The 71826-nt window shown below is 45.2% G+C and overlaps 1 protein-coding gene across 2 annotated transcripts; it reads left to right on the top strand.

Moving 5' to 3' along the window:
* The first annotated feature begins 32712 nt into the window (after positions 1-32712).
* Positions 32713-57396, top strand: UTP14A (UTP14A small subunit processome component). 2 transcript variants are annotated; one of them, XM_007992660.3, is made up of 15 exons: positions 32713-32992; positions 34111-34186; positions 35866-35936; positions 36472-36536; positions 38507-38649; positions 39250-39405; positions 46470-46589; positions 46684-46778; positions 47756-47879; positions 47974-48051; positions 48490-48883; positions 52724-53124; positions 53848-54041; positions 54171-54270; positions 56980-57396. In XM_007992660.3, the coding sequence occupies exons 1-15, from the start codon at positions 32967-32969 to the stop codon at positions 57250-57252; spliced, it is 2316 nt and encodes a 771-aa protein (XP_007990851.3). In that variant the 5' UTR covers positions 32713-32966; the 3' UTR covers positions 57253-57396. The 2 variants fall into 2 exon arrangements, with proteins under 2 accessions (XP_007990851.3, XP_072869510.1); XM_073013409.1 differs by lacking the exons at positions 53848-54041; positions 54171-54270; positions 56980-57396 and adding an exon at positions 53277-53437.
* The last annotated feature ends 14430 nt before the right edge of the window (positions 57397-71826 follow it).

Below are 71826 nucleotides of genomic sequence, written 5' to 3'. Positions count from 1 at the left end.
TTAGTTACTATGGAAACATCAGGATATCATAGTTTGGGCTTATCAACATTCTCAAGTTCTATTGGAGTATGAAGGCAATTTACATCAAGGTGTTGGAGAAGGGGGTTGTTGCTGAGGCTTATAAATGAATGAAAGAGAAAATAAAATGTATGGCACAGCCAGACAAACACAGGCCTTATTCAGACAGCACCAGAGAAGCGTTAGGAGTTCATCTCATCTGCCCAATTTATCTACCACAATCCTGACTGTAATCAATGAGGTCTATCAAGTAAAGATACTTATGTATAACAACACCACCATGGGTTCTTTCAACTCAGAGCTTTAGCAGAAGAGTTTTTAAAATTAGTTGAGTGACTGAACAACACACACTACGGAATTTATTATATGCACATTACTGAACAATTGACTTCATTATAAACAAATACACACACACACACACACACACACACACACCCCAAGTACCTCGAATATGAAGTCCACATTCCAACCATCAGATTAACCAGCCTACATGTATCTGTATCTATTCTTTCCACGTTTCATCCTATTACAATATATGAGAGTCCCAGAAGAGTTCAACCACGTTTATGATTTCAACTATCACCCATATGCTGAAGATTCCCAAATAGATATTTTGATCCCAGACCTCTGCCCACTTGTGTGTGGGTATCTAGTCTGTATCTCCACTACAATGCCTCACATACAATTAAAACTGAATTTATCTTGCGTATTAGTCAAGGTTATTGAGGGTTCTCATATATATATATATATATATATATAAATGAGAGAGACAGAGATTTATTATAAGGAATTGGCTCATGCAGTGGTGGAGACTGAGAAGTCCCATGATGTGCCATCTGCAAGCCAGAGATCCAAGAGAGCTAGTGGTATATTTCCAGTCCAAATCTCCTGAGAACAAGGAGAAGCAAGGTGTAAGTTCCAGTTCAGCTGCAAGAGAAGACCAGTGTCCCAGCTCAAAAACAATCAGGCAGAGAAAATGAATTCTCCCCTACCCTGTCTTTTGTTCCGTAAAGGCCTCCAACAGATTGGAAGAGACTCACCCACACTGACGAAAGCAATCAGTTTTATTCAGTCTACCAATGTGTTAATCTCATCTACAACCACCCTCACAGACACCCACAGAATAATATTTAGCCAAATATCTGGACACCCTTTGTTCCACTCAAGTTGACACATAAAATTAACCACCACATCATCTCCCCTCTGGAACTAGATAGTACCCCATATTCTTTACTCCAGTTGTGATATCACATCCGCCCAATCACTCAAGATAGAACTCTTCAAATCACCTTTGCCTCCTCCATCTCCCTTATTCACTGTATTAGGTTAATCACTAAGTCCTACAATCTTTTTTTTTTTTTTTTTTTTTTTTTAATGGAGTCTCGCTCTGTAACCCAGGCTGGAGTGCAATGGTGCAATCTCGGCTCACTGCAACCTCCGTCTCCTGGGTTCAAGAGATTCTCCTGCCTCAGCCTCCTGAGTAGCTGGAAGTACAGACACCCGTCATCATCCCTGGCTAATTTTTGTATTTTTGTAGAGACGGGGTTTCACCATGTTGGCCAGGCTGGTCTTGAACTCCTGACCTCAGGTGACCCGCCCACCTTGGCCTCCCAAAGTGCTGGGATTACAGGTGTGAGCCATCGTGCCCAGCCAAGTCCTGCAAATTTTACCTTCTAAAAAATTCCTCAAATTTGTCCCTGCCTTGGCTGGGTGTGGTGTCTCACACCTGTAATCCCAGAACTTTGGGAGGCCAAGGCAGGTGGATCACAAGGTCAGGAGTTTGAGACCAGCCCGGCCAACATAGTGAAACCCCGTCTCTACTAAAGATACAAAAAAATTAGCTGGGTGTGGCGGCATGCACCTGTAATCCCAGCTACTCGGGAGGCTGAGGCAGGAGAATCACTTGAACCTGGGAGGCAGAGGTCGCAGTGAGCCGAGATCTCGCCATCACATTCCAGCCCGGGTGACAGAGCGAGACTCCATCTCAAAAAAAAAAAAAAAAAAAAATATATATATATATATATATATATATATATATATATATATATATTGTCCCTGCCTGTATATTTCTGTCACCCATGCCAGTGATCACAGTTCACTGCAGCCTCAACCTCCTGGACTCAAGCTATCCTCCCACCTCAGTTTCCCTAGTAGCTAGGACCACATGGGCACTCCACCGCCACCATACCCGACTAACTTTTTTAATTTTCATAGAGACAGGATCTCCCTGTGTTGCCCAGGGTGGTCTCAAACTCCTGGGCTCAAGCGATCCTCCCACGTTGGCCCCCCAAAGTGCTAGAATTACAGACATAAGCCACTGCACCTGGCTTATATTTCTTTTTTGACATTATCTATTAATGCTGTGAGAGACAAGGAATTGTTTTTGAAACAGTCTCACTCTGTCACCCAGGCTGGAGTGCAGTGGCACCAGCATAGCTTACTGCCACCTTGACCTCCCCAGGCTCAGGTGATCTTCCTGCCTCAATCTCCTGAGTAGCTGGGACCACAGTTGTGCACCATCACATCTGACTGATTTTTTGTATATATTTCGTTGTTGTTGTAGAGATGGGGTTTCATCAGTTGCCCAGACTGATCTCAAACTCCTGGGCTCGAGGGATCTGCCCACCTCAGCCTCCCAAAGTGCTGGGATTACAGGTGTGAGCCACCATGCCCAGCCAGAGATGAGGATTAAGCTCAATTCCACCATTCCTACCTTCCATCCACTCCTTCCAATAAAGTTGTAGCATTATTTTTATTTCCTCTAATAGGAATCTTTTTCACTTTAAATAACATACATCCACTTATATTTTCTGTTTAATCAACCATAGATAGTATCTCTTTAACAACTTACTTTGCAAGATGAAGATATATTAGTGTTCTATATTTCTCTCTAACTCTCCTTACCCCTACCACCCAACCTATATCCGTTTCTCCACATCTCTATTTTCACCCTTTTCCAAGCCATCATCTTAGCAAGCCAGGTGCTCCAATGAACCACCCAGGGAATTGTGATGAAGTGAATGAGGACAAAGTGATGGTAAAGCAGCTTCATGGGTAGGAAACTCACATCTCTAAGAAATGCTCTGCAGAATTCGTTAGCATCTCTGAATTCTTGGAACATAAGAAAAATCGCACTAAAAATCCACCTGTCCTCCCCATGAATGACAGCGTGGAGCCAGTGCCTTCAGACGACTTTTGTACAGCTGTACCAAGCCACCAGTCACCCAGTTCAAGCAGCGACAGTCCCAAGGAAAATGGTGGCAGCTAAGGGGACATAAAGGAGAAGCTGGGTGCAGAGTCTGTCTTGCACTTAAAGATAGAGACTGCCCTACCATCCACACCCCAGAACATAAGCTATTTACCCAAAGGCAAAGTGGCCAATATTAATGTGACTCTTCAGGCATTACAAGGAGACAAGGGAGTGGTAAATCAGTTGAGCTCATATGTGCTGCTGGCCCCTCTGCCCAGCGCCAACAGCATCTTTTCAACGACAGCAGATCCAGCTCACTGAGCAGATCTGCATTCAAGTGAACTCATGGGCCTCCCACATCCTCCACTCAGGCTAATACCCTGAAGACCTTAGATAGCCACATGTCCAAGCAAGTTTCTGCAGCTGTAGCTTTGCTCAGCCAGAAAGCTGGAAGCCAAGGTCTGTCTCTGGACACCTTAAACAAGCCAAGCTAGCTCACCAATTTCCCTTCTGCTGCCAGCTCTGTGACCCCATGGCTGACACCCTTCACCCTGAAGCTGGATAGGACACGTGTGATCCTGAACATTGTGTCTCAGCTCCCAAGTGCTTTGCTACCTCGGGCTTGGGTTCTGTGCTCTTCCAGAGTCCTTTCTCTACTGTGGCATTATACCCATCCAAGAAAGAGAAAGATAAGCCACCAAACATCTGAGATGTATGTCGAACCCAAAGACGAGGCCATCCTCTACAAGCACAACTGTAAGAACTGTAGCAAGGTTTGGGAGACTGGTACCTCCTTGCAGATCCATTCCCACGTGCATACTGGAGAGAGACCCTTCATGTTCTCTGTGTGTGGTCACGGCTTCACCACCAAGGGTAACCTGAAGGTACACTTTCATCAATATCCCCAGGTGAAGGCAAATCCGCAGCTGTTTGCCAAGTTCCAGAACAAAATGGTGGTAGGCAATGTCACCCCACGCACTCTCTGTACCTGTCCCCATAGATGAATCCAGTCTCTCTTTAGACAGCAAACTCATCCTTGTAACAAGGACTCCCTCCATAGAACTATCTCAAAATCTTTCTTCGGGCGCTAACCCCAGTGACCACATGGGTGGCTCATTGCTGGGCCTTCTCCAGAAAGTGAGAGTGGACCCACACTCCCTGGGGTGGGGCCAAACCATAATTCCCCAAGGGTTGGCGGCTTTCAAGGGAGTGGGACCACCAAGCCCGGGTCAGAGACCGTGAAATTGCAGCAGCTGGTAGAGAACAGCAACAAGACCACTTCTGACCCCAGTGAATGTCTCATTTGCCACCAAGTCTTAAGCTGCCAAAGTTCCTTCACAATGCATTACCTCCCTTGGGAAAACTGGCCTCCATACCTTGTCTACACAGTCCCTGTACAGGGCTCCTGATAGGTAAGTAAAGAATGTTGCTTTCTAACAGGCCCAGGAGCCCCAAGTTATCTTGGGACCTCGAGAGAAGAGGAAATTTACCCAAGTCATAGGTATTTGATGGTACAAACCCATGGCTGGGTTCAGCTTTTAAAAAAAGTCTTACCTGGCTGAAACTGTGGTTCATGCCTGTAATCCCAGCACTTTGGGAGGCCAAGGCGGGTGGATCACGAGGTCAGGAGATTGAGACCATCCTGGCTAACATGGTAAAATCCCGTCTCTACTGAAAAAAACACAAAACTTAGTCGGGTGTGGTGGCACGTGCCAGTAGTCCCAGGTACTCGGGAGGCTGAGGTGGGAGAATCACTTGAACCCGGGGGCGGAGGTGGTGGAGGTTGCAGTGAGCTGAGATTGCACCACTGCACTCCAGCCTGGGCAACAGAGCAAGACTCCATATATATATTTTTTAAAAAAGAGGCTTATCTAAGATTCCTTATGGAACAGAGTTCTGTCAAAGACAATTTTAAAAGCTTAGTTAAAAATAATTATTCTTGAAGCCAAGGTAGGTGGGTCGCTTGAGGTCAGGAGTTCAAGACCAGCCAGGCCAATATAGTGAGACCCCGTCTCTACTAAAAAATACAAAAACTAGCTGGGCGTGGCAGTGTGTGCCTGTAATCCCAGCTACTTGGAAGGCTGAGGCCAAAGAATCGCTTGAACCCAGGAGGCAAAGGTTGCAGTGAGCCAAGATCATGCCACTGCACTCCAGCCTAGGTGACACAGTGAGACTCCATCTCGGGAAAAAAAAAAAAACTAACAATTATTATTATTATTGCTGCACTTTATATAAATAATCAGGCCAAGTATAATAAACCAAATTAGTCTTACCATGATTTGTCTTTAGTAAAAATGGGAGACTGGAGAGAGAAAAATTGTTTCAAGAACGATGATACACCTGTTATTAAATTATAGTCTCATTCGTTGTTTTTAAGTTTTTCCCACAATTTAGACTAACCGTGCTTATTCCTGTGAACCAACCAGTGATCTCTGGCTGCTGCTCAGAAGAAACAAGAGGGATAGGTAATGTAAAAATCTGGGTCAGTATTCTAATTCTGGGCACCTATTAGATTCAGCTAGCGACACCATATCCATATTACTGTTGTACTCTTTGTGTAAGAATGCAGGATAAGCTTACTCAACATTTTCTTAAATTGAATACTTATTACAGATATCACCTTTTGTCAGAACTCAAGAGTTATGGATGGCCCTCACCATACTTACACTTTCTGACTGAGCTCCTCTCTACCCTGAATACAAGAGACTCTGATAGGTAGGCAGGAATATCATTGCCCAATTCAGCCTGAAGAAGTTACAGAAGATGGATCTTCGTCTCTCTATAACCCTTAAGATTAAGGGTTCCCGGCCAGGCACGGAGGTTCACGCCTGTAATCCCAGCACTTTGGGAGGCCGAGGCTGGCGAATCACCTGAGGTCAGGAGTTCAAGACCAGCCTGGCCAACATGGCGAAACCCCGTCTTTACTAAAAATACAAAAATTAGCCAGGCATGGTGGCATGCACCTGTAGTCCCAGCTACTTGGGAGGCTGAGGCAGGAGAATCGTTTGAACCCAGGAGGCAAAGGTTGCAGAGGGCCGAGATCGCGCCACTGCACTCCAGCCTGGGTGACAGAGCAAGATTCCATCTCAAATAATAATAATAATAATAATAATAATAATAATAATAGATTAAGGGTTCCTTTGTAAAAGGCAGGGGAGAAATATGTCAGAGGTGTTCAAACCAGAGTGCCTCCATCCTGAATAGGGGCTGCATAAAATGAGGCTGAGACCTACTGGGCCGCATTCCCAGGAGGTTAAGCATTCTAAGTCACAGGATAAGATAGGAGGTCAGCACAAGATACAGGTCACAAAGACCTTGCTGATAAAAACAACATGTGGTAAAGCAGCAGGCCAAATCCCACCCAAACCAAGATGGTGAGGAAAGTAACATCTGGTCCTCCTCACTGCTCATTATATGCCAATTATAATACATTAGCATGCTAAAAGACACTCCCACCAGCACCGTGACAGTTTACAGATGCCAAGGCAACGTCAGGAAGTTACCATGTATGGTCTAAAATGGGGAGGGACCCTCAGTTCTGGGAGTTGCCCAACCCTTTCCCGGAAAACTCATGAATCAACCGCCACTGTTTAGCATGTAGTCAAGAAATAACCACAAAAATAGCCAACCTGCAGCCCTCAAGGCTGCTCTGCCTATGAAGTAGCCATTCTTTTATTCCTTTACTTTAATAAATTTGCTCTCACTTGGAAAAAAAATACATTACCACACCCACACTGGGGAGAGACCCATCCAATGTGAAATTTGTGGCCAACCTTTTTCTACCAGAGGCAACATAAAGACACTTCTCAGGGTTCACTGAACCAACTTATCCATAAGTACATACCCCATTAGTCAAAAGAAATTTACCAACATGGTCATGTTGCAACAACATATTTGGATGAACATGGGCACTCAGATTCCCAGCATGCCCCCGTCAGAGAATCCCGGTGATTTTAGGGGTCCTGAGCCAATGATGGTCAGTGAGAATGGTAATACAAGTGCCATCTGCCATGATGATGTTGAAAGAAGACACCACTGTGGATAAAGTCAGCATCCAGGATGCCCCCAGTAGCTACTCAAAGGTCCTCATACCTCTTCTTAGCATCCACTTAATATCACCCACCCTAGGGTTTGCCATGAAGGCTTCCCTAGCAGTCACCAGGAAAGTGGGTCCTGTTCCTTCTGGCCTGCAGTGGCAGAGGAGCTGAAAAAACGATTTAGTGGAGAGCAACAGTTTAATGACTCATTCTCACTGATGGGACACCAGAACTATTAGCCAAACTCCAGATGCTGTGGAAACCACATCCTTCCAAGCACGCTCCCTGGCCAGTAGCCAAGCAGAAAGCATTATGTCAAAGTCTCCAGATGCTGGGGGCAAAGCTGAGCACCCCAAGAACAGCCACACTGAGATGGGCCACCTCCCATCAACGTGTTTCTGAGTCCAGTCAACCTATGTCAAAGTTCAAGTTTTGACAGGCTTGGTGACCAGTGCTTGTAATCCCAGCTACTAATGAGACTGGGGCAGGAGGATCACTTGAGCCCAGGAGTTCAAGGTTGTGGTAAGCTATGATTGTGCCACTGCACTCCAGTCTGTGCAAAAAGGAGAGACCCTGTCTCTAAAAAATAAAAATGAAAAGTTGAAGTTCCTGGTGATACAACTAGGAGACAGGGAAACACTGGGTAGAAGAGGGCAGTTCCCCAGAAAAGGTCCCACCCTCAAGCCTGGATACCCACAGCCCTAAGTAAGAACAGGCATTCCTGTTTTCGTGTCAAAAATGTTGCCTTTTGGCCCATCACACTCCCTATCCTGTACCCATATAAACCCCAAACCCGAGGCTCCAGAAGCAGGAGATGAGGAGATGAGCAGACAAATGGCAGAATGGCACGGCACAGGAGAGAAGAGAAGAAACATCAGGAGGAGTTTGACTGGGGATGGTTGGAGAATCAGCTACTGGATGGCCAAACTCCAGGGGAAGATCATCTTCCCACTCCATCCCCTGTCCAGCTCCTCATCTATTCCACTGAGAGCCACCACCACCACCCAATAAAACCCTGCATTCTCCATCCTTCAAGTCCATGTGTGACCTGACTCTCCCAGGATTCTGGACAACAACTCAGGACACAGAAAGCTGTCACACTGGCCCTCTGCCTTTGCAGAAAGGTAGAGGGTCCACTGAGCTGATTAACACTTAAGCCATCTGCAGATGGCAAGGCTAAAAGAGCGCACTGTAACACATGCCCACTTGGGCTCCTGCACCTGTCTGTCTGTTTACTCCACCTCCTGTAAGAGGTTTGAGCAGCAGTGTCGACCAAACAGATAAGCCACGCCCCGTCACACGTCCTGTGAGGGGGCTCAGGGAACTCTCCACTTTCACTGGCCCATTTGTTGGATCCTCAATCATGTCCCTGGTGTTAATGGCCCAGCCACACTGACCAGGCCAAGCAACACAGCTGCACACAGTGTGAGAAGAACTTCTCGTCCACTAGTGCTCTTCAGATTCACAAGTGGACTCACACTAGAGAATAGCCTTTTGTGCGCAGCATACATGGGCAAGCTTTTACCGCCAAAGGCAACTTGAAGGTCCACTGTATGACTCATGGAGTAAACAATAACTCAGCATGCCAGAGAAGGAAGCTAGCCATTGAGAACACTGTGGCTCCATTAGGTATGAATGGAAAGAATCTCAGAAATGTTTCCAGGAAATCCTGGCCCCTTCAGTGAAGGTGGTGGAACCAATACACCAACATGCTTAACAGTGATCTTGTCACGAAGACTAGCAAGATCTCTATGACCCAGAGTGGTGGTGTTCCCACCTTCTCAGTTTCTGTGGGGGCCAACTCTGCTGTGAATAACACTACTGAGTCCAAGATGGATGGCTCCCAGTCAGGTATCAATGCCAATGTGGAAAAACCAGGTGCTACTGAGACTGTTCCCACACACTGGTTCCCTCACTTCCTGGAAGAAAACAAGATTGTGGTCAGCTAAGCTAAAGGGGAACTTGCCTGGAAGAAGAAATGTAGACAGAGTGAAATGTCTAGACCAAGCTTGTTCAACCCTCAGCCTGCAGGCCACATGCAGCCCAGGGCGGCTTTGAATGTGTCCCATCACAAATTACAAATTTGTGAAGTTTTTTAAAACATTCTGAGATTTTTTGTGATTTTTTTTTCCAGCTTATCGGCTATTGTTTGTGTTCGTGTATTTTATGTGTGGCCCAAGACAATTCTTCTTCCAAGGTGGCCCAGGGAAGTCAAAAGTTTGGACACCTCTAGTCCAGACTGTGATTTTTATTCTTGTATTATTTTTTATTTGTATAAATTTATGGGGTACAAGTGTAATTTTGTCACTTGCGTAGATTGTGTAGTGGTGAAGTCAGGGCTTTTAGGGTATTGATCACCCAAATAACCTACACTGTACCCCTTAAGCAATCACTCATTATCCACCCCTTGCCTTACCCTTCCAAGTCTCTGTTATCTAACATTTCACACACTACCTCCATGTGTACACTTTATTTGGCTCCCATTAAAAGTCAGAACATGTGATATTTGTCTTTCTGTGCCTGGCTTGTTTCACCGAAGTCAATGGCCTCCAGTTCCATCCATGTTGCGCAAAAGACATGATTGCATTCTTTTTATGGCTGTATAGTATTCCATTATGTAGACATACCACAGTTTCTTTATCTAATCTTCCGTTGATGGAAACTTAGGTTGATTCCTTATCTTTGCTATTGTGAATAGTGCTGTGATAAACATACTATTACAGGTGTCTTTTTGATATAATGATTTATTTTTCTTTTTTTTTTTTTTTTTTTTTTTTTGAGACGGAGTCTCGCTTTGTCACCCAGGCTGGAGTGCAGTGGCGCGATCTCGGCTCACTGCAAGCTCCACCTCCCGGGTTCTCGCCATTCTCCTGCCTCAGCCTCCCGAGTAGCTGGGACTACAGGTGCCCGCCACCTCGCCCGGCTAATTTTTTTTTGTATTTTTAGTAGAGACGGGGTTTCACCGTGTTAGCCAGGATGGTCTCGATCTCCTGACCTCGTGATCCACCCGCCTCGGCCTCCCAAAGTGCTGGGATTACAGGCGTGAGCCACCGCGCCCGGCCGATTTATTTTTCTTTGGGTAGATACCCGATAGTGGGATTGCTGGATGGAAAGTAGTTGAATTTTTAGTTATTTGAGAAATCTCCATAGTTTTCCATAGAGGTTGCACTAATTTACATTCCCACCAACAGTGTATAAGAGTTCATTCCCTTTTCTCCCCATCCTCACTAATATCAATTAGTTTTTCTCTTTTTAATAGTAGCCATCCTGACTAGTGTAAGATGGTTTCTTATTGTGGTTTTAATTTACACATCTCTGATGATTAGCAATGTTGAGCATTTTTTCATATGTCAGTTGGCTATTTGTCTTCTTTTGAGAAATGCCTATTTATGTCCTTTGCCCACTTTTTAATGGGATTATTTGTTTTTTGTTTTTTGTTTTTTTAAAAAAAACCATCTCCTCCTCCCGTTTTCCTTATTCTTACTGATATGCACATGATGTTTACAGACGGCAACCTCAGGCAGTTCTACAATCACAATTGTTATGCTGCTTTGCAAAACATAAAAACAAAAAATTAAAAATCAAAAAAAGAAAATATCTATACCAAAGCAAATACAGACTATAATTATTTTTTAATTTTGGAAAGAAGCAAGTCTTGAAAGTAGCTTTGTTACTTCCAACAAACTATATACAAAGAAATTCTGTACAACCTACAGTAACTATTTCCCAAGACTGTCGCCTATTTCAGGGTGGAACAGTTTGAACTTATTGAACAACAGTGGGAAAGACAACAACTTAGCTTAATGGGGTGGGGAGGAGCACTGTATACTTCCATGGTAACTGTCTGCAAGTAAATGGACAAGGTCATAATCTATTTAGGGACCTGTTTTGTGTGTCTCCCAACCCTGTACCCATCTTTTGTTTTGTTTTGTTTTTTTAAAGTACTTTCAAAAATAAAGCAAAAAAAAAAAAAAAAAAAAAAAAAAGATTGTAGAATTACAAATTCCTCCAACTTTTTTTGTTTTCTAGATGGAGTCTCGCTGTCACCCAGGAGGCTGGAGTGCAATGGTGCAATCTTGGCTTGCTGCGACCTCCACCTCTGGGGTTCAAGGGATTCTCCTGCCTCAGCCTCCCAAGTAGCTGGGATTACAGGTACCCGCCACCACACCCAGCTAATTTTTGTATTTTTAGTAGAGGCGGGGTTTCAGTTTCGCCATGTTGGCCAGGCTGGTCTCAAACTCCTGGGCTCAAGTGATCTGCCCACCTCAGCCTCCCAAAGTGCTGGATTATAGGCGTGAGCCACTGTGTCTGGCCTCCTTTAACTTTAGAACTTTAAATAGGATGTCCTCAAATGGACTTATTTTAGTTGTTAGGGAGTCAATGTTTGATATTTAAATACAGTTCAGTTGCAGCCACAAGAGTTTGAATGTATTCCACACACTTCCCTTTGCCTTCCTGAACACCAGAAGAGGTGGGCCACAGAGCAAGGAATCTCAGGTGACTTAATTTAGTTCACCAGTGCCTACTCTGTTGAAGAACTGGATTTTCATTCCAGAGGAGAAATTCATGGGAAGGAGTGTTTCCTTTCAGAGGGTCACATACTAATTTTGAAAAAATATAGTTGGTGCAACTTATGCCAAGTAATTATGCAGATTTTTTGCCCTGAGTATTGCATGAAGGCTACAAAGTTGGAACAGGCAAATCCTGGGTATGAAAGCTTTAATTTAAATACTTCACTTTTTTTGTAGCCATAGTCTCTCTTTTCCTATTTTTTGACCACTGAAGTATTCCCAGGCCCTGTTTGTTTGTTTTTGAGACAGAGTCTCACTCTGTTACCCAGGCTGGAGTATAGTGGTGCGATCTCAGCTCACTGCAACCTCCGCTTCCCAGGTTCAAGGGATTCTCCTGCCTCAGCCTCCCAAGTAGCTGGGACTACAGGCATGTGCCACCACGCCTGGCTATTTTTTGTATTTTTGGTAGAGATGGGGTTTCACTATGTTGGCCAGGCTGGTTTCGAATTCCTGACCTCAGGTGATCCACTGGCCTTGTCCTCCCACAATGCTGGGTTTACAGGTGTAAGCCACCATGCCTGGCCTCTGCCTTAAACCTAAGTGTTATTGGTGGAGGGTGTCCAGGTTCTTGTTGTATTGGACAAAACAGAAAAAGCAAGGAAAGAATGAAGCAACGAAAGCAGATTTATTAAAAATGAAAGTATACTCCACAGTGTGGGAGCAGGCATGAGCAGCGGCTCAAGGGCCCAGATACAGAATCTTCTTGGGTCCAAATACACCCTAGAGGTTTCCCATTGGCCACTTGGTGTTCACCTCATGTAAATGAAGTGGTGGCCCGCAATCACTCTGATTTGTTGCTGTCTGCAACCAATTTTGAAGTTACAAAATTACACTCTTATGTAAACCTGTGATTGGTTTTTGCAACCAATCAGAGGTACTTTCAAATTCCCATCTGCCGGGCAGAAAAGGTGGAGGTTTGCAAAGGGAATAGTCTCCGGTCCTTTTGTTATTTAGGTGTGGAAAGTTGGGGTTTCCCTTTCAATTTAGTTCTAGGAAGTCAGCATGAACCGGCCTTGGGTTCCCTGCTTCCAGACCCTATTCTCCTGCTTCATAAGAGTTGATGTATTGGTGGGAACAGCTGGACATGTAAGATGTTTTCGTGATTCCTTTTTTTAAATCACCTTTTGTATATGTAATAATACTGAGCAAACAATGAAGTGGTTGCTCTAACAATTAAACCTAACTTGTGAGTGGAGAAATCATTCCCCTGTAAGTAGAAAGCCCTTATTGAAATGTGCATCAAAACTGTTACCCAAAGTTTTGTCTCTTAGTTACTGTACCTGACTTTAGGATACAAAATGTTTTTTGTCCAGTTGTGCCTTTCCTTCTGGAATTGTAAGTGAACACAATAATAATACTTCTTTATGCTGTTAAGTGGACATGTAACAGAGAACACAGTAGTGGTTTTTCCACTGTTGAACTAATGATGCTTTGTGAATGTACGATCTATGGAGAATCCCCTGTAGTTGTACCTGCTGATGCTGTCTTGTCTGTTGGGAAGACAATTTTGCATGTTTTTCTCTCCAAAATAATAATTATACCATTTATATTACAATCAGTATTATAGTAAATGTAAATGAAATAAGTACTGCACTCAAAAGTAAGGGATAGACTGGGTGTGGTGGCATGGTGGCTTATGCCTGTAATCCCAGCACTTTGGGAAACTGAGGCAGATCGCTTGAGCTCAGGAGTTCGAGACCAGGCTGGGCAACATAGCAAAACCCTGTCTCTACAAAAAAAAAAAAAAAATACAAAAAAATTAACCATGCTTGGTGACACATGCTTTTAGTTCCAGCTACTTGTGTGGCTGAGGCAGGAGGATTGCTTGAGCTTGGGAGGTCGAGGCTGCAGTGAGCCATGTTCATACCACTGCACTCCAGCCTGTCTCAAAAAAAAAGTAAGGGATTATCAGACTGGATTTAAAAACAGGATCTAACTATATGCTGCCTAGAGCAGAAACTTTAGATTCAATATATACTATAAATAGGTTGAAAGGATGGAAAATAATATACCATGCAATAACCATGAGTGAGCCGGCTATACCAATGTATTAGTTTTCTATTGTTGTGTAACAAATTATCACAAATTCAGTAGCTTAAAACAATACCCATTTATTATCTCACAGTTCTCTAGGTCATAAGACCAGGCAGGTTCTCTACTTAAGGTTTCAAAAAGCCAAAATCAAGATGTTGGCCATGCTGGGCTCTTATCTGGAAGTTCTAGGGAAGAATCTACCTGCAAACATAAAACAGAATCTGCTTCCAAGTTCATTCAAGTTATTGACAGAAATGCAGTTCCATGAAGCTGTAAAACGGAACTCTCCATTTCCTTGATACAGTGGTCCCCACTACCATCAACTAAACAATAGAGCATCAAATCCTTTTTGTGCTTTGAATCTCTGATGACCTCTTCTGGTATTAGCCAGAGAAAATTCTCTGCATTTAAAGGGTTCACCTGACTAGGTCAGTCCTATAATCTCCATATACTAAGGTTAACTGACTCATGACTTAAATTATATCTGGAAAATTAATTCCTTCAGATATAACTCAGATTAACATTTTAATTAATTTAAAATTGATTATAATATAATTGACAAATAAAAATGGTACATATTCATGGTGTATACAACATGATGCTTTGATAGATGTATACATTGTGAAATGATTAAATCAAGGTAACTAACATATCTGTCACCTTACATACTTATCACTTACTTATCACTGGTGGGAACAGTTATCCTAGCACCATTTGTTGAAAAGACTGTCATTTGCACATTGAATTATCTTGGCACCTTCATCAGCCATCAACTGACCATAATTAAGGATTAATTTATGGACTCTCCATTATATTTCTATCCTCATGTCAGTATCTCACTGTCTTGATTACTGTGACTTATATATACAGTAAGTTTGAAAGATGGAAATGAAAATTCTCCCATTGGCTCATTTTCAAAATTGGTTATTCTGAGTCCTTTGTATGTCCATATCCTGTACATATTTTAGGAGCAGTTTGCCAATTTCTACAAAAAAAAAAAAAAAAAAAAAAAAGAATGCTTGCTAGAATCTTTATAGTGATTTTGCTTAATTTCTATTTTTTTTATTTTTGGTTTTAGAGATGGAGTCTCACTCTGTCATCTAGGCTAGAGTGCAGTGGCATTATCATGGCTCACTGCAGCCTCAAACTCCTGGGTTCAAGCGATCCCCCCACCTCAGCCTCTGGAGTAGTTGAGACTACAGGCATGCACCACCATGCCCGGCTGGGATGTCGTTTAATTTATAGATCAATTTGGTGAAAACTGTCATCTTGGCAATATTGGGTCTTACAATTCATGAAGATGGAATTCCTCTCCATTTACGTAGATCTCTTATTTCCCTGAACAATGTTTTATAGTTTTTGTGTATGTCTACATTTTTTGCTAAATTTATTTCTAAGTATTTTATTCCTTCTGATGTTGCTGTAAATAGAACTGTTTCCCTAATTTCATTTTCACATTTTCACTGCTAGTATATACATGATTTATTATATTTAACTTTCATCTCATATGCTTGATAAACTCACTTATTAGCCTAGATGCCTTTTTGTAGATTCCATCTGACTTTTTACATTAAAGATCGTCATCTGAAAAGAATGCTGGTTTTACTTCTTTCTTTCCAACTGGAACGGCTTTTATTTCTTTCTTTCCTGATTGCACTGGCTTCAAATTTCCAGGACAGTGTTTAACACAAGTGGCAAGAGTAGACATCCTTGACTTGTTTCCAGTCTTAGGAAGAAAGTGTTCACTTTCACCAGCAATGTTATGATGATGTTACGATGTGAGCTGTAGACTTTTCTCGTGACCTTTATCAGTTTGAGAAATTTACCTTCTATTCTGATTTTGTTGAGGATTTTAAAAAATTGTGGTGAAATACGTGCAACATAAAATCTAACATTTTAACCATTTATAAGTGTACAGTTCAGGGACATTAAGAACATTTACATTGTTGTGCAAGCATCACCACCATCCATCTCCAGGGTTTTTCATCTGAAACTGAAACTCTGTAGCCATCAAACAGTAACTCTCCATTCCCTCTGCTCCCAGCTCCTGGCAACCCCCAATCTACTTTCTGTCTCTATAAATTAGGCCACTCTAATTACTGCATGTAAGTGGAATCCTTTTGCATTTTTTCTGATTCTATTTTATCTCCACCAAAAAAAAAAAAACAATTTTTTTAGAGACAGGGTCTCACTATGTTGCCCAGGCTGGAGTACAGTTCACAGGCACAATCATAGTGTATTATAGCCTCAAACTCCTGGGGTCAAGCTATCCTCCTTCCTCAGTCTCACAGGCACGCAAAATCTATTTTATCTCCATCAAAAATGGAGATAGGCCGGGCACGGCGGCTCATGCCTGTAATCCCAGCACTTTCCAAGGCCCAGGTGGGAGGATCATTTGAGGTCAGGAGTTTGAGACCGTCCTGGCCAACATGTCGAAACCCCATGTCTACTAAAAATACAAAAATTACTCCGGCATGGTAGCGCATGCCTGTAGTCCCAGCTACTCAGGAGGCTGAGGCACGAGAATCACTTGAACCCAGAGGGGAACAGGTTGCAGTGAGCCGAGATAGTGCCACTGCACTCCACCTGGGTAACAGAGCAAGACTCTGTTTCAAAAAAAAAAAAAAAAAAAAAAAGGAGATAAAATAGAATAATAAAAAATACACAAATACACAATCCAAAAAAAAAAAAAAAAAAGGCAGGAAAAGAGAAAATAAAAGGAACAAGTGGGGAAAATATAAAACAATTACAAAAATAATAGATTTAAACTTAATCATAGGCTGGGCAAGGTGGCTCACACCTATAATCCCAGAACTTTGGCAGGCCGAAGCAGAGGATTGCTTGAGCCCAGGAGTTCAAGACCAGCCTAGGCAACATAGCCAGACTCCATCCCTACAAAAAAATTTAAAAATTAGCTGGGCATGGTGGCACTCACCTGTAGTCCAAGCTACTTGGGAAGCTGAGGCGAGGCTCGCTGGGACCCAGGAGTTTGAGGCTGCAGTGAGCTATGATTGCAACACTGCACTCCAGCCTGAGCACTCCAGCCTGAGCAATAGAGCAAGACTCTGCCTCAAAATAAATAAATAAATAAACAAATAAACTTAATCATATAAATAATCACATCAAATTAAAATGGCCTAAATACTCCAATCAAATCAAAGATTATCAGATTGGATAAAAAAAGTAAAAACCAACTATATACTATCTATAAGAAACACACAGGCGAGGCGCGGTGGCTCAAGCCTGTAATCCCAGCACTTTGGGAGGCCGAGACGGGCGGATCACGAGGTCAGGAGATCGAGACCATCCTGGCTAACACGATGAAACCCCGTCTCTACTAAAAAATACAAAAAACTAGCCGGGCGAGGTGGCAGGCACCTGTAGTCCCAGCTACTCAGGAGGCTGAGGCAGGAGAATGGCATAAACCTGGGAGGCGGAGCTTGCAGTGAGCTGAGATCTGGCCACTGCACTCCAGCCTGGGCGACAGAGCAAGACTCTGTCTCAAAAAAAAAAAAAAAAAAAAAAGGAAACACACAGTCAGGTGCAATGTTTCACACCTGTAACCCCAGTAATTTGGGAAGCCAAGGTGAGCAGACGGCTTGAGCTCAGGAGTTCAAGACCAGCCTGGCCAACATGGCGAAACCCTGTATCTACAAAAAAAAAAAAAAAAGAAAAATTAGCTGGGCATGGTGGGGTGCGCCTATAGTCCCAGCTACTTGGAGGAGGCAGAGGCAGGAGGATGGCTTGATCCCTGGAGTTCAAGGTTACAGTGAGCTATGATTATGCCACTGCACTTATCCTTGGTGACAAAGTGAAACCCTGTCAAAAAAAAAAAAAAAAAAAAAGAAACACATTTTAACACGAAGCCACAAATAGGATAAAAAGTAAAAAGGATGAAAAAAAGACATGTCATGTTAATGCCAATCGAAAGAAAGTTCTAGGAGCTATATTAATATCAAAGTGGACTTCAGAGGAAAGAATATTACTAGAAATAAAAATGGTTATTTTATAATGATAACATGATCGATTCATCAAAAGGACTTAACAATCTTAAGTGTTTATGTATCTGTGTTCATTTTCTATTGCTGCATAACAAATTGTCACAAGCTTAGCAACTTAAAACAACATATATTTATTATCTCTCAGTTTACATGGATCAAAAGTTTGGGAACAGCTTAGCTAAGTCCTCTGCTCAGATTCTAAAGAGGCTGTAATCAAGGTATTAGCTGATAGCTTTGTTCTCCTGGGGAAACTCAACTAGGAAAGAATAATTTCCAGGCTCATTTCAGGCTCATGGTTGGCAGATTTTACTTTCTTGTGACTATACGACTGAGGGTCATACCAACTCGACACATTGACCAACTTCACCTAATTGACATTTATAGAACACTCCAACCAACCACAGCAGAATATACATATTTTTCAAAAGCACACAGACCATTTACCAATATACACCATACTTTGAGCCATAAAACAAGTCTCAATAGATTGTAAAGGATTCCAGTCATAAAAAGCATTTTCTCTAACCACAACTGAATTAAATTAAAAGTCAATAACAGAAAGACTTGTGGTAAATCTTGAAATATTTGTAAATTAAATAACATATGCTAAACAATCCTTGGGTCAAGGAACATATCAAATGGAAAATTAAAAAGAATTTTGAGGCTAGGCACAGTGACTCACACCTGTAATCCTAGCACTTTGGGAGGCCTAGGCAGATGGATCACTTGAGGCCAGAAGTTCAAGACCAGCCTGGTCAACATGGTGAAAACTCATCTCTACTAAAAATACAAAAATTAGCTGGGCATAGTGGCATGCACCTGTAATCCCAGGTACTCGGGAGGCTGAGGGAGGCAAATTCCTTGAGCCCAGGAGGCAGAGGCTGCAGTGAGCCGAGATCATGCCACTGCACTCCAGCCTGGGTGAGAGCAAGACTCTATCTCAAAAAAAATTAATTAATTAACTCTGAGAAGATGCATTAGAGTAAAAGGAAAAAACAAAAATGGTAAAATGGTAAATTTTGTTTTGTACATTTTACCACAATTTTTTAAAAAGAAATTATAGAGTTCAAAAGACAGTGGAACAGCATCTTTAAAATGCTGAAAGAAAGAAAGGACAACAATCAGGCTAGAATTTTTTTTTTTTTTTTTTTTTTTTTGAGACAAAATCTCACTCTCTTGCCCAGGCTGGAGTGCAGTGGTGTGATCTTGGCTCACTGCAACCTCCACTTCCCAGGTTCAAGTGATTCTCGTGCCTCAGACTCCCGAATAGCAGGGATTACAGGTGCCTGCCACCACGCTCGGCTAACTTTTGTATTTTTAGTACAGACATGGTGTCATCATGTTGGCCAGGCTGGTCTTGAACTCCTAGCCTCAAGTGATCCACCCATCTCAGCCTCCCCAAGTCCTGGGATTATAGGCGTGAGCAACCACACCTGGCCCAGAATTCTATATCTAGAGATAATATACTTCAAGGATGAAAGTACTCATTACTCTCACACACTGCTGGTGAAAATATAAAATAATACAGCCATTTTAGAAAACAGTCTGGCAGTTTCTCAAATGATCAAACATAGAATTGCCATATGACCCAGCAATACTCAAAAGAATTGAAAACAGAGACTTAGATGCTTGTACTTGAATGCTTACAGCAGCATTATTCGTAATATCCAAAAGGTGGAAACAACCCAAAAATTCCATCAATGGATAAATGGAGAAACCAATTGTAGTATATCCAAACAATGGAATATTATTCGGCTATAAAAAGGAATGAAGTACCAACACATGCTACCATGTGGATAAACCTTGAACACCTTATGCTAAGTGAAAGAAGCCAGTCACAAAATACCACATATTATATAATTCCATTCACATGAGATGTCCAAAAGAGGGAAATCTATAGAGACAAAGTAGATAAGTGGTTGCTTATGATTGTGTTGAATGTGGGAATAAAGGAATGGGGAAATGGAGGAATAGCTTAAATACAAAGTTTCATTTAGAGGTGATAAAAATGCTCTAAAACTGACTATGGTGATGATCACACTTATCTGTGATTATACTAAAAACCATTGAATTGTACACTTAAACTGAGTAAATCATATGATATGTAAATCATATCACAAGCTGTGGTTTTTTGTTTGTTTGTGTGTGACCAAGTCTCACTCTGTTGCCCAGGCTGGAGTGCAGTGGTGTGATCTCGGCTCACCGCAACCTCTGCCTCCTGGGTTCAGGCGATTCTCATGCCTCAGCCTACTGAGTAGCTGGGACTACAGGCATGAGTCACCATGCCCGGCTAATTTTTGTATTTTTAGTAGAGACGGGGTTTCACCATATTAGTCAGGCAGATCTCGAACTCTTGACCTCAGGTGATCCACTCGCCTCAATGTCTCAAAGTGCTGGGATCACAGGCATGAGCCACTATGCCCCAGTTTTTGTTTTTGTTGTTGTTGTTGTTTGGTGTGGTTTTTTTTGTTTTGTTTTGTTTTTTCTGAAACAGAGTCTTGCTCTGCTGCCCAGGCTGGAGTGCAGTGGCATGATCTCAGCTTGCTGCAACCTTTGCCTCCCAGGTTCAAGCAATTCTCCCACTTTGGCCTCCCTAGTAGCTGAGATTACAGGCACACACCACCATGCCTGGCTAATTTCTCTATTTTTTGCAGAGATGGGGTTTCTCCATGTTGCTCAGGCTGAACTTAAACTCCCGATTTCAAGCAATCTGCCACCTCGGCCTCCCAAAGTGTTGGGATTAGAGGCATGAGCCACCACGCCCAGCCTCAAGCTGTTTTTTAAAAAAGAATGAAGGTGAAAAAAAAAAAAAAGACATTTTCAGATAAAGAAAAACCAAAAGAATTCATCACTAACAGAGTGCCTAAAGAAGTTTCTTAGGGTTGAAAATAAATGATGCTAAGGAAAGTCAAATCTTCAGGAAGGAATCCTAAGAACATCAGAAATGAAAAATAACTGGGTTATTTTTTATAATAATAACTGGGTTATTTTTATAATAATTTTATCTAATACAAAACACTATTTTCCGCTTAATTTACTAAAAATACCTTAAATTTATTTTTGGTTTACAGAGATGGGGTCACGCTCTGTCACCCAGGTTGGAGTATAGTGGCGCAATCCCAGCTCACTGCAGCCTCAACCTCCGAGGCTCAAATGATTCCCCCACCTCAACTTCCCAAGTAGTAGCTGGGACCATAGACAAAACCCACCATGCTTGGTTAATTGTTTATTATTATTATTATTATTATTATTATTATTATTGTAAAGATGGTGTCTCACTCTGTTGCCCACGCTGGTCTCAAACTCCTGGGCTCAAGCAATCCTCCTGCCTTGGTCTCCCAAAGTGCTGAGATTACAGGAATGAGCCACCGCACCCAGCTATAATGTTTTAAAGCCAAAATTGTAACATTGTCTCATGGGGTCCAAATATGTAGTTGTAGCACACACAGCATTACAGTATAAAGAATGGGTGGAGGAAGATACTTTAAAATTTCCTGTTGTTTTTATTTCTTTTCTTTCTTTTTTTTTTTTTTTTTTTCCAGAGACAAGGTCTGGCTCTGTCACCCAAGCTGGAGTGCAGTAATGTCATTGTAGCTCACTGTAGCCTAAAACTCCTGGGCTCAAGCAATCCTCCTGCCTCAGCCTCCCAAGTAGCTAGGACTATAGGCGCACACCACGATGACCAGATAATTTTTAAATTTTTTGTAGAGACAGGGTCTTGCTGTGTTGCCCAGGCTGATCTTGAACTCCAGCCTCAAGGGATCCTCTACCCTCAGCCTCCCAAAGCATTAGAATTACAGGCATGAGCAACCATGCCCACCCTACTACTGCTTTTATAATCTGGGAATATGAAGATACTTTTCTCTTTAAGTTTAGGAACTGAAATAGCAAACCTGAATAAAATGTGTATGAGTTCTTAGATTAGAAATGACTGTATGCCAAAATCTTTTGTGCCTAAGAATTAATGTTAATCAAATATTTCCTCATTATACACTGTACCATATTGTTGATAATTATTGTGAGCAGTAGCATTTTCAGTTGGGAGGCTGAGGCAGGAGGATTACTGGAGCCCTGGAGTTTGGGAACAGCCTGAGCAACACAGCTAGATACCTATCTCTACAAAAAATAAAAATAAAATCAGCCACACATGGTGGTATGTGCCTGCAGTCCCAGCTATTCAGAAGACTGTAATGAGAGGATCACCTGAGCCTGAGAGGTCAAGGATGCAGTGAGCCATGAATGCACCACTGTACTCTTGCCTGGATTGACAGAGTGAGACCCCATCTTTATATATATATATAAAACTTATCTCAGGTTAATGCTTTTGGTGATGTATGCTTATAATCAAATGCCCTATCTCTGACATCTTAACAATTTAATCAGGTAGAAGTCAGCAACTCTAAACCTAGTACAGAGAGGGACTGGGTGTCCATAGTTACTAGCTCATTCCCAAAAGCCCTCCTTAGAAGTTGGTTTGTTTTGTTTTGTTTTGTTTGTTTTCAGAATAGAGACAGGGGTCTCACTACGTTGCACAGGCTGATCTTGAACTCCCGAGCTCAAGCAAACCTCTCACCTCAGCCTCCCAAAGTGCTAGGATCACGGCCGTGAGCCACCACACCTGGCCCTCAGAAGTTTTTGATAAGCTGAGCATGCACCTGGTATCCCAGCCACTCTGGAGGATGAGACAGGAGGATCCTGGGAGTTTGGGTCCAGCTTGGGCAACATAGCAAAACCTTGGCTCAATATAAAATAAAAATTTTAGGCTGGGCATGGTGACTCATGCCTGTAATCTCAGCACTTTGGGAGGCCAAGGAGGGTGAACTGCTTGAGCCCATGAGTTTGAAGCCAGTCTGGGCAACATAGGGAGACCCTCGTCTCTACAAAAAATTTAAAAATTAGCCAAGTGTGGTGGCATGCGCCTGTGGTCCCAGGTACTCAGGAGGCTGAGGTGGGAGGATCACTTGAGCCTGGGAGTTTGAGGCTGTGGTGAGCTAAGATTGTGCCACCATACTCCAGCCTGGGTGACAGAGCAAGATCCTGTCTCCAAGAAGAAGTAAAATTTTTTTTAATTATTAAAAATAAATAAACAATAGAAGTTTTTATTAACACATTGACTTCCTATATTTCTCTTTTAAATTTTTTTATTTTTTTATTTATTTTTAGACGGGGTCTCATTCTGTTGCCCAGGCTGGAGTGCAGTGGCACAATCTTGTCTCACTGCAACTCCTGCCTCCTGGGTTCAAGTGATCCTCCCACCTCAGCCTCCCAAGTACCTGAGACTACAGGCGCATGCCACCATGCCTGGCTAAATTTTGTATTTTTTGTAGAGACAGGGATTTGCCATGTTGCCTCAGCTAATCTCGAACTACTGGGCTCAAGCAATCTACCCACCTCGGCCTCCCAAAGCACTGGGATTACAGGCATGAGCCACCACACCTGGCCCTCTTCTTATTTTTTTTAAAACTTGACTATGCTTACTGGATTCTTCCTGTATTTCTAAATACTGTTGCATGTTAACTATTATTAATTTGCATAGCTCTCATTGAGCATAGGATATATCTGTTTATCCAAATTTGTACAAATTACATAGACAAACACCATTTTGCAGCTCAACTTTCAGAATCATTTATTCTAAGCAGTAATATACTGACAAATGTTTAACAGACTGAGATAGCGGGAGGTAATGCTGGCTTGTAGCATGCTGGTTTCCATTATGTAAATATTCCCACTGTGGCCAATTTCAAATCACCAATGTGAAGTCAACCAGCTCATGAAGTTCCTGAAATTCTGACAATCAGCTTTTGGGAGCTGGTATGAGCCAGCTCTAGTACTCCACTGACCCTATGCTCCTTGATTTACATCTTCTTAAGGTTTTGGGTGACAGATAGAGGCGTAAGGAGAAACAAAAGCCGGCCGGGCGTGGTGGCCCACGCCTGTAATCTCAGCACTTTGGGAGGCCGAGGCAGGTGAATCACTTGAGGTCAGGAGTTCGAGACCAGCCTGACCAACATGGTGAAACCCCGTTTCTACTAAAAATACAAAATTAGCCGGGTATGGTGATGCATGCCTGTAATCCCAGCTACTTGTGAGGCTGAGGCAGGAGAATCACTTGAACCCAGGAGGCAGAGGTTGCGGTGAGCCGAGATCACGCCGTTGCACTCCAACCTGGGCAACAAGAGAGAAACTCCGTCTCAAAAAAAAAAAAACAAGAAAAAGAAAAGAATTAAATCACATGAAAACATATGTCCACACAAAACCAGCCAAAAAGTAGAAACAACCCAAATGTCCATGAACCAATGGATAAATAAATTTATCCATTGATAAATTTGACTGGATAAATAAATTTGAGTCTATCCATATATTGAGAAACTATTCCACAATAAGAAATGAAGTACTGACCGGGTTGTGATCCCAGCACTTTGGGAGGCCGAGGCGGGTGGATCACAAGGTCAGGAGATCGAGATCATCCTGGCTAACACGGCGAAACCTCGTCTGTACCAAAAATACAAAAAAATTAGCCGGGTGTGGCGGCAGGCACCTGTAGTCCCAGCTACTCAGGAGGCTGAGGCAGGAAGATGGAATGAACCTGGGAGGCGGAGCTTGCAGTGAGCCGAGATCGTGCCACTGCACTCCAGCCTGGACGACAGAGCAAGACTCTGTCTCAAAAAAAAAAAAAAGAAATGAAGTACTGATATATACTATAACATGGATGAACCTTGAAAAATTATGCTAACACAAAGAAGCCAGTCACAAAATACCACTATTTTATGATTCCGTTCATATGAATTCTCCAGAATAAAATCTATAGAGACAGAAAATAGATTAAACAATTGCTTAGAACTGGGAGGGGAAATGATGGGGGGTGATGGCTAGGGGATACAAGGGTACCTGTTGGGATGATGAAAAATGTTCTTAAAATTTACTGTGGTCGTGGTTGCACAACTCTAAATATACAAAAAGCCATAGAATTGTACACTTAAAAAGTAAAAAAAAAAAAAAAAGACTGGATGCAGTGGTTGACTATAATCCCAACACTTTGGGAGGCCAAAGCGGGAGGATTGCTTGAGCCCAGGAGTTTGAGATCAGGCTGGGCAACAAACTGAGACTCCTGTGTCTACAAATTTTTTTAAAAAAATTAGCTAGGCGTGGTGGCACTCGCCTGTGGTTCCAGCTACTTGCGAGGTTGAGGTGGGAGGATCACTCGAGCCTGGGAGGTAAAGGCTACAGTGAGCTGTGATCTTGCCACTTGCACTTCAGCCTGGGCAACAGAGCAAGACCCTGTCTCAAAATGAAATAAAATAAAAGAATAAACCATTGATTGGCCGGGTGCGGTGGCTCACGCCTGTAATCCTAGCACTTTAGGAGGCTGAGGTGGGTGAATTGCTTGAGTACAGAAGTTTGAGACCAGCCTGGGCAACATGGTGAAACCCTGTCTCTATTCAAAAATAAAAATAAAAAATATGTATACTATTGATACAGACAATAACCTGAATAAATCTCCAGTGAAAAAACCCAATCCCGAGAAGTGGCATCCTGTATGATTCTATTTATATAACATTCTTGAAATGAAAATTTATAGAAATGGGGAACAGATGAGTGATTGCCAGGAGTGAAAGAGGAGGCAGGGGTGGGAGAGAAGTGGTTGTGCTACAAAAGGGCAGCATGACTGATGCTCCTGGTGATGGAGTTTTTCTGTACCTTGACTATATCAATATCAATACCCTGGTTATAATATTGTATTAGAGGTGGGGGGGTTTTCTCCTTTTTTTTTTTTTTTTTTTTTTTTTGAGACAGAGTTTCACTCTGTCGCCCAGGCTGGAGTGCAGTGGTGGGATCTCAGCTCACTGCAATCTCCACCTCCTGGGTTCAAGCAATTCTCCCTTCTCAGCCTCCCAAATAGCTGGGATACAGATGTGCACCACCAGGCCCAGCTAATTTTTTGTATTTTTAGTAGAGACGGGGTTTCACCTTGTTGACCGCCGCTTTTGAACTCCTGACCTCAAATGATTCGTCCGCCTCAGTCTTCCAAAGTGCTGGGATTACAGGCGTGAACCACCGCACCCAACCACTTACAGTTGTACGTGAATCTACAGATATCTCAAAATTAAAAGTTTAACCAAAAAATAAATAACATAATGGATGTTAAACACTCTAAATTCTATAATTGGGAGCAAATTATTATTATGTATCTTATGATAACCATAGCATGGAACTATTATGACTTTATTAACTTATTAACTTATTAAAAGCACTTAAGTCCCTACTATGTTCAAGGACTAGGTTAGATGTTGCATGGCATACAAAGTTATAAACTTATGGTAAAATCGTAACTGTTTTCATGTTGCAAGTTTTGGCTAAGCCTGGGTCCTTTTTGTGAAATATAAGTTGGGTGAAATATAAATATACTTGTGATGGGGGATATACATTTTTATTTACTGATAATCACTGATAGCTATAATCAAGATCAAATGCTGTTAACTAATTATCTTTCACAATTCCTATACCCAACTTTATAACTTGACAAAAAACCTCAAAAGTATGCCACGGGCAGTGACTCACGTCTGTAATCCCAGCACTGTGGGAGGCTGAGGCGGGTGGATCACCTGAGGTCAGGAGTTCGAGACCAGCCAGGCCAACATGGCGAAACCCTGTCTCTACTAAAAGTAAAATAAAAAAAAATTAGCCGGGCGTGGTGGTGGGTGCCTGTAGTCCTAGCTACTTGGGAGGATGAGGCAGGAGAATCTCTTGAACCTGGGAGGCAGAGGTTTCGATGAGCCAAGATTGTGCCACTGCTCTCCAGCCTGGGCAACAGAGCGAGATTCCATCTCACAAACAAACAAAAACCTCAAAAGTATAACAGTGAACATTTGATCTCACTCCCCAAATCTGTTCCTTCCGTCACTAACTAGTCTTCTCCATCTCAGTAAATAGTCTACCACCCACTCACTTGTTCAAGGCAGTAACTCAGGCATAATCTTTCTCTTTCTCTTACCTCCCATATTCCTCTGGTGGGCCCATCAATAACACAACCTTATTCTAAGCTATCAACATCTTCTGCTGTGCTACACAATAGCTTCCTGACTGGTTTCTTTGCTTCTACTGTTGCCCCCCTCCAATCCACTCTCCACACAACAACCAAAGTGATTTTCTTAAAACTGAGATTGTCGCCCCACCGACATAACCCTTTATTGGTAGCCTATTTTACTTAGACAAAATTCAAACTATACCATGGCCTACAAGGCCCTACATGCTCTGAACCCTGCCATCTCCCCATCCTTCTCCGTCATTTACCTTCTTATTCATCATGATCCAGCCGCACTAGCCTTTCAGTTGCTAAAGTATACCAAGCTCTTCCCAACCCTTAGGGTCTGTGTACATATTCTTTTTTTTTTTTTTTTCGAGACAGGGTCTTACTCTGTCCTGGGGTGAGTCTGCAGTGGCATGATCATGGTTTACTGCAACCTCAACCTCCCAGGAGGCTCAAGTGATCTTTTTTTTTTTTTGAGACAGAGTCCCACTCTGTCACCCAGGCTGCAGTGCAGTGGCGCAATCTCAGCTCACTGCAACCTCCGCCTCCGGGGTTCAAGTGATTCTCCTGCCTCAACCTCCCAAGTAGCTCAGATGACAGGCGCCCGCCACCATGCCCAGCTAATTTCTGTATTGTTAGTAGAGATGGGGCTTGGCCATGTTGGCCAGGCTGGTCTCGAACTCTCGATCTCAGGTGATCTGCCTGCCTCGGCCTCCCAAAATGCTGGGATTGCAGGCGTGAGCCACCGCACCTGGCCTCAAGTGATCTTAGCTCAGCCTCTGAGTAACTGGGACTACAGAAGTGCGCCACCACACCCAGCTAATATTTTTGTAGTGAGAAGGGTCTCCCTGTGTTGCCCAGACTGGTCTTGAACTCCTAGACTCAAGTAGTTCTCCCGCCTCAGCCTCCCAAAGTGCTGGTATTATAAGCATGAGCCACTGTGTTGGACCCACATTATTTTTTATTTTCTTTTTCTTTCCTTTTTTTTTTTTTTTTTCTTTTTTTTTGTGAGACAGATTCTCACTCTGTCACCCAGGCTGGAGAGCAGTGGCACAATCTCGGCTCACTGCAACCTCCGCCTCCCAGGTTCAAGCAATTCTCCTGCCTCAGCCTCCCTAGTAGCTGGGATTACAGGCACACCACCATGCCCTGCTAATTTTGGTATTTTTAGTAGATACGGGGTTTTGCCATGTTGGCCAGGGTGGTTTTAAACTCCTGACCTCAGGTGATCCACCCTCCTCGGCCTCCCAAAGTGCTGAGATTACAGGCATGAGCAACCGCGCCCAGCCAGCCCACATTATTTTCTTTGCTTTGAACACTCTTCCCTAGTTCTTCGCAAAACTGGCTCCTTCTTATCCTTTAGATCTCAGCTAAAATATTGCATTGGCTGTTCCATAATTCTACATGAGAGGAAAAAGGGGCAGCAATCTGATTAAAACTGTGAAAGGGGAATTCTTAGGGGATCTATCTCAAAGCTGCATTTGCATAGCAAACACACTGTCTTTACTTAGATTAAGTATAGACCAATAAAAATGTCAATGTTTTCTAAAATGCTTTTATTCATACTTTATATAAGATTAAGAAAACATCATCTGTCCATAAAAATATAATTTGGAGTACCCTGAGGGAAGTGGCAAGTGTTTCAAAGAGGATGGAGAGGCTGACAGGGACTAGAAAGTTTTTTTAATCTTGCGGATAAGGGTCTATTTGCATCTTTTAAGTAGGGGCATGCTGTGGTCTAATTTAAATGATTGGATGAAATGAGACTAAAGACTAAAAGGTCAGTAAAATCATTAATGTTATTAATATTATGACATTTATTGAGCATTTAATATGTGACAAATACGTTGTCCCTCAGTATCTGGGAAGGACTAGTTCCGGGACCTTCATGGATATCAACATCCAAAGATGCTCAAGTCTGACATAAAATGGCATAGTATTTGCCTATAACCTATGCATATACTCTTACACACTTTTTTATTTTATTTTATTTTATTTTATTTTATTTTATTTTATTTTATTTTATTTTACTTTATTTTATTTTTTGAGATGGAGTCTCTCTCTGTCGCCCAGGCTGGAGTTCAGTGGCACAATCTCAGCATACTGCAACCTCCACCTCCTGGGTTTTAAGCAATTCTCTCTGCTTCAGCCTCCCGAGTAGCTAGTATTATAGGTGCCCACCACCACGCCTGGCTACTTTTTGTATTTTTAGTACAGACGGGGTTTCGCCCTGTTGGCCAGGCTGGTCTTGAACTCCTGACCTCAGGTGATCCACCTGCCTCGGCCTCCCAAAGTGCTGGGATTACAGGCGTGACCCACCAAGCCTGGCCATTATATACTTTAAATCATCTCTAGATTACTTATAATACCCAATACAATTTGAATACTATGTAAATTATTATACAGTATATTGTTTTATTGCATTTTTAGTATTGTTTTGGGTTTTTCTTTGTTGCCGTTTCCCAAATATTTTCTTTTATTTATTTTTTAAAATAGAAATGGAGTCTCACTCTGTTGCTCAGGCTAGTCTTGAACTCCTGGGCTCAAATGATCCTCCCACTTTGGCCTCCCAAAGTGTTGGGATTACAGGATAAGCCACCATGCCCGGCCTATTATCCCCATTTTAAAGATGAGAAAACAGGCCGGGCGGGGTGACTCATGCCTGTAATCCCAGCATTTTGGGAGGCCAAGGCAGGTGGATCAATTAAGGCCAGGAGTTCGAGATCAGCCTGGCCAATGTGGCGAAACCCTGTCTCTACTAAAAATACAAAAAAAAAAAAAAAAAAAAATTAGCCGGGAGTGGTGGCGTGCGCCTGTAATCCCAGCACCTCAGGAGGCTGAGGCAGGAGAACTGCTTGAACCCGGGAGGCAGAGGTTGCAGTGAGCCAAGATCAGGCCATTGCACTCCAGCGTGGGTAACAGAGCAAGACTCCATCTCTAAATAAACAAATAAATACGAGGAAACAAAGGCACAGAGAGTTAAGAGACTTACTCAAAAATTATAAAACTAGGCTGGGCACAGTGGCCCACGCCTATAATCCTAGCAGTTTGGGAGGCCGAGGCGAGTGGATTGCCTGATCTCAGCAGTTCGAGACCAGCCTGGGCAACATGGTGAAACCCTGTCTCTACTAAGATACAAAAAATTAGCCGGGTGTGGCTGCGAATGCCTGTACTCCCAGCTACTCAGGAGGCTGAGGCAGGAGAATTGCTTGAACCCGGGAGGTGGAGGTTGCAGTGAGCCAAGATCACGCCAATGCCCTCCAGCCTGGGTGACAGAGCGAGACTCCGTCCCCTCCTGCCTGCCCCCCCAAAAAAATATATACAAAACTAGTAAGTGACAGAGCTAAGATTCAAACCCAGAGAGTCCAGCTTCAAAACTCAGGTTCCTCATCATGAAATGAATTTATTCGTTCATTCTTCATATTTAATTTCATGAGTATGAAAATGCTATAAAGCTTCCCTTTTCTATAAGATTACTGCAATACCACAGGCTTGAAATTGCAAAGGTCTGAACTAATACAATGGCAAACACGATGGAGAAGGGTAAGGAGATATTTGAAAGAGACTCAGGGAAGTAAAACCGACAATGTGGGCAAACAGCTGCGGAGCATAAGTGGGAGGGGAATCTAAGATGACTCTCAGACTTCTGATTTTACTAACTGGGTAGTTGATGAGCCAATCATACAAATGGGAAATTCAGGAAAGGAACTCTAGTGGAAAAGACAGAAATTATTGGTCATTTCATGTTTGATGTGCTTTGGGGGCAAAAGGAATAGCCAGGAGACAATCAGATATACTAGTCTGGAGCTCAGGAAAGAGATTAGGGCTAGAGATGTAAATTTGTTCTCATACAGGTGTTAAAGGCAATTTCACTTAGGAAGAGTATCTGTAATAAACAAAGAGGGCTCAGAGCAGAATTCTCAGAAACATCATCATTTGTCGGGCGCGGTGACTCAAGACTGTAATCCCAGCACTTTGGGAGGCCGAGACAGGCGGATCACAAGGTCAGGAGATTGAGACCATCCTGGCTAACACGGTGAAACCCCGTCTCTACTTAAAAAATACAAAAAAACTAGCCGGGCGAGGTGGCGGGGGGCCGGTAGTCCCAGCTACTCCGGAGTCTGAGGCGGGAGAATGGCGTAAATCCGGGAGGCGGAGCTTGCAGTGAGCTGAGATCCGGCCACTACACTCCAGCCTGGGCGACAGAGCGAGACTCCGTCTCAAAAAACAAACAAACAAAAAAAGAAACATCATCATTTAGGGAGTAAGTATATTAAAAACATCCAGCAGAGAAGACTGAGGAAGATGGTCATAGGGTTAAGATACCAGGAGAGAGTGGTGTCATGAAATCTCAGGATGGAGTTTCAACAGTGACAAAATTGTCTTTAATCCCACTAGAAAGTAAGCTCTAGGAAACTATGGCACATATCTGCTTTGTTCACCAATGTATTCCCAATGCCTAGAGGCTTGGCACATAGTAGATGGCCAAAAACATTTCATGAATAAGAAAACAAATTAGCTGGGCATGGTGACTCACGCCTGTAATCCCAGCACTTTGGGAGGCCAAGGTGGGAGGATCATCTGAGGTCAGGAGTTCGAGACCAGCCTGACCAACATGGTGAAACCCCGTCTCTGCTAAAAAATAAAAAAATTAGCCAGGCGTGGTGGCGCACGCCTGTAATTCCAGCTACTCGGGAGGCTGAGGCAGGAGAATCGCTTGAACCCAGGAGGCGGAGGTTTCAGTGAGCTGAGATCACGCCACTGCACTCCAGCCTTGGCAACAAGAGCAAAACTCTGGGGAAGGAAGGAAGGAAGGAAGGAAGGAAGGAAGGAAGGAAGGAAGGGAGGGAGGGAGGGAGGGAGGGAGGGAGGGAGGGAACGAACAGACAGGTATTACATACCACACAAAGTTCTAGAAACCCAAAGACTGAGAGGTATCCATTTTATTTAGCAACTTTGGGTGTCGCTGATCTTGTCCAGAGCAATTTCTGTGGAATAATGGGGCAAAAGCAAAAATGGGAATGGATTAAAAGAATGAAAAGAATGTTCTTGTCTATTATTTTTCTACGATCATCATATATATATATACACACACACATATATTAGGCAGGGCCCAGTGGCTCACGCCTGTCATCCCAGCACTTTGCGAGGCCGAGGCGGGCAAATAACTTGAGGCCAGGAGTTCCAGACCAGCCTTGCCAACATAGCAAAACGCCATCTCTACTAAAAATGCAAATATTAGCCGAGCATGGTGGCGGGCGCCAGTAATCTTAGCTACTCCGGAGGCTTAGGCAGGAGAATTGCTTGAACCTGGGAGGCAGAGGTTGCAGTGAGCCGAGATCATGCCATTGCACTTCAGCCTGAGCGACACAGCAAGGCTCTGTCTCAAAAATAAATAAATTCTTAAAAGTTGATGGGAGAAAAAAAGTTGTTTAAAATAATTTTTTTAAAGTTGATAGGAGGTGAGGAAGCGTAGCTACTGACGGCCCATTCTTGGATAAAATATTTTGACTCAGGAAATGAAGAACAGAGCTGCAATTACAAGGGATCAAAAGATATTTTTCCTTAAATGGAAGGAAACTTGTTTTGTTCACCATGGGATCTCCGGGGCCCGGCACATCTGGCCACTTAATGGGCATTCAATAAACCCCCGAGCTGGCTGGTGGCCGGCTTGCAGGACGCTGTCGCACAAGGACGGGCGCTGGAGTCTTTCCTTCTGGATTATGTAGGGACGAATGAAGGCGCGGGCTCAGTCCCTGACAGCGCAGTACCTTCGCCCTAAGCTAACCCACCCTGGGCCGCGTGGAAACCAGGGACCAGGAGGACAGACACCGGCGCACCAGAGAAATACGGGGTGGGTGGAGAAAAGAAAGCCCCACCCGCTGACAGCCGTTTCATCTCCAGCCTCGCCGTTTTATGCAGGCCCCTCCCTACACGGCTCCTGCTTCTCACACGCCTTGTACGCAACGGAACTGACGTGTACGTCGCGAGCGATTGACGGAAACAGAAATTGCTTTGCGGCCGGCACGGAAATTGCTTTCCTTCTGCTTCCGTTCTTGGTCCATGTGAGAGAAGCTGGCTGCTGAAATGACTGCGAACCGGCTTGCAGAGAGGTGAAGGGCAACGAGGGGAGGGGGGATTCTGGGTCTCGTTGGGGGCCGGGTTCCCCAGCTTTTGGGAAATGGGCGCCCCCTTTTAACAGATGGCAGTGGTTCCCCTCAAGAGCTGGCCACTTGTTCCTGTTTTCCGCGATCCAGCCTTTAAAGCCCTTTTAATTTCATTCACTTACTCCGCTCCTCAGCTGTATAGCCGCATCCCTGTTGGTCTTGATGCTGTTTCTGCCTCCCCAGCTCCTTTACTATGTTTCACATTCCTCGTCACGTGACCCCTTTTTCTGCCTCTGCCGCGGCCCGATTTAATCCTCTGCGCAGGCAGTGCAGGCGTTATAAACTCCCCGAATCTTCGAAAGCTTTGCTGACTGGAGTCATCGCCACGTTTTGGCTCCTATGATGTTTTGTGCCTCCCCTCCCCGCCCCCGGAACTAAATGTAGTCCGTTTAGTAATGTTGGCTTTGCAAATACTAATAATATATGCTGTTAAGTAACGGTAAATTTTGTAATTTGTTTGTGGGTACCAGTCTCCTTAGTTAAGCACCTACTTTGCTAAGCAAGCCCCAGGGAAAATGGCTTACTCAGCTGCTTTCGACCTGTTTCTGCATTCCTAGGAACAAGTGATCAAGATGACACTTTTGATCAGGCTGCCTATCAAAGAGTCAAACATGTGGAGGATGCTTAGAAATATTAATCTTGAAACTGCCTTGCCTCCAGGGCTAGCAACAGCGTCTTTGGCCATATTATTCTAGGGTCTGACATTTTTATAGCTTCCCATAGGTCATAGGAAATGTTGTGCCAATCACTGAAAAGTGTTAGCTCTTTTACATGCAGTTTTGAGTCAGGCATCATTCCTGGAGGTGATGCCTGACATCAGTCTAAATTTCACGTCTTGACAAGTTTTCAAAGGCGTTCATGCTGCTTTATATATCTTCTGAGGAATAGGGCTATTCTGTGTTGAAGTTACAATGTTTACGAGATTGTTTTAATAGATTAGACATTGCTTCAAATAATAATATTTCTCTATTAAATTTCAACTTTTATTATAATTAAGGGATACATATGCAGGTTTGTTACACAGGTATATTGCATTCACATTTCTTTGTTGCCTCTTTTAACAGCCTTCTGGCTTTGAGCCAACAGGAAGAACTAGTAGATTTGCCAAAAGACTACCTCTTGAGTGGGAGTGAAGATGAGGTGGGTGACAATTGCTAAACTGCCTTCAAAATTAGGGTAGAGAGCACATTCCTGGAATGGAAAGGTGTGGCAATATTCTATGTATTTGTTCAGGTCTCTCAAATTAATTACAAATGGTTAGTGTTTCATATATAAGTTACTGTATCATATTAAGTGCTATAAGGATTTGGAAACTAAGTTACACTCACTACCTGCAAGTTGCATAAGTATAATTTATAAGACCAACCAAAACAGGCCCGGCTGGTGGCTCACACCTGTAATCCCAGCACTTTGGGAGGCTAAGGCAGGGAGATAACCTGAGGTCAGGAGTTCAAGACCAGCCTGGCCAACATGGCAAAACCCTATGTCTACTAAAAATACAAAAATTAGCTGGGTGTGGTGGTGTGTGCCTATAATCCCAGCTACTATTGAACCCAGGAGGTGGAGGTTGCAGTAAGCCAAGATCGCACCACTGCACTCCAGTCTGGGCAATAGAGCAAGACTCCGTCTCAAAAAAAAAAAAAAAAAGACTGAAACACATGGTCCTCATGATATGATTTCCCAAGTTTGGATTTCTATAGAGCGTTATTTATCTGACTGAAATATGCATATGTATTCTAAGCTGACTCTCCAACAGATGCTATAAGAATTCCAATTCTTTATTTCCCTTACAAAAAACCACTTTTTTTTCTCTTGGGTTGGGGGCACACGACACATCTATTTTAATAACAAGGAGGGTTTTTTTTTTTGTCTATTTTTTTCTGCTTGTCGTGTTCTTCGTAGGAAAAGCCAATTTAACTTGGAGGCCGGGTGTGGTGGCTCACACCTGTAATCCCAGCACTTTGGGAGGCCAAGGCGCGTGGATGACTGGAGGCCAGGAGTTCAAGACCAGCCTGGCCAACATGGTGAAACCCGTCTTTACTAAAAATACAAAAATTAGTTGGGTGTGGTGGCACTCGCCTGTAATCCTAGCTATTCCGGTGGCTGGGGCAAGAGAATCACTTCCAGGAGGTGGAGGTTGCAGTGAGCTGAGATCACACCACTGCACTCCTTCCTGGGCAACAGAGCGAGACTCTGTCTCAAAGAAAAAAAAAGCCAACTTTGTAACTGGCTATGACTTACACTATATGTCAGGGTTTCCATGTTAGATCATACTATATATTTTATACAGAAACACCATTTTAAGCCCTTTTTGTCTAGAAGCAAGTTAGGACAGACACATGGCATTAGCTCCCTTTTAGTTTGAGCTTGAATGCTTGCACACCAGACCTCTTCCAATTCCCCAGTTCTCTACTGACCAAAAGAACAAGAGATTTGGCCGGGCGTGGTGGCTCACGCCTGTAATCCCAACACTTTGGGAGGCCAAGGCAGGCAATCACAAGGTCAGGAGATCGAGACCATCCTGGCTAATATAGTGAAACCCCATCTCTACTAAAAATACAAAAAATTAGCCAGGTGTAGTGGCGGGCGCCTGTAGTCCCAGCTACTCAGGAGGCTGAGGCAAGAGATTGGCATGAACCCGGGGGTGGAGCTTGCAATGAGCTGAGATCATGTCAACTGCACTCCAGCCTGGACCACAGAGCGAGACTCTGTCTCATAAATAAATAAATAAAGAGCAAGAGATTTTATGGGAGACTCAATTTCCATGTTGTCTTTTCCCTCCCCCTCATCCTGATGGTTTTTCCTTTTCTGTGTCTTAGGGGGACAATGATGGAGAGAGAGAGCATCAAAAGCTTCTGGAAGCAATCAGTTCCCTTGATGGAAAGAATAGGTAACGTTCCTGTCAGTTAGGGCAGGTTATATAGTTGATTCCGTGAGATTTCTCTGCAGCTACTATTTATTGAGTGCTTCATGTAAAGACCTTAATACCAGTGCCTAGCATATAGTAAGCATTATATAATTGTTAGCAATTACTAGTCTTAGTGCTATTACTGTAAGCATTTGCAGTCTTATTCCACAATGAAAATCTTTTAAAGCATTGAGTAGGCATTACTTAACCCCATTAGAGAAGTAAATTGACTTACCCCCAAGGTCAGCTGGCTAATATGTTATAGGTTTAGGTGTGTTTGAATCTAAGTCCGATATGTTTTCCACTATGCTTACCTTGTAATAAAGAGAAGAGATGAGGGTTAGACAACCAAGTCCAAGTTAGGAACAGATCTCCTTGCTGCATCATGACAAAACTTGACCCTAGAAGAAATACAAGAAACCAAAGCCCTGTATGAAGAGAGAAGTGTTTGTCTCTCCCACCCCTAAGCCCCCATAAAATTTATCCATTCCTATTATATCGTTTTGCCTAATTTCAGGCGGAAATTGGCTGAGAGGTCTGAGGCTAGTCTGAAGGTGTCAGAGTTCAATGTCAGTTCTGAAGGTAAGTTGGAACAAAGGAAGATACCCATGCATGAAACTTGTGGGATTCCAAGGGCACAGTGTTCACCTCACCCCCCAGGAACTGTTTTTGATGTAGTTAATGACTCATACCATAAATACCTGGGAGAGTGGGTGAAGAAGTGTAGTCAGATGCCCTTCAGTTTCTTCCATCTCTCAAAGAAAGCCTAGAAGGCTGTGGTCAAGGTATGCTACCGAGTTTGATGAGATACTTCTAGGATAGAGGGACATGAATGAAGACAGCTGCCTCTTAGTAACTTAGTCATAATTCATATTTGTACAATTTCATTTTAATTTCAGTTCTCTTAACAATGCTTTGAGTTAGGAGACAGGCAAATGTTCTCTTCAGCCAGAGCTCAGAGAAGTCAAGTTACTTATTCAAGGGCCTTTGCCTAGTACAGTGTTTTTCAACCTTTGCTTTTTTATTGCTCCCCTGAGAGGAGCCTTTTAAGACATTTTTTTCCTCATTGTATCCCTCCCACTATGCCCCTTCCCCAGGAAATCAAGTCCTAAGGAATAAGAGTTTGTTGGACAGAGTTGAGCCTTGGAGGGACACAAAACATTGTAATATCTAAGATTCTTTTCATACTCTCCCAGAAAGAACCAATTTTCACCCTGGGGTGGGGGGAGGTGGTAAAAATTGCCCCTGTTCAGAATACATGCTCTAATAAGTGGCAGCCGTGGGATTTTATCCTAATACTGAGTCTAGATGCCAAATCTTTTTCACCCTGTTCACAACTTAGGCAGCTAGAATGGGTTTTGCATTCGTAGTAATCACTGGTGTAGCCTCCTAGGGCAAATAACAATGTATTCCAAGCATACTCATTCAGCGGATATTTATTGTGTTTCTACTAGGTAGCAGTATCAGGAAGTGTTGTAGATACCAAGGCTACAGTAGTGAATAAGATGTGAGCTCCTGGGGCTTACTTTCTAATAAAGGGAGACAGTAAGAGAGGATGATGCAATAAAGTGACTAAGTGGCTACTTTAGATTGGTTGGTCATGAAAGGCCCCGAAGAGGCAAAATTGAAGCTGACATCTGAATGACAAGTCAAGTGAACCATGCAAAGATTAGGGAAAGTATTTCAGGCCAGGGAACAGCTAGCACAAAGGCTCTAAGGTAGAAACATGCACAGCATGTTGAAGAATGGGAAAGAGGACCCTGTGACAAGAGCATGGTGGAGGGTGGGGGGTGACATGAGGTTAGAGAGGCAGATGGGGATTAGATCTCATAGGACCGTGTCGTTTAGGTAGATGAGATTCAAAGTATAATGGGGAGTCACTGGAGGATTTTCAGCAGCGTCATGACATGCTGTGGTTTATATTTTCAAAAGATCATTTTGGGCTGGGTGCAGTGGTTTACACCTGTAATCCCCAGCACTTTGGGAGGCCGAGGTGGGCAGACTGCTTCAGCCCAGCAGTTTGAGGCTGGCCTGGGCAACATGGCACAACCCTATCTCTACAAAAAAAGATGCAAAAAATTAGCCACGCATGGTGGCACATGCCTATAGTGCCAGCTACTTGGGAGGCTGAAGTGGGAGGATTGCCTGAGCCTGGGAGGCAGAGATGGCATCACTGCTCTCCAGCCTAAGTGACGGAGTGAAACCCTGTCTCAAAAGAAAACAAACACACGAAATATCACTTTGGTTGTTTTTATTTTTGGCTGTTATGTGAAGAATGAATTGCAATAGGGCAAGAGTAGAAGCACCAGGAGAAAAGAAAATGAGTTTTGAATAAATATTTTCCCCTATCTTCTACCCCCTAACACGTTTGGGGATGAATGTAGAGTGATAGTGTTGGCATGGCTAGAAATAGGCAATTGAAGTAAGAGAATTATTCGTGCTTCTCTGCACATTTGCCATCTACTGGCATTTTCTACTGAGGCTTCTGCCTACATTATATTGAGATCTTGCCTCACTTCTTGGTCTGACTAGAAAGTTTGACCTTTCTACAGGATCAGGAGAAAAGCTGGTCCTTGCAGATCTGCTTGAGCCTGTTAAAACTTCATCTTCTTTGGCCACTGTGAAAAAGCAACTGAATAGAGTCAAATCAAAGAAGACAGTGGAGTTACCTCTGAACAAAGAAGAGATTGAACGGGTAAGCTATAGAGAAGGTGGTCTATTAAGGGAAAGAAATTGTGTCAACAAGGGAAAATAGGGTAATAGAAAGAAGGGAAAGACCTGAAAAATGGGAGAAGGGGGAGCTGTGATTTCCCCACTATGGATAAGATTAAAAATAATCTAGGAGTGCCAGGCGCAGTGGCTCACGTCTGTAATCCCAGCACTTTGGGAGGCCGAGGCAGGCGGATCACCTGAGGTCAGGAGTTCGAGATCAGCCTGGCCAGCATGGTGAAACCCCGTCTCTACTAAAAATACAAAATTAGCCTGGTGTGGTGGCACACACCTGTAATCCCAGCTACTTGGGAGGCTGAGGCAGGGGAATCGCTTGAACCAGGAGGTGGAGGTTGCAGTGAGCCGAGATCGTACCATTGCTCTCCGGCCTGGGCGACACAAGTGAAACTCCATCTAAATAATAACAATCTAGGAGAAATTGCAGTCCTGAGAAGCAAGCGGTAACCTCTAGCATCCTGATTCTTTCGTGGGCTAAGAAACGTTGTTTCCTAATTTCTTGTTAGTCCTTTGGGTTTGATGCTTTAATCTTGTGGCTCTTTCCTTTTACATACTTTGTCTGCTTCAGATCCACAGAGAAGTAGCATTCAATAAAACCGCAAAAGTCCTCTCCAAATGGGACCCTGTCGTCCTGAAGAACCGGCAGGCAGAGCAGCTGGTTTTTCCACTGGAGAAGGAGGAGCCAGCCATTGCTCCCATTGAACATGTGCTCAGTGGCTGGAAGGTGAGTACAACAAAATGAAACTGAACTTCATTGAAAGGTGAGATTTTATAAGTTGGAGATTTCAGAGCCTGCAATTGATTTGATTGGACATGTTAAGCTAAACCCCAGCATAAGTCATTTTAGCTTAGTGCTCAGAAAGAAGGGATTGTCCATCGTCATTGTCAGTCATGTGACTGACATGTCAGTCACAATAGCTCTGTGATCACTTTTTTTTTTTTTCCTTGAGACAGGGTCTCGCTCCGTCACCCACGCTGGAGTGCGGTGGCACGATCTCAGCTCACTGCAACCTCCGCCTCCTAGGTTCAAGCGATTCTCCTGCCTTAGCCTCCCAAGTAGCTAGGATTACTGGCACGCACCAACACACCCAGCTAAATTTTTTGGGGGATTTTTAGTAGATACAGGGTTTCGCCATGTTGGCCAGGCTGATCTCAAACTCCTGACCTCAAATGACCCGCCCACCTCAGTCTCCCAAAAGTTTTGTGATTACAGGAATGATGAGCCAACGCGCCCAGTCTCTGTGTCACTTTTCATCTGCTTATAGTATATGGTACTTGGCTATTTCCATGTTTTTGTGTTAAACCATGTGATTGCCCTTATAGCGGGAACATAATAATGTTTTCTTTCTTTTACTCCAGTTTTTAAAAAGCATTTAAAGCCACATTCTGATCCTAGGGAAATCAGGAACTCGGTAGTATTAATGATGCCTTAGTGAGGATATGTGAACAACAGAAGCCAAAGTTTGCTTGTACAGGAATGAATACCACATTAAAATATGTGTTGCTGGCAATGACTAGAACTTCAGCAGGTAACTTATTATGACTCTGAGCTGCAGGGCAGGGGTTGATGTTTTAGAGCTGGGTTTCCCAAACACTGACCCCTAACAAAGTTTTTGTCTGAAACAAAAGGATAATTGTAAGTATGTTTGTTTGGTGGGTGTAATGTTGCCAGTTCTTTTTTATTATGAGGTTATTCTTTCTATTTTAGTGGTGTTGAAATGTCTTTTCTTCTATGAAATGATGGTGGTAGTAAATGATGGGATTGGGGATGAAATGGTAGTTATGCTCTTGGCAAAATTAGAAGTTGGAAATCCTATGTTGGTCCCTAAAGTCTCGGTTTTTAGTCTGAATAGCTGCTTTAGAACAGCTAGCCTACTTTTCCAATACACCATTGGTATGGAGTCTATAGTCTATAATGGGCTGATTAATCTTAAATAGATGCCCTCTTTGTGCTTCTCCTCTTTACTTTCCAAAAACCCAAGAATAGTAGTTTCTTAGGCGTTGGGAAGTTGAGCTAATTAAAGCTAATCAAAGTAAACATTGCTTGCCACAATAGCTAGAAATTGAGTGAGTAGTTGCTTATTATGGGGATAAGCTGTTTCTGATGTTTTTGCTGAAGTCACTACCATTCTCTTTCTAGGAGGCTTCCTTTTCTACATGAAAAAGAGATCAGGTTTAAAGTGTGGCTGCAGGATGAAGGGAGACTTTAGAAAAAAAAAAATCAGAGGTAATACAATTTGTAGGATTCAAAAATAAAAAAGCATAGAAGATATGTAGTGAAAAGTTTGACTCCACCCTCTGCCCCATCTGATCATTTTTACCCCCATACTCACCACTTGCATAAGTTTGCTGTCGTTGTTGTCTTAGAGTTTCATTTCTATATTCACGTTTACCTCTTTTTTAAATAAAAAGAATGGTAGCATGCTACTACACACTGTCCTCCACCTTGCTTTTTCCAAATGACAGTGTAATCTTGGAGATAGCAGGAAAATGCCAAGTTTGTTATTAAAAACGAGATGGGGCTGGGCGTGGTGGCTCATGCCTGTAATCCCAGCACTTTGGGAGGCTGAGGCAGGTGGATCACCTGAGGTCAGGCGTTTGAGACCATCCCGGCCAACATGGCGAAACCCCATCTCTACTAAAAATACAAAAATTAGCGGGGCATGGTGGTGTGTGCCTGTAATCCCAGCTACTAGGGGGGCTGAGGCAGGAGGATCACTTGAACCTCAGAGGCAGAGGTTGCAGTGAGCCGAGATTGTGCCACTGCACTCCAGCCTGGGCAACAGAACAAGACTCCATCTCAAAATATATACATAAATAAATAAAAAATAAAAACTAGACGGTAGTGGAGGAGGTTACACTAAGAATAGCACAACCTCTTCAAGATAGAGTGAGGCTCAGATGTTGTACATTGAATATGCCATGACATTCATTCATTCTAAGACTGACTTTTGAGAAATTATGCTAGTAGGGCACAGAGAAATAAGGAAGTGCTTAGTTCAGAGGGTGCTTTGTGGCTAGCAACTCCTAGGTCTCTCCTTACAACTTAGAGTGCAAAGTACCAACAACTAGTATATGCTGTATTAGGGTTTCTAGAGATTGAATATCAAGTCTCAGGCTGGGCACGGTGGCTCACGCCTGTAATCCAAGCACTTTGGGAGGCTGAAGCAGGTGGATCACCTGAGGTCAGGAGTTCAAGACCAGCCTGGCCAACATAGTGAAACCTCGTCTTTACTAAAAATACATAAAAGAGCCGGGCATGGTAGCACATGCCTGTAGTCTCAGCTGCTGAGGAGGCTGAGGCAGGGGAATTTCTTGAATCCAGAAGGCGGAAGTTGCAATGAGCCGAGATCACACCACTGCACTCCAGCCTGCAAAAAAAAAAAAAAAAAGAAAATTGAAAGTCTGTACTATAGTTTTGGTTCAGCTTCCTAAAATTTTGTTTAGCTGCAAATAATAAAGTGGGATATTGCATGAGAAGGCAATTGTAAACTGCGAAGTGCTAGAAATCCTGTAAGGTAACTTCTTTCACCCGTCTCCTCACTATTCTCTGTGTACACCACTATTTACCAAGGCATTCTCCTTGAAACCTTAGTCTCTCAGTATGCCCTCACAAGAGGAGAGGAGGCATTGCTAGAAAATGCTGCATGCCCCTACTGGAGATCGGAGAGTCACAACATGCTTTAGCATTTTAAAGGCTGTGAAACAGGCCGGACGGACGTGGTGGCTCACGCCTGTAATCCCAGCACTTTGGAAGGCTGAGGTGGATGAATCACCTGGGTTAGGAGCTCGAGACCAGCCTGGCCAACATGGCAAAACCCCGTCTCTACTAAAAAATATACAAAAATTAGCTGGACATGGTGGCTTATACCTGTAATCCCAGCTACTCCGGAGGCTGAGGCACCAGAATCACTTGAACCCAGGAGGTGGAGGTTGCAGTGAGCCAAGATTGTGCCACTGCACTCCAGCCTGGGCAACAGAGTGAGACTCTGTCTCAAAAAATAAAAATAAAGGCTATGAAACAATGGTGAAGACACCTGTTGGATTTAATTTAACTTAAGGTATACAAACTGATTTTATTAAAATTTCAATAAATTGAATTTTAAGCTTTTAACAGGGGAAGCAAATCTTGTTATCTGATAAGGAATGTGTTTGGGGAAGAGCTGGTCTGTCTCCACTGCTGCCTCCTCTCTCTCACCTTCTTCCCCTACTGCCCCACTAGAACTTCTCTCAAAAGGCATTAGTGAGGGGCCTCCGAATTGCCAGATCCCAAGCCTTCTTAGTCTTTAGCGTATTTTACACCATTAGCACATTTCATTCTAAAAATCTTTCCCCTCTAGCTTCTGTGATATACTCTGGGTATTTACTCTCTCTGGCTTTCCTTAGTCCTTTTTATGCTTGCTCTGTAAATTCCATACTTTTTTTTGTTTGTTTGTTTTTTGAGATGGAGTCTCGCCACCACGCCCAGCTAATTTTTTGTAGTTTTTAGTAGAGATGGGGTTTCACCGTGTTAGCCAAGATGGTCTCGATTTCCTGACCTCTTGATCCGCCCGTCTCGGTATCCCAGAGTGCTGGGATTACAGGCGTGAAAATTCCATAACTTGGCTGGGCGTGGTGGCTCACACCTGTAATCCCACCACTTTGGGAGGCCAAGGCGGGCAGATCACGAGGTCAGGGGATCGAGACCATCCTGGTTAACACGGTGAAACCCCGGCTCTACTAAAAATACAAAACATTAGCCGGGCATGGTGGCGGGTGCCTGTAGTCCCAGCTGCTCGAGAGGCTGAGGCAGGAGAATGGTGTGAACCCAGGAGGCGGAGTTTGCAGTGAGCCAAGATCACAGCACTGCACTCCAGCCTGGGCAACAAAGCGAGACCCCATCTCAAACAAAAAAAAAAAAAGAAAATTCCATAACTTTTGACTATCACTCTCAACCCCTTCTTTGGAGCTCCAGTCTTATATTCCATGTGACTAGCAGGAGTCACCTGGGTCTCCCATGTGCACCTTAAACTTAGTCTAGTCCAAAGTAAGCTTCGCGTTTCCTTTCCCCAGACTTCCAAAACCTATACCCCTTCATTCTGCAACTCAGTTAACAGCGTAACTTCCTACCCCAGTCACTTAGGTTGGACCCTCAGTCATTTGATTCCTACTTGACCCCTTCACTATCTCCCTCTCCGCCAGTTTATACAGGGGCCTAGGCCTGCAAATTCTGTCTCTGTAATAGCCCTTAGGCTCCTATTTTCTCTTCATTTTCATTTTCACTGCCCTAATTGAGGCCCTCATCGAACCTTTCCTTTGGAACTTTACATATATCCTCTACACAATCAGCAGGATTTTCTTGCTGAAACACGAAATTGATTGTTGCTCTCCTTAAAATCCTTCAAAGGCTGTTCACTTACAGAATAAAATAAAATTACCTAGCATTTTAGCTATGTTGGACAACACATTCTATTACATACCACTCCTTTCCCTGTGTCTGTGTTTTTGCTTATGCTCATCTGTTTGGATTTTTTTTTCCTCCTGACAGAACTGTACTTAGGCCTCAAAGCCTAATTCAAAAGGTCACTTCCTTCCCCAAGCCTAACCTACCTCCTAATAATATTTAATGGTGATTTCCTCTGTGATTACCCCTATAGAATAACGTAGCAGTATGTATTTAACCCATTATGTTATGCTGTTTGTGTTGTATATGTCTGTGCTCTGAAAGGCTGTGAGCTCCATGAGGACAGGAACTATCTTAATCAATTGTGTATTCCTAGCACCCCACACAAGTGCCTGGAATATAGCTACAATCAACAAATGTTTGTAAACTGATTTGAATTGAAGGGACATTACAGCATTGTAGTATAAATCACTTTGTAGCCTGTGATTGATCACTACTGCAAATACTAAAAATGGAAGAACATGTACCTTTACTATTCAGTAAAACAGTTTTATGGTTAAATCAATAGCATCGTGTAACATGTGATGATGTGCGTTTATGCATTTATCCAAATATTTGTAAGTTTAATACTGACCATGATGTATATGGCTATTGAAGAAAACCACTATGTGTGTGAGGTTTGAAACTAGCTCTGTTGCCTAGGGCTGTCTTTGTGCCTTGCCAGAATGTGGACCGTGGCATGATCGGCCTGATTATTTAGCCATCCTCATGATAGCATGTGGAATAACTGGTTTACAGTTCATTCGTTTCATACATACTCTGCCTAGCATGCAAAATTAACTGGAAACTGAGGAATTGGAGCCAAAGTTAGAAAATGAGGAGAGTTCGATTTGAACCATCAGGAAACAGGCTAATTACATGAAGGTCTTTTTCTTTCTTTTTTTTTTTTTTTTTTTTTTTAACATAATAAATAGAGATGGGGTTTCACCATGTTGCCCAGGCTGGTCTCAAACTTGTGGGCTCAAGCAGTCCTCCTGCCTCAGCCTCCCGAAGTGCTGGGATTACAGGCCTGAGCCACCATGCCCATCCTATATTTTTTTAAAGGCAATATCCTTTTGTGCTCAAGAAATTAAGACACACACCCCACCACAAACTACATTTGAAGACTGTGCCAAAAAAATGTCATGTTTTTTCTCATTTTCTTTCATCAGTAATTAATGATACCAAGAACACTTATATGCATGGTTTATAGCAGTGGGCTATGGTCAAAAAAAGTTGGGCTTCCCCTCTGAGATATTTGCAGATCTATTTCCTAGGTATATCATCAGTGGCAAATAATGCTTATCTTAAGATCTAACCTCACAGGGCATGCTGGGCTCACGCCTGTAATCCCAGCACTTTGGGAGGCCAAGGCAGGAGGATTGCTTGAGGCCAGGAGTTTAAGACCAACCTGGGCAACATGGTAGGACCTTGTCTCTACAAAAAATAAAAAAAATTAGCAGACATGGTGGCTTGCACTTGTGGTCCCAGCTGCTCAGGAGGCTGAGGCAGAAGGATCACTTGCGCACTAGAGGTGGAGGTTGCAGTGAGCTGAGATTGGAGTGCCAGTGGACCCCAGCCTGGGTGACAGAGGAAGACTCTGTCTCAAAAAAAAAAAAAAAAACTAACTGCCCCTTCCCTCTAGAAATATTCTAAAAGAAGACTTATGATATGAATTTGAGATTCCTAACTATGAAGTAATAGTTATGTGCTTCAAATAATACATAACAATACAGGGACTCAAGGGCAATGTGCCTAAATTCTTAAGAGAATGGAAATCTGTTTAACATATATTGGTAACCTGGGCCGGGCGCAGCGGCTCATGCCTGTTATCCCAGCACTTTGGAAGGCCAAGGCGGGCGGATCACGAGGTCAGGAGATCGAGACCACCCTGGCTAACATGGTGAAACCCCGTCTCTACCAGAAATACAAAAAATTAGCCAGGCGTGGTGGCAGGCGCCTGTAGTCCCAGCTACTCGGGAGGCTGGGGCAGGAGAATGGCGTGAACCCAGGAGGCAGAGCTTGCAATGAGCCAAGATCACGCCACTGCACTCCAGCCTGGGCAACACAGCAAGACCTGTCTCAAAGAAAAAACATACTGGTAACCTGAACACAGTGATCCTTCTCAGCAGTATTAGAGAGTAGCCTCAGCATCTCCCTGCTGAAGTTGTCATATAAGAATCAAATAAGGCTTTATTTACACTGCTGACAAGAAGACTGGAACCCCCTTCTCTTGCTGTAACAGCCAATCCTATCCACTTATGATTCCAATTCTAGTGTCATAAGTTAGATAATCATAGGAATATAAAGAGAGAAAGCTGTAAGAGCATGGCTTAAGACTCAGAATGTTTTGTTGCTTCTTTAAGGCAAGAACTCCCCTGGAGCAGGAAATTTTCAACCTCCTCCATAAGAACAAGCAGCCAGTGGCAGACCCTTTACTGACCCCCGTGGAAAAGGCCTCTCTCCAAGCTATGAGCCTGGAAGAGGTAAGTGTGTCATAGGCCCTTCACACCCAGGCATGCCACGCTTCTAGCATTTGTCTTCTGGCCCAGATGTCACTGTAAATACCATTTGTTGTAGGCAAAGATGCGCCGAGCAGAGCTTCAGAGGGCTCGGGCTCTGCAGTCCTACTATGAGGCCAAGGCTCGAAGAGAGAAGAAAATCAAAAGTAAAAAGTAAGGAGGCCCCTGTGAACTAGCCTTTGGTTCCGCAGAAGAAAGTCATGTGGCTCATCATAAATTCTTTGGAGAGAACCTTTGATGCGGCAACTAGAGTCATGTAGATTAGGTCCCAAACAGGCGTGACTAGACTTTTGTTCCCCACAAACCAACCTCATACAGTTTTGCCAAAAAGAGGACAATTCAGTTACTTTCTCTACCTTCCAAGGCATCACAGAGTGGTTCTGCAGAATGAGCTCTGAATTCCAGAGCTGTTAAGGCCAACAGGGCTTCCTTCCTGCCTTTTTGCCTCTTTGAAACTTGTTGGCCACATGTGGTGGCTCATGCTTGTAATCCTAGCACTTTGGGAGGCCAAGGTGGGTGGATCACTTGAGCTCAGGAGTTCAAGACCAACCTGGGTAACTGGTAAAACTGGCTGGGCACGGTGGCTCATGCCTGTAATCCCAGCACTTTGGGAGGCTGAGGTGGGTGGATCACTTGAGGTAAGGAATTCAAGACCAGCCTGGCCAACATGGCAAAACCCCATCTCTACTAAAAATACAAAAATTAGCCAGGCTTGGTAATGTGCACCTATAGTCCCAGCTACTTGGGAGGCTGAGGTGGGAGGATCACTTGAACCCAGGAGGTGGAGGTTGCAGTGAGCCAAGATCACATCACTGCACTCCAGCCTGGGTGACAGAGTGAGACACTGTCTTAAAAAAAAAAAAATGAAACTTATTCTACTCCTCCCTTGAGTTATAGAGGCAAAGGAGACTCTTTGAGCCACAGAGGTCTACCCTGAGGACTGTGGGTACCAAGAATCCTGCCAGTCCTCTCAGGTCCCAAACTAACTCCCTATAGCCAACTAGCTCTATGATGCCCGTTCCAGCCCCCTGCCCTGGGAACCAATTGGGTAGTATGGGCACTTGTGCCTATGACATCCATGCTTCAGCTAAATTGCTAAACTCTTCCCTCCTACCCCTCTTACCCTACAGGTATCACAAAGTCGTGAAGAAAGGGAAGGCCAAGAAAGCCCTAAAAGAGTTTGAACAGCTGCGGAAGGTTAACCCAGCTGCGGCACTAGAAGAACTGGAAAAAATTGAAAAGGCCAGAATGATGGTGAGACTACCTCTTGCCCCACCCCCACCCCTTTGAACCAGCTTTCCTTGGAAGCCACTAAAGGTCTAAATCTCACTCTGTTCTTTCTTTCTAGGAAAGAATGAGCCTTAAGCACCAAAACAGTGGGAAATGGGCCAAGTCAAAGGCAATTATGGCCAAATATGACCTGGAGGTAAGAGACCCTTGGGGTGAGAGAAGATCTGGAATTGGAGGATGCTAGCAGAAGCAGAGTTGGGGAAGAGCCATGAGGATGGATGGAAAACCAGGAATCTAAAAAGGCATCAGAAAAATCTCTAAGGCAGAAAGGAAAATGACCAGAAACAAGGTGGAAAAGGAGAGATGAAAGGGAAACAGCATTGAAGGCAAGTCCAAAGCGGGAGAGGAGCTTTTTAAAATCTTATTTCACCTGTTGATTCCTTGAAGACAAAGAATTTGTCTTCCATTTTATACCACAGCTATTAACCCAGCATTGTATATGCAGTTTAAACAGTAGGTACCAGTAAGAAATACCAAGTCAAATCGAGAGGAGGCAGCTTTATGAAATGGACCAGGAAAGGTATTATTGCAGTCACTAATGACAGGGCTCTCATGCTGTGACTCTTTGCTCCAGGCTCGCCAAGCTATGCAGGAACAGTTGGCCAAGAACAAAGAACTAACACAGAAACTCCAGGTAGCCTCTGAGAGTGAGGAAGAGGAGGGAGGCACAGAAGAAGTGGAAGAACTCCTTGTCCCTGATGTAGTGAATGAAGTGCAGATGAATGCAGACGGGCCGAATCCCTGGATGCTCAGGAGCTGTACCAGTGACACCAAAGAGGCTGCAACCCAGGAGGACCCTGAGCAACTGCCAGAGCCTGAGGCCCACGAAGTTTCTGAAAGTGAGGGAGAAGAGAGACCAGTGGCAGAAGAAGAAATTTTGTTGAGAGAATTTGAGGAAAGGCGATCCCTTAGAAAAAGGTCTGAGCTCAGCCAGGATGCTGAGCCAGCAGGCAGTCAAGAAACAAAAGGTGAGCTGTGATCAAATGGAAGGGAGAAATTCCTAGTGCTGTGGACAGACTATGGGAGAAAAAAAAATGTGTCCACCCACACACACAACTGCATAGTGATTAGGCTCTAGGGACTTGCAAGAGTGCATGCACTGGATCCCTGTAGAGAAATTACATTCATAACTACTCTTCTTTGAAGCCATTTAATAAGCAGTCATCTGCATGGCCATGCAACGTGGTTCAGGCACATTTTCTGTTTTTGGGGGCTTACAGCCTTCAGAAAGCCATAATAACTAAACCGTCCTTGAAGTTAGGGTGTGAGTTAGTGTTCCTGGCACCTACACACCAGGGAGAAGTACATATGGTAGAATGGCAAATCTGAAAGTCCATTCACACCTATAGACACAGATAGGTCAATTTTGAGACATTAGGAAACTTCTTCTAATTGCCGGATTTTTTTGTTTTGTTGGTTAAGTAGGAGTGGCATTTTTAGCACTTCTTAATTCTAGTTTATGTGTGTCTACATGGGGTGAGACTTTACGGAATGAATGACTCCACGGGGCTACATGGCAAATTAAAATTGTGACTCCATGCTCAGGCTCTATTTGTACTTTATATTTTCTACCTGTTATCTTGAAGAGATCTTATTAACAGTGTTAGCACCTGTGAGATTGGTCAAAGTTCCCATTTCTGGCAATAAACCAGGACACTAAAAAGCCTGCCTAGGAAAACTACCTACATTGAAAAATCACTTGGCTATCTGGACAAATTACCAGGTCTGGTTTGGTTCCACATAGGAATGCATTTAGATGATGGCAAAAATCTGGTTTTACATGGCAAAAAAAAATTATTTTTTTCTACTTTTTTTTTGTTTAAGAGACAGGGTTTTGCTCTGTCATCCAGGCTGGAGTACAGTGGTGCAACCATACCTTACTGCAGCCTAAGACCTCCCAGGCTCAAGCGATCCTCTTGGCTCAGCCTCCCAACTAGCTGGGACTACATGTATGTGCCACCATGCTGAGCTACGTTTTTGTAGAGACTAAGGTCTTGCTCTGTTGCCCAGGCTGGTCTTGAATTCCTGGCCTCAAGCTATCCTCTCACCTCAGCCTCCCAAAGTGTTAGGATTACAAGTGTGAGCCACCGCACCCAGACTCCTTTTTTTTTTCCTTTGTTTTTTTCAGGTTTCCACATACAAAAATTTATTTTAAAAGAGCTATAATTTAGAATGTATTGTGGTGACCTTTACTTAATAGTTTTGGCTGGATATTTCTGGGATTAATAATTGCAAGCAGTCACTTCTGAGAGAATTTTGGAAAGCAGCACAGCGGGCTGAGATTGTTGGGGTGTCCATATATGACCACAGGACCCTAGTGGCTTTCTCTTAAGCCCCCTCAACAACTGACCATCTATCTAAATGTGCAGAGCGGCTGACTGTGATATGAAAGGATGAAAGACAGATTTGCATTTCTTTAGACAGTAAATAAATCAAATTTTCTCAAACCTTCCAAGAGTGTCCTAAAATACTGGAAAGTCACGGACCCCAATGAAAATGAACAAGGAAAGCTGATTCTTGAGAAATAAACATACATGTGTCCAAAGGCCAGATCTAAGGAGCTACAATGGCTTCATGCCAAAGCTAGAGAGCAGGATCAACTTGGGAATGGTGGCAACTTGAGTCAATGAAAAAGCCAGTTTAGAAGCCAGGTTTCCCTCCAGACTTTTTTTTTTTTGAGACAGGTGTCTGTCATCCAGGCTGAAGTGCAGTGGTGCAACCTTGGCTCACTGCAAGCTCCACCTCCCAGGTTCAAGCAATCCTCCTGCCTCAGCCCGCAAGTAGCTGGGATTACAGGCATGCGCTACCACGCCCAGCTAATTTTTGTATTTTTAGTAGAGACGGGGTTTCACCATGTTGGTCAGGCTGGTCTCAAACTCCTGGCTTCAAGTGATTCACCCACCTCAGCCTCCCAAAGTGCTGGGATTACAGGTGTGAGCCACTGTGCCCAGCCACCCCTCCAGATTCTTAAGACTAGTGTTATTTGCTCAGATGTTGCCAGTGGAAGTGTGAGCTACATCCACTGGATAAAGCAGCTACTTCATCCCTTGACTCAGCAACAGCAGATTATGAAATACTGCTTTAAGATACGGAGTAGAAATTCTTGAGTCAAGATGAAAATCCTGGCCGGGCGCGGTAGCTCACACCTGTAATCCCAGCACTTTGGAAGGTCGAGATGGGTGGATCACGAGATCAGGAGATCGAGACCATCCTGGCTAACACGGTGAAACCCCGTCTCTACTAAAACTACAAAACATTAGCTGGGCATGGTGGCAGGCACCTGTGGTCCCAGCTACTCAGGAGGCTGAGGCAGGAGAATGGCGTGAATGCGGGAGGCGGAGCTTGCAGTGAGCCGAGATTGCACCACTGCACTCCAGCCTGGGAGACAGAGCGAGACTCCATCTCAAAAAAAAAAAAAAAAAAAAAAAAAAAAAGATGAAAATCCTGGATAAGGTTTTTATAAGCAGTAAAGCATAAATTACAATGAAGTTGCATTCAGAAGCCACCTGTTAAAGTGGCTTCCTTTTTTAAAATTTGGAACTTGGGGCAATCTTCCCAAGTGGGGTTTACTGCACAAGGAACTTAAGCCACAGTCCCAGTCATACAGTGGATCATTGACAAAGCTGGGAATAGGACCCAGGACGTCTGCTTTCCAACATACTACTTTTTTTTTTTTTTTTGAGACAGGTCTTGCCCTGTTTGCCCAGGCTAGTATGCAGCGGCACAGTCACAGCTCCCTGCAGCCTTGACCTTCTGGCTCCAGTGATCCTCCCAGCTTAGCCTCCCAAGTAGCTGGAACTACAGATGCACACTGCCATGCCTGGAAATTTTTTGTTGTTGGGGGAGTGGAGGTGGTAGAGATGAGTTCTCACTATGTTGCTTAGGCTGGTCTCGAACTCCTGGGCTCAAGCGATCCTCCCCACTCGGCCTCCCAAAGTGCTGGCATTACAGGCATGAGCCACCATATCCAACATCGCACATGCTCCGTTTTTGTTTTTTTTTTTTTTTTTTTTTGAGACAGAGTCTTGCTCTGTCACCCAGGCTGGAGTGCAGTGGCACAATCTCAGTTCACTGCAACCTCCGCCTACCTGGTTCAAGTGATTCTCCTGCCTCAGCCTCCCAAGTAGCTAGACTACAGGCACATGCCACCATGCCTGGATAATTTTTTGTATTTTTAGTAGAGACAGGGTTTCACCGTGTTAGCCAGGTCTCGATCTCCTGACCTCATGATCTGCCCGCCTCGGCCTCCCAAAGTGCTGGGATTACAGGCATGAGCCACCGCGCCTGGCCACATGCTACTTTTAATTACCAAACTCCATTGCCTGCTATGATTAGTGTACTCTCTAGGAGATTCAATGTACAGAATCTTCTTTTCCCTGTTTGTCCTCGTTAGAATGTCTTATGTGGTACCTAGCACTTGGTGGGTGCTCAACAAATGCTTACCAACCAGACAACGTACATACCTCCTTTTCCTGACACAGCTTTCTTTTTTTTTTTTTTTTTTTTTGAGACAGAGTCTCACTCTGTCGCCCAGGCTGGAGTGCAGTGGCGCGATCTCGGCTCACTGCAAGCTCCGCCTCCCAGGTTTATGCCATTCTCCTGCCTCAGCCTCCTGAGTAGCAGGGACTACAGGCGCCCGCCACCATGCCCAGCTAATTTTTTGTATTTTTAGTAGAGACAGGGTTTCACCGTGGTCTCGATCTCCTGACCTTGTGATCTGCCTGCCTCGGCCTCCCAAAGTGCTGGGATTACAGGCGTGAGCCACCACGCCCGGCCTTTTCTGACAGCTTTCATTCTTTTTCCCCCAGATTCCAGCAGCCAGGAAGTGCTGTCTGAATTGAGGGTACTATCTCAGAAATTGAAGGAAAATGATCAGTCCAGGAAGCAAAAAGCAAGTTCAAAGGGGACTATTCCCCAGGTCCAGAGAGAGGAACCTGCCACAGAAGAAGAGGAGCCCCTGTTGCTACAGAGGCCAGAGAGAGTACAGACGCTGGAAGAACTAGAAGAGCTGGGAAAAGAAGAATGTTTTCAAAATAAGGAGCTTCCCAGACCTGTGTTAGAAGGGCAGCAGTCAGAGAGGACCCCAAATAATCGCCCTGGTGCCCCTAAGGAGAAGAAAAAGAAGGAGCAAATGATCGACCTACAGAACCTCCTAACCACACAGTCTCCCTCCGTGAAGTCTTTGGCAGTTCCCACAATAGAGGAGCTGGTGAGCAGAGCCAGGGTGGTGGGCCATTGTTCAGAAAGTGTCCTTGCACAAGGAGTAATGAAGCTTTGTTTCGCTGCGGGCACATTTCAGTAATTGAGAAGTCCAGAATAGTATAGGGCCAGGCTAGTCCTAAAACAGTGATGTTTTAATAGATGCAGATATATGGGTGCTGTCAAGACCCCTATTTCCGAAACCCTGATCCACCAAAACTCCTCTGGGGTGACTCTAATACTGCTGTCAGAGGAAAGAGGGAGTAACTCAGAGTTCTGACCAGATCCCAGGCAGGACAACTCGAAGGTGAGTCATTGAACTGTTGCCAAAGTTTTATTCAGTGGGATCTCAAATGGTCTAAGACTCCCCAGTTAATCTGAAACTTAGTGAAGCATCCTGGCACCTGTCTTTTAAGGGATATAAGCTGGACGAAGCCTACAGTCTGGCCACTTAGAGCTCCTGCTGCTAACACGGGCCATTCCTTCCTCCACCCTGCAGCTTCCTTACTCAAAAGTTTAAAATTGTGTCATATGATAATGAGCTAGAGATACTTACCCTAGAGGGAAGAAAATTGGAGCATGATTGGCTGCGCACTAGTTTGTATCTCAAGACTATCATTGTTCAGCACTTCCCTCTAGGGGGCGCTAAAATGTCACGACCCAAAATTCAACCGTTCTCGCCATGAACCACAGCTCATAAGCCAAGCTGTAGCTCTCGCTTGTTTCTCCCCAGGAAGATGAAGAGGAGAGAAACCAAAGGCAGATGATAAAGGAAGCGTTTGCTGGGGATGATGTCATCAGAGATTTCTTGAAAGAGAAGAGGGAAGCCGTGGAGGCTAGTAAGCCAAAGGACGTGGACCTGACGCTACCTGGCTGGGGCGAGTGGGGTGGTGTGGGCCTAAAGCCCAGTGCCAAGAAAAGACGCCGGTAAGAATGCGGAAGAAAGTCTGTCAAAAGGGCACTAGGTTCTCCCCCATCGCCCTTCGGTGACCTCCCTACCCTTTTGACTAAGTCTTTAATGCTCCTAGTCAGATGTCCTGTTGTTTTGCTTTCCAGGTTTCTCATTAAAGCCCCTGAGGGTCCTCCAAGAAAAGATAAGAATTTGCCAAATGTGATTATTAATGAGAAGCGCAACATCCACACAGCGGCTCATCAGGTGAGAACTTAGAGAGTTCTTTAGCTGCCTGACTTTCTTGCTTGAGAGGAGTATTCTAGTGATCTGTAGTCAAGAGGGACGTGTGATCTTGACCACAGAATCAAATCTATTGTTTCTGCTGAATGGCTGTTACATTTATCATCTCAGATAGACTATGCTGTTTTAATTACTGGACAGGAAAAAAGTTTAGAGTCAAGGTAATGCTCAGAGGCTATAAGGTTTGAGCTGTAGCTTAAGAAAAATGAAGACAAACCGGTACTTGTTCAGGAGAATGAGAAGATTGTAAGTTGTGTCACATGATAACGAGCTGGGGATGTTTACAAGAGAAGAAAATTTGAGCGTGATTACGGTGTTCAAGTATATCGAAGGTTACTGTATGAAGTCATATAAAGTAGAAGTTAGAGGAGATACAGAATTCAAGGCTGCTCTGGGAGTATGAGTACATGTAAAGGGGACTCAAGAATGAGATTGGACTAGATGACCTTTATGTTCCCTTCAATTCTGACATCTGTCCCCAGCCAGTATATTGAAATGAGTTACATTTTTCCCTCTGAAGGAATAAGGAACTAATGGCTACAGAACAGAGGTAAGAAGATATACATTTCAGTAGCATTCTTTTTTATCTTATTTTGTGAACCAATCACTGCAGAAACTGAAACGTAACTACTGCAGTCCCAATTAAGGCTATATAACTAGAAAATAGGCAGTTACACGATAAGGGAAGGGGGGAAAGGGTGCTTCAGTGGGCCAGGATTCCAGGTGATGGGTAGAGTATAGAGCTCAATAAAGACGACCCTTCCCTTCCAGGGGTCTATTTGTTTTTTTAATGCAGTCATGGCAAACTGACAAATAGTTTTCTAGGAATCTCCCCTGATTTTCATCTTTTTAATAAGTTACTGCAGGTTCCAACATGCAGTAGAATAAAGTGCTTCAAGGTGCCTAGGGGGGACTTCTGAGACTGAATACTTTGTCCAGGTGTTCTCTTTGTCCAGGTGTTCTCTTTTTCTGTTGCCCTGGTTGACAAGCACAGATGTAGCCGTCAACCCAAATAAGACATTCCCTTAACTTAAAGAGAATTTGTTTCCTTCGCTACTACCAGGACCACCAGATAGTGCTTAGCTTCTCTTGAGTATTCCACTGAATGTTTCCAAAGACTAATGATTTGCTTTTTTTGTTTTTGTTTTGTTTTCAGATGGAGTCTCACTCTGTCACCCAGGCTGGAATGCAGTGGCATGATCCCAGCTCACTGCAACCTCCACCTCCCAGGTTCAAGCTATTCTCCTGTCTCAACCTCCTGAGTAGCTGGGATTACAGGCATGCGCCACTATGCCCAGCTTATTTTTGTATTAGTAGAGACGGGGTTTCAGCGTGTTAGACAGGCTGGTCTTGAACTCCTGACCTCAAGTGATCTGCCTGCCTCGGTCTCCCAAAGTGCGGGGATTACAGGTGTGAGCCACCGTGCCCTGCCAAAGACTACTGATTTTTACATCCCCATTTTCTGCTTACGTGTTTTCCTCCTTTGGCCATTGTGGAAGTGTTGAAAGATTATTTAAATGTCTGAAGGTAGAAATGTGGTGGAGGAATACCAGGCAAGGAAACAGGAGCTTTGGGTTCTGTTCTCCAATGCTGCTCCTCATTTACTTAGGTCCATCATTTCCTCCCTCTAAGCCAAATTTTCAGGCCAGAGATGACCATTGCCAATATCTAGTGCCTTCCAGCTCTACATTCTGTGGTGCCAAAAGAAGATGAAGCCAAGTGGGCCGGGTGTGGTGGCTCACGCCTGTAATCCCAGCACTTTGGGAGGCCGAGGTGGGCGGATCATGAGGTCAGGAGATCGAGACCATCCTGGCTAACACGGTGAAACCCTGTCTCTACTAAAAAAAAAAAAATTCAAAAAAATTAGCCGGGCATGGTGGCGGGCACCTGTAGTCCCAGCTACTCAGGAGGCTGAGGCAGGAGAATGGCGTGAACCCAGGAGGCAGAGCTTGCAGTGAGCTGCACTCCAGCCTGGGCGACAGCGAGACTCCATCTCAAAAAAAAAAAAAAAAAAAAAAAAAACCCAAACAAAAACAAACAAACAAAAAAAAGATGAAACTAAGTGTAACGGCCTGGTAAAGTTCAGGATTCGGGTTCCTTGAAACATCAATCCTAAGAGAGGGAAGGAGGAGACTGAGAGCATAAAGAGGGTAGAAAAGTTATAAAATCCACAGGGATACAAAATGGTCTGGACTCTTGCAGTCACAGTGTTAGATAGGAAAGCTCACTCTGGGACAACAGCCCTGGAGCTCCTGTAGCTGGATAGGGACAGTGTCACTTGTAATCCCAGCTACTTGGTAGGCAGAGGTTGCAGTGAGCAGAGATCACCCCAGTGCACTCCAGCCTGGGCAACAGAGTGAGACTCTGTCTCAAAAAAAAAACAAAAACAAAGACAGAAGTAGTGTCAGGTTGGTTTTTTAGACCCTGAATTGTTGAATAAACAGGGGATCTAGAGCCAACTTAGGCCCCCCTACTCCCAAATGTCATCAAGCAGATTTGACTCCTAAGAGCAGATGGGAGCGATGGGATGCCTTAACCTCTCAGTCTCTTCACTTGCAGTCATCATGTGGAACCGTGGCCTGTACCAAAATAGTACCTGATGAGAGTTGCCAGTACAGTGTATAACTGCACCCCAGGCCTGCCTCATACCAAATCATTCTCCTTCCTTTCCAGGTACGAGTGCTTCCATATCCATTTACCCACCATTGGCAATTTGAAAGGACCATCCAGACCCCCATAGGATCCACATGGAACACCCAGAGGGCTTTCCAAAAGCTGACTACTCCCAAGGTCGTCACCAAGCCAGGCCATATCATTAACCCCATAAAAGCAGAGGATGTGGGCTACCGGTCTTCCTCAAGGTCGGACCTGTCTGTCATACAGAGGAATCCAAAACGAATCACCACACGTCACAAAAAACAGCTGAAGAAAAGCTCTGTAGATTGAGTTGCTGGAGGAGTGACAGCCAGGAGCCCTGACTTCACTTCCTTTGGTCCAGTTTTACTCTGGTACAGGGTGGATTCCAAAACTGGCTCAGTACATTGCATGTAGTTGAGCCACATTTTAAAAATAAAGGCATTTTTTAATCTATTTACCTGGAGTATATGTTGCGTTGTCCCCCAGTGGAATCATTTCATTCAAGTCGGACACCTTTGGATTCTCCAGCATTGCATTTCTCCAGTTGCACTTGTCAGGGACTTCCTTTTCTTACCAAGGATTATGTAGTTGGTCCTAAATCGAAGTGGAGAAAATTCACTGTAGTCTGTAATCTTAAATATATCACATCAGATATGATCCACCATTGATAACTGCCAACTGGAAGAGACAGGGTTAATAATGATAAAATATTGTATATTTTAACCTCTGAACCTAGAAAGAGGATATACAAACTGCAATTGGATTCTGCCCTAGACTGATCCTAAGACCAGGACGGTGCCAAAGCTGGGTTCTGTCCCCACAAGTCTAGCCACAGCCATTTTTTTCACGTGTGTGAGCTTCCTGGCTTGTATAGGCTGCTGTCTACAATATCTCGCATATAACCTTCTACTTATTTTCTCATAAGAAGACCAGGAGGTTTTACCCTTATTTTGTAGATAAAAGTAGATGTGATTTCAGAAGTAAACCTCTACTGCCTTTCCTTCCTAACTCAGGGCCCACTCCTCACCATTGATTGAAAGTGTAGTTTATTCAAGCATTGCTTTGCTATGTGACAGTTCACATGGGCTTCTCAGCTCTGAGGAACTTGGCCTGCCTTTGGATGGCAAGAAATATATGGAAAGAGCCCCTGCAGCTCAATTTCCTAACAAGGAATTTGGGAAACCTAATTCCAAAATGACACCACTACTGCACCTTGCCTCCTGCCTTGGAGATTCAGTCCCATCCCCAGCATTCTTAGACCACAGTGGGTTCATTTTTGCGTCACAGGTCCCTCTAAAAATATGCTGAACGTTATGAACTGTCTCCAGAAAAATGTGCACACACACACATTTGTATGGCATTTTACATAAAGTTTCAGGGGTTTTCAAGACATTTGGAATCCCTGGGCCAAAAGTTGTACCACTCCCAAATTTTCTTTTGCAATCCCCCCAACAGATACGGCCTTCTCTTCTGAGCACACCACTCTCCAAATCAGTTCCAAAATGTTTAGACCTCAATGGTAGCTAGTCCCAGTATCTTCACGGGAGAAAATTTTCAGAATAGAGCGATGTATCTAGTGTTACACATCAAACTGAAGTGAAAAGCCAAAGGATAAATTTCTATGAATTCCCCAGCGGTCCCCTGTGGCCCCCTAGCATTGCTCATCCTCTGGAAAGGGAAGAGAAATGAGTATGTTGAGCAGTGTTCAGTGCCCAAAAGGCATGCTTAAGTTATCCATTGGCTTGAGATTATCCACGATCCACTCGCTGGTTGACACTTAAGTCAGTAGCCAGTGATAGGGGATGCGGGACCCCTGCCCACTCCTGCCTCCGTTTAAGAGACCACAACATTCTCTTGCACTCTTTTGAGCACAAAGCTGCTACCTCTGTCCCACCCACCCCCCAAATTGAAGCACCCAATCAAGTGTCCCCGGTAAACGGCCAATCCCCGTCTACTTTCCCGGGACCCTCTTCAGCTCCGTTTGCTCCCCACTACCCAGGAGTGATGCAAGCGACCCCATCCTTCAAAGGAGAGGGCAGGTGCCGGAACGTGCCATAAACGACGCCCATTCCCAGCCTTCCAAGCCCCCAAACGGATTCGATTGTTGTTTCGTGGGGCTTTTTTTTCTTTTCTTCCTCCGAACCTCCGAAGTGTTCTCCCTTCCCATTGGCCGAAGCTGCCCCTTGACGCCACCCTGGCCTTGCTCGCTGATTGGTCCATTCTGGATGTGCCCAAGCCTTTTTCCCAGGGTGTGGCGCCCCCCCCGCCCCCAACAGGGTTCTGACCCCTGGCTCCTCCCTTCCCCCCAAGCCCCCCTCTCTGTTCCGAATGGTTCCGCCCTGGCTCGGCTCCCCCACGGCCCAGGCCGCTGCCCTTAGGGCCCCCGGACGGGGCGGGGCACACTGGGGACGGGCAGAGGGCGGTGGTGGCGCCTTCCTGCCGAGTCCGAGGCCGCCCCCGCCACCCTTCTCTAACCCTTGTAGGTCCCACTTTCCCCTGGGCAGTTCTCCTGCATCGGTAGCCCCGTCCCGTCTGTGCAGCCCCCACCGTGGTCTTTGGGTCATCCCGAACAGCGGCGTTAAATCCCTGCCCTCAGCGCTGCACACACGCCCATCCGCCTCCACCCTCGGGTTCCCGCACCACCCCCTTTCCCCGTGTCGGCTCCCCCTTCCCCTCCCGAGACCGCGGAAGCTCCGATCCCCTTCCCTCGCGGACTGTCCATCCCCAGGACCCCCGTCCCTGTGTGTGGCCAGTCCCAGCGGCCTCCCCTTCGCGGCCTCCCTTTGCCTTCGTGGCGAGCGTGGTGGAGCACTCCCGCCCCCCTTTTCTCCGTACCCCCGCGCTCCCTTCTTATGTTGTCCCTTCATGTCCCTCTCTAAGTCCCTCCCACACTATGCCCCCCCGCGGTACACACACACCCCTCCCCGCGAGGCGTCCCCCGGCGCCCCTCCCCTACCCCCGCTCGTCTATGCCCCTCCCACCCACCCCGTCCTTTTGTCTCCTCTTTGGTCTCTAAGTCCCCCGCCCCTCCCTCGCTCCCGCCCTCACTCCCCCGAGCACGCTCTTATCTTCCCCAGGTCCCGGCGCCCCGCCCCGCGGCCGCGCCCCGCGGCCCCCTCCCTTCCGCGGCCCCGTCTCCGCCCTCGGCGCTCCGCCCTCCCCCCCGCGGCTCCTGCCCGCCAGCCCTGCCGGCCTCCGGTTCCCGGGTCGCTCCTCCTGCGGCCGCCGCCGCTCCCCGACCCACCCTTCCCGGGCCGGCGGCTCGCGTTCCCGCGCGGTCTCCGCACACACGCACCCCCGCCGCCCCGCTCCGCTCGCTCGCTCGCTCGCCCAGGCCTTGCAGCGGCCCGGCCCAGCGCAGCGCGCAGCCCGCAGCCCGCCCTCGGGGAGCCTCGGCGCCCCGTGGCCGCGGGCACCTAGCGGACGGGCGGGCAGGCAGCCCGGGAGCGCGAACCCGGGCCGTGCTGGGTCTCCCCCGCCCAGCCCGGCCCTCGGAAGCCTCGCGGGGCGCAGGCGCCCGTCGGAAATGTTTGGGGGACGGGCCGCCCGCGGTTCCTCCCGCAGCCCAGGCAGGGCCGGCGCGTCCCGGGGAGTCGCCGGGACCTTACCTCCGGGGATGACTTGACCCGGAGCCTCCTCCCGGCTCCCGCCCCAAACCTGTGCCACCAACGCGCGACGCGCAGCTGAGACTCATGGCTTGCGGGAGGAGGGCGGGGGACTGTCCTGAAAATGCCCGAGCCTTGAGGGACCCTAAGCCAACCGTCAGACCCGGAGGGGCGAGGTCTAGTGACACGTCCCGGCCACCCAGGGAGAGAGGGCGAGCCCATGCCAAGCGCCACGGACCGCTGCCTCTCCGCCCGGGGTTCTCCCCACTATGCATTGCAGAGCTCTTTGTATAGAGCCTGCCGGACCCAGAGTGAGGGACGTGGCTCAAGTCGACAGAACACCCAGCCACCCACCCACAATGCCAATAGACACTTTTATTTAAAAGTCTGGTCGCATCGGGCACGGTGGCTCACACCTGTAATCCCAACACTGGGAGGCCGAGGTGGGCGGATCACCTGAGGTCAGGAGTTCGAGACCACCCTGACCAACATGGCGAAACCCCATCTCTACTAAAAACACAAAAATTTAGCCGGGCGTGGTGGTGGGCGCCTGTAGTCCCAGCTACTCCGGAGGCAGAGGCATGAGAATCGCTTGAACCCAGGAGGCGGAGGTTCCAGTGAGCCAAAATCACGCCACTGCACTCCAGCCTGGGCAACACAGTGAGACTCTGTCTCAAAAAAAAAGAGAAAGGAATAAAAAGTCTGTTCGATGATGCCCAAGTTGACCGTGTTTTCTCGCCCCAACCTCTTCTCCCAAGCCCTCACTTAGTCTTACCTACTTACCCACCAGACTGGAAGCTCTTTGAAGGGGGCCCGTTTGTCGCAGTGGCTCACTCAATGGATCCCTTGTGATTGGCGGACAAGTGGATGTATTTGTTAACTGCTCGCCTTTGGGATCTGTGTCATTATTGTGTGACTTAAGGTTGTAAACTCAGGAGGGCCAGGACCGGGTGGGGATTACTAGCTCGTGCCAGGCACAGCATGATATCCAAAGGGATGGGCCATCAATGCTTTTTGAGACTGATGTAACTAATTATGCCGGAGGCAGATGCCTACCTCTTGGTCCCCAGAACTGCCAGTTCCAGGGCTAAGTCTGAGCGAGGAAGAAACTAACAAGCCGTCTTAGCTCATCCCCAATGGGAGGCCGACTCGCTGGGAACTAGACATGGCTGCAGTCACCACACGAACACACCGGGTAACGTGACTTTCTAGTACTGGGAATAGTTTGCAGGGAGCCAGAAACTCGACTTTAACTCCAGTTTGCAACTGGAGCTGGGAGACAGAAAGTAGCCAGGTTTTTCTCAGTGTGAAGCAAACTGTCCCATATAAGGATCAAACCTGTAGTTCTTCATTCATTTGCCCCAAGGTCGACCTGAAGCCCAATCTGTCAGAAGAGGGAGGCTGCAAACAAACTGGACCAGAGGTCAACAGCAATTACCCCAGGGGTTGGGGGGCGAGTAGGCGGGAAGGGGGGGGGACAGTGGAAGCACTCCTTCCTCCCATTTACAGGTGCAAGATTCACCCGGTACTTTGCAGCAGCTCATTTGTAACCTGGTCACTTTAGAGTTGGTCCAGCTCCCTGCCCACCTCACACCTCCACCCCCAACCAGACGGGTCCTCTCTGTCCTTCCTCAGCCCTACACTGTCTTCGCCCAAGTCAGCCTGCTCTAAATGGACATGGTCAGTGATCCAAGCAGAAACTGAAACAGTAACAATCGGACAGTGTCAAGAGACTCCGGCAGAGATGCCTCGGAGCGCCCGGCCTCCTCCTCTGCCTTGGCACAGATGTTCTTATTGTCCTGGAAAGAAATATCAAATTCCCTCCCCAAGCGTGAAGCGAGGATACTCTGGGACTTAGCCTCCAAGGACAGAGTCGCCGGCCCAGCCCAGTTCCCCTACCCCCTAATCAGACTGAGACGGTCACCATCCCTCTTCCCCATCCTAGCCAAGACATCTCCCCCTCACCAAGGAGATTATGGGGAGTGGGGCTGGAGCTGCATGAGAAGATTGCTAAACTGTTCTACAGGCCTCTTTAGGGACAGTTAGCACATCAAAATACATATTTGGAAAATGCTCACAATTAACACTGGGAGAAAAACAGTAAACACAGTGTCACTTTGCCAGGCTCAACAGTTTTGTTTTGTTTTGTTTAAATGCTAATGGCCTCAAATGGGGAGCAGCATCCATCAGTTAAATAAACAAGCCATTAGACTGAGACTAGAAGTGTCAACACATGACTAATCTACTAATTGGGAGAAGGCATGGTGTAGTGAGGAGCAAGGCAGCAAAGCGTGCTGGAGGCTGTGGAGTGGACTTGCTTATGTACAGAAGCACGTGGGATTGGAACCAATGAGACCTGAGTTTGAGTCCTGCCTCAATCAGTTGTTAACTGTATGGCCTTCAGTGAGTTACTTCATTTCCTTGAGCCGCTGTTTCACATTCTGTAAAATAGGGACATTGATAGTACCGACACCACAGGGTTGTTATACGAATGAACTGAGATAATACAAGTAAAGTTCTTGGTGCAATGTAGCAGCCTGCCACATCGTAAATGTTTGATGTCTGTTGGCTGTTATTGATCATAATAAAATACCTTGTGTACAGAAGACACTCAAAAAATAGATGAAAAAAATGACTTGTGGTTGCTAGATACTAGCAATAAAATGGTGAACATGGTCTCCAGACCCCCTGCCAAATACAACTGGCAAAGGGGATGCTTTTGGTGGGTTAATTCCAATCCCTTTAACCTGGAATTCACTCCACCTCTTAAGGATGGACTGTCCTGCCCGAGGGTTGCTGGGCTCTGGGGTCTGCTCTCCTGGCACCTGGCTAAGAAGCCTGGGTTAAGCTAGCCCTCCCAGGTGGGGACCAGCCAGGTACAATGCTGAGCATCCTTCCAGTCAGCCAGGCCCATTCTTGCAGAGTACTACAGGCTGTTCTTGTTTCCTCCTTCCTGTGGTGGTGATCACAATATTGAAAGGGGACAGACTGTGGAGGAAGGGAAGCAGGGAGAGGCACACAGGACTCCCAGAAGTAACTGTGACCTAGACAAAGTCCTTGGTCTTCGCTGCCTTGCCCCACCTTCTTGAAGCCCCATGTCCTCCCAGTCACCTGCTGAGAAGGCCTGTTCTCAGCCAAACGGAGTCTCCCTCTTCATCACCAGCCCTACACTCCTTCATAGACAGTCTCCTAGCCCTCTCCTTTCCTCCCTTCCTGTTCCAGGAGAGTGGTTCCCTCTATCAGAAAGGTTGGTAAGTTTAGAGAATTCCTTCTGTGCAAGTAAGGAGTTGAGCTGACAGTGGCTTAACATGCCACCCCTTCCCAGGTCTTGTAATTGCATATGAGCCTCCTCAACTTGAAAAAAAAATCCTTAAGGTCCCTGGAAAGGAATGAAAACAGGTGTCAGGGCCAGGAGCAGTGGCTCACACCTGTAATCCCAGCACTGTGGGAGGCCGAGGTGGGTGATCACCTGAGGTCAGGAGTTTGAGACCAGCCTGGCCAACATGGTGACACCCTGTCTCTACTAAAAATACAAAAATTAGCTGGGCGTGGTGGTGCACACCTATAATCCCAGCTACTCGGGAGGCTAAGGCAGGAGACTCGCTTGAACTTGGGAGGCGGAGGTTGCAGTGAGCCGAAATCATGCCACTGCACTCCAGCCTGGGCAACAGAGCAAGACTCCGTCTCAAAAGAAAAAAAAAAAAAAGAAAAAGAAAAAAAAGAAAAGAAAACAGGTATCAGGGGACTTGTGGCCCTTTGACAGGCTGAGGTGGCATGGGGAGGAGAAAAGTTTTACTCCATCAGGTCCTGTTTTGTCTCCTTATTCTGCCCTGAACTTGAGGCCCTGAACAGCCCCACACCAACCCCAAGAGGCACCCTCCTGTACAGTTCTACACCTGGAGCAACCCCTCCCCAGCAACCAGATGGGTTCTCAGGCTCCATTCTTCACCCTCGTCTCCCAGTTGAGCCCTGAAGTAGGCCCCCTCCTGGCTCAGCACTTAACTAGCAAATAGCAGGTTAGCTTGATCAATTAAGCCCTCTCCACAACTGTCTGTGGAGTGCTAAGGGGTTAATGTATTTTCCCTCCTGCCACACCCAACTGAACTGCAGTTCTCAAAGCACACTATCACAGTTCTGTTCCAGAGTCTGTGCTGTTGGCAATTGCTTTTTTGAGCCTGGCCCACTGCAACCAGGATACCCACCCTGTTACTTGCAAATCAAACTCTCTTCCTCAAAGGACCACTTGACCTGTCCCTGCCTCGGAGAAGCTGCCAACAGTGCCCCAGGTGAAGCCATGTTCCCCTTTCCTATGGGTTCACACACTATGTCCCTCTTTGAGGGCCCCCTTGCACATTCCGCCTGGCATACAAATTAGTTGCTGACTTATCTCCCATGGGATAGACTGGATAGACATAATCTTCTCCAAGCCAAGAAGTGCTTCTTAGAGACCAAGGGTGCTTCTGTTTCTTTATAGTTTTTGTTTGTTTCCAATCTGCACAAATAAGTGGATTGTAACAGGAACTCCCATCACCTAGATTCCACAGCTAAGATTTTGCAACATTTGTTTCCACTTCATGTTTGTATTCCACTTCCACCAAAACAGTGCCTAGCACTGCCTTGAACAGCACTTTGAACAAAGAAGCCAGGACTCTGTGGGAAATGGTGGGAATTCAGGTTTGCAGAACAGGCTTCTGGGAGTGGCATGGGATGGGGAAGTGGGTAACGAATATAAAAAGTTGTCCATGCCTGAGTACCTATTATGAGCCAGGTGCTTTACAGGCCATCTCATTTCACCCTCACCACAACTTTATGGAGTAGGTACTGTAATTATCCCAATTTTACAGATGAGGAAATGAGGTTCAGAGAAGGAAAGGGACCTCCCTAGGTCACCCAGATAGGCAATGGCACAGCTGGGATTTAAATCCAAGCCCTGCGCCCTTCTCACTGTGCCCTGCAGCCTGCCTCAAAGGGTGCCGAACAGGCTGCCACCTGCTCTGCTTCCATTTCACAATGTACACGACATGCTTTGTGCATGCTTTGCAGAGTACTATGCACACATACACACACATGCACACCTGTGCAGTGACCTACATGGTCACACACTGATTTTTGTCCATGGGATGTCTCCTGGGTGGGGGGCTGGGGGCGAACCCAGGAGTTGAGGGAAGAGGGCAAACACCTCCCCCACGTCTGCGAAGGCCATACTCTCAAAAGGGAAACAAAGTTTTTCTCCTTGCTGCCACCAGTGCAGTACATTCTCTTCAGATCTCCAAAATGACCTTGTAACCCGCACTCCTCTTCAGCACTCCTCTTCAGCCACCACGGTCTGCTCCCTGCCTCCCGCTGTCTGCTTCCTGCCTCCCGCAACAGACATTGCTCTTTGCAGCCTTTGTTCTTTTGCACCACCAGCCCCCACCCTCCACCTCGCAACATGGATTCACGATGTTCCTCCAGCCTGGGATGCCCTCCTCACCACTCTCTATACTTACATTCTCCAAGTCAAGATTCAAATCTCACCCCCTTCCAGAAGCCTTCCCTGATCCTGCCCACCTTCCAACCTTTTGATGTGGTCTGATTTTTTTTTTTCACCTGAATATTGATGCTCTGCTCTCTCTCTCCTTGTTATCTAGTTGTTTCTTGTAAGCTGTTTCCTGGACCACACTGTAAGCCCCTTGAGCTCACAGTTTCAGCTACAGAAAAATAAAGGAAAGGCTTTCAGGAAAGACATGTGGTCGGCTGCCTTTTTCTTCCCATGGTCCTCTTGCGTCCTCCATGTTGCCTCTTGGGTTTCTGTCTTTGCTGCCACTGGCATCTTTTCTACAAAGACCAGGAGGTAAAAAGGAGATTCACATGTTTATCTTGATCGCTCCTTTTTATTTTTCCATTCTTGTCTTTCATTTGCCCAGGTGGGCCGAGGGCTAACTGGGGTCTGAAAAGCCTTAAAACACCCTGAAGTTACTCTCAGGTTTTTCTAGTCTCAGCATTTATGGGAGGGGAAACAAAATGTATTAGGGCTGGGCGCAGTGGCTCACGCCTATATTCCCAGCACTTTGGGAGGCCGAGGCAGGTGGATCACTTGAGGTCAGGAGTTCAAGACCAGCCTGGCCAACATGGTGAAACCCTGTCTCTACTAAAAATACAATAATGAGCCAGCCATGGTGGCGCACACCTGTAATCCCAGCTACTTGGGAGGCTGAGGCATGAGAATCTCTTGAACCCAGGAGGCAGAGGTTGCCGTGAACTGAGATGGCACCACTACACTCCAGCCTGGGCAACAGAGTGAGACTCCATCAGAAAAAAAAAAAAAAAGAAAAACCTACCAAAATCGATTGGGCTTGTTAATGCCTGCAGCACCACCTCCTACTTTTCTCCCCTTTATCTACTTCACCTCCCGTCCTCCTCCTCTTCACCGCCACCCCACACTCCCCTGCCCCAAAATCCACAAGCACATATGCACTTACAGCTAGAAAGAGACAACCCATCTTCCAAATGTCAGGAACTTGAAACAGAGAAGTGTTGAATAAAGACGCAGACAGGGCCACCTCATGCCACCAAAGGAGTTATTATTTCCATTTGGCAAAATGCTGGGCATTGAGGAGTTACCCTAATATCTGAGCAGTGACAATAGGGATAAGAGTTCCCTACCAGGCCAGGCAGGATTGAGAAAGGCAAGGGTTGAGCCACACACCACCCCCTCCACCCCGCCGCCCCACCACCGGAAGTTTAAACTGAGGGTGGGTAGGAAAAGCCAAAATTGAATTATAGCTCTTAGTGCTACCTGTACTCCCCAGCTGGGGTTGAAAGTAGAGAGAATTCAAGCATGTTGTACCTGATTCTGTCTTATGCATTCTCACACATTCTCCTCCCACTCCACAGCCCAAGGTGGCAGGAGCAGGAAGGCTATTGCTGCTCCATTGCACAGATGGGGGAACTGAGGCACTGAAGGATGATATAACTGGTTCCATTTTCTCACAGGAAGGGAAATTCCTTTCCAGTTTTACAGACCTCCTTATCCCTGGGGGAGCCCTGTCACCTCGGCTGGGGTTCCCAGCACTGAGGAGTTCTGACAGAGTTTCCAGGAATGGAGGTAAAGATGGAATGGTCCGTTCTTTTCTGTCCCTCCAATTCCTTTAACCAGGCATCACGGGTCGCATCTTTTCCCTCGATCTTTTCTGGCGCTCCTCCAGCAGCTCTCTCAACAGTCTCCACCCCTGGGCCCCGCCCCTGCTTCCCAAAAGCCTTTCAAGAACTGCCTTTGGCTGGGCAGCTCCCATCCCTCAGCTAACTCGGGACCGGGAAAAGTCCTCTGGGCCAGGCCTTTCTGATCAGCAGGCTGAGGGCTCTGAACATCCACGCGAACTGGCAAGAGAGGTTTTCTAGACTCTCCGCAACTTCCAGTGCTGCCCCTGAGCATCTTCCACTGGAGTTCTGGACTTGCCCTTGCCTTCTGGTTAAAAAGTGCTTGCCCGCCCGCCTGTAAGAAAGTGTCACCCTTGACCCTTGAAGGGAGGAGATTGTATTGATTCACTCATATTCCACCCCACATCCCTTTCAACAACACAGATTTACATGATGGGGGTAAGTGGGTGGAGAAACGGCTGACTGTGCAACACAGATCGGGATTCAGACCCTGGCCAGGGTTAGGGAGATTGGTCTGTGTATAAAGTTGAGGAGTCCATTGTGGCCTGGATTAAGATGAGATTCAGGAGTAGGATTATAAATCGGGGAAATTGGCTAGGGGCAGCAGTTCATACCTGTAATCCCAACATTTTGGGAGCACAAGATGGGAAGATTGCTTGAGGCCAAAAGTTCAAGACCAACCTGGACAATATAGTGAAACCCTATCTCTATCACAAACACACACACACACACACACAAAACAGTCAAGGAAGTTATCTCTTCTTGGGGCATCCTATTCAAGAATATCTAGTAGTGGTCTCTGTCAGGAACTGGGTTTAACTGGGATCCTTTGCTCTATGAAGCAGTGAAAAGGAGTCAGCCCCACAGGGCTTGACTTCTGGTTCCAACTCTGACACTAATTTTCTGGCATCAAGCAAGTTACTTCAGCTCTCTGATCCTCAGTTTCCTCATCTAAACAATGGGGGAATCAGTCTTTATCTCTAAGGTCCTATCTAGTTCTGAAAATATACTACTTTGGGTCTATGGGAATATAATAAAAGTTATTCTATGGTCTCATAGGGTTAAAAATAAGACAATGTAAAAGAAAAGAATCTGGAAAAATGCAAAGTACCAAACATAAATTAAAGACTATTCTCCTATATTAAAAATATTATAGGCTGGGTACTGTGACTCACACTTGTAATCCCAGCACTTTGGGATGCCAAGGCAGGAGAATGGCTTGAGCTCAGGAGTTCAAGACCAGCCTAGGTAACACAGTGAGACCTTGTCTCTACTGTGTGTGTGTGTGTGTGTGTGTGTGTGTGTGTGTGTGTGTGTGTATCACATGCTCATTGTAGAAGTTTTGAAAATACTGGAAACTATAAAGATAATAAAAATCACTTGTAGCCAGGCATAATGGCTTATGTCTGTAATCCTAGCACTTTGGGAGGCCGAGGTGGGCAGATTGCCTGAGCTCAGAAGTTCGAAACCAGCCTGGGCAACATGGTGAAACCCCATCTTTACCAAAACACAAAAAATTAGCCGGGGCCAGGGCCGGTTGCTCACGCCTGTAATCCCAGCACTTTGGGAGGCTGAGGCAGGCAGATCACTTGAGGCCAGGAGTTCGAGATCAGCCTGGCCAATATGGCAAAACCCTGTCTCTACTAAAAATACAAAAATTAGCCAGACGTGGTGGCGCACACCTGTAATCCCAGCTACTTGGGAGGCTAAGGCATGAGAATCACTTGAACCCAGGAGGTGGAGGTTGTAGTGAGCTGGGATTATGCCACAGCACTCCAGCCTGAGCGACAGAGCAAGACTCCATCTCAAAAAAAAAAAAAATTAGCCGGACGTGGCAGCGCACGCCTGTAGTTCCAGCTACTCAGGAGGCTGGGGCACAAGAATTGCTTGAACCAGGGAGGTAGAGGTTGCAGTGGGCCAAGATGGCACCACTGCACTCCAGCCTGGGCACAGAGCAAGACTCCATTCCCCTGACCCCCCCCAAAAAAAATCACTTGTAATCCTACCACATAGAGTGTAGCACCATTAACATTCCAGTGTTTTATTTATATTTACTATATATTTTAGATAAAAATGAAATCATGCTGTAACTGTTTTGTAACCTGCGTTTTTCACATAAAATGTACATTGCATTTTTCAATGTCATTAAATATCCTTTGAAAACATGATTTTTAAGGGCCTCATGTGTTCCATTCAATGAATGTGCTGTAATTTATTTACCCAACCTTTGTTGGGTATTTAGATTGTTTACCCTTTTCCTGTTATTATAAATATAATATCTCGTTAGCACCCTTTGTGCATATTTGATTTTAGGAACAACCAGATCAAGAGGTGATGATGCATATTAAAATTTTATAATGGAAAAACTCAAACACATACAAAAGTAAAATAGTATAACAGCCCTGATTTTGTTACACCTACATTCCCACCCATGTCCCCCTGCCAATGGATTATTTTTTGTTTTTTAAGCAAATACTGGATATCAGATAATTTGGGCATGCATATTTTTAACAAGTATAACCCCATTATATAAAATTCTAGAAAAGGCAAATGAAACTATAGTGACAGAAAGAAAATCAATGGTTGTCTGGGAACAGAGGTGGAGGAAGAGATGAATTATAAAGGGGCATGAGCAAAGTCTTTGGGGTGATGGATATGTTTTGTATCTTGATTGTGCCAGTGATTTCATGAGTGGGTACACCTGTCAAAACTCTTTGAATTGTATGATTTAAGTGAACTCAGCTAATTGCAGCTATATTATTTCTCAATATAGCTGATTTTAATTTTTAATTTGTATTATTTATTTATTTATTTTTGAGATGGAGTCTCGCTCTGTTGCCCAGGCTGGAGTGCAATGGCGCCATCTCGGCTCACTGCAACCTCCGCCTCCCGGATTTAAGCAATTCTCCTGTCTCAGCCTCCCGAGTAGCTGGGATTACTGGCATGAGACACCATGTCCAGCCTTTTAAAATTTATTTTAATAATACTTGGCTGGCCGGCCAGGCGCGGTGGCTCACGCCTGTAATCCCAGCACTTTGGGAGGCTGAGGTGGGCAGATCACAAGGTCAGGAGATCGAGAACATCCTGGCTAACGCGGTGAAACCCCGTCTCTACTAAAAATACAAAAAATTAGCCAGTCGTGGTGACCAGCACCTGTAGTCCCAGCTACCCAGGAGGCTGAGGTAGGAGAATGGTGAGAACCCGGGAGGCGGAGGTTGCAGTGAGCCAAGATCGAGCCACTGCACTCCAGTCTGGACAACAGAGTGAGATTCCATCTCAAAATAATAATAATAATAATAATAATACTTGGCTGGGCATTGTGGCTCACGCCTGTAATCCCAACACTTTGGGAGGCCGAGACAGGCAGATCTGAGGTCAGGAGTTTGAGACCAGTCTGGCCAACATGGCGAAACCCTGTCTCCGCCAAACTACAAAAAATTAGCCAGGTTTGGTGATGCACACCTGTAGTCCCAGCTACTCGGGAGGCTGAAACAGGAGAATCGCTTGAACTGGGGAGGCAGAGGTTGCAGTGAGCCGAGATGGTGCCACTGCACTCCAGCCTGGGTGACACAGTGAGATTGTCTCAAAAATAAATAAATAAATAAATAAATAAATAGACAAATAAGTATATATGTATTTTTTCCAACTTGAAGGGTAAAAAAATGATATGTAGATATCTCAGTATTTGAATTTGTGCTTCTTTATTAATACTGAATGTTTTTCCTAGTTTATTGGCTATTAATATTTCTTGTTTTGAGAATTGCCAATTCATATCCTTTGCCCAGTTTTCTTTTTTTTTTTTTTTTTTTTTTTTTGAGACGGAGTCTGGCTCTGTCGCCAGGCTGGAGTGCAGTGGCCGGATCTCAGCTCACTGCAAGCTCCGCCTCCCGGGTTCACGCCATTCTCCTGCCTCAGCATCCCGAGTAGCTGGGACTACAGGCGCCCACCACCTCGCCCGGCTAGTTTTTTGTATTTTTTTTTTAGTAGAGACGGGGTTTCACCGTGTTAGCCAGGGTGGTCTGGATCTCCGGACCACGTGATCCGCCCGTCTCGGCCTCCCAAAGTACTGGGATTACAGGCTTGAGCCACCGCGCCCAGCCCCTTTGCCCAGTTTTCTAATGAGGTGTTTATCTTTTTC

This window comes from Chlorocebus sabaeus, chromosome X (genome assembly GCF_047675955.1).
Source record: "Chlorocebus sabaeus isolate Y175 chromosome X, mChlSab1.0.hap1, whole genome shotgun sequence".
Lineage (NCBI taxonomy): Eukaryota > Metazoa > Chordata > Mammalia > Primates > Cercopithecidae > Chlorocebus > Chlorocebus sabaeus.
The sequence above is the reverse complement of the archived record's forward strand: the minus strand, read 5'-3'. Positions and strand labels throughout refer to the sequence as shown.

What these genes read in the sequence shown, in the direction of transcription:
- UTP14A (XM_007992660.3), top strand. Translation starts at nt 32,967, where the DNA reads ATGACTGCGAACCGGCTTGCAGAGAG. An exon ending in TTGAAAAGGCCAGAATGATG is followed by an intron (nt 47,880 to 47,973) that starts GTGAGACTACCT and finishes CTTTCTTTCTAG; the next exon opens with GAAAGAATGAGCCTTAAGCA. An exon ending in TCCACACAGCGGCTCATCAG is followed by an intron (nt 54,271 to 56,979) that starts GTGAGAACTTAG and finishes CTTCCTTTCCAG; the next exon opens with GTACGAGTGCTTCCATATCC.